Consider the following 72089-nt stretch of genomic DNA (forward strand, 5'->3'; position numbering starts at 1 on the left):
CTCAGGTGTTAACACTATCCCTATTAGTGTCAAAAAGGAAGGGTCCAACGCTAATGGGGAGAAACTGTATTCAGCACCTTAAATTAGATTGGTCAAGAGTGAACCATCTGTCAGACCCAGTTGCACAGCAATGCGATAAATATGTTGAGGTGTTTCGTGGTGAAATGGGTCTAGTAAAGGGAGTTAAAGCCACAACTCAAGTGTCAGTTCCAAAGTTTTGTAAGGCTAGACTGGTGCCTCATGCACTCAGAGAGGCAGTAAACAAACAGCTTACAGAGCTAGAAAAACAAGGAGTGATCACACCCATAGAATCCAGTGAATGGGCAGCACCTATAGTTTGCGTTCCAAAGACAAACGGGGGTGTCAGAATATGTCATGATTACATGGTGACTGTAAATGCATGGGTTGATGTGGACTGGAACCCCTTACCAAAGACTCAGGACTTGTTTTCTACTCTAGCGGGGGGTAAACGGTTCAAAGTTAGTCCTTACACAGGCCTACCAGCAAGTGGAGGTAGATCAAGAGTCGAAGCATTTCCCGACTATAAACACGTTGAAGGGTTTTTACCAGATGAATAGACTGCCTTACGGAGTATCAAGCGCTGCAGCTATATTCCAACGTAGTATGTACCAGGGTTTACAGGGTTTACCTGGGGTTGTGTGCCTTCTGGATGACATTCTTATCACAGGGAAATTAACAGAGGACCACTTACAGAATGTAGAAGCAGTGTTACAGAGGTTGCAAGAGCGTGGGTTTTGAGTAAATGGGGACAAGTGTGCATTGTTTCAGTCCAGTGTCACTTACTTAGGTCACAGGATAGACGAACAGAGGCTACATCTAGTGCAGGACAAGACTGAGGCCATAGCAAAGACTCCAGTGCCAACTAATGTGACTGAGCTCAGATCATATCTGGCTTTACTTACCCACTATGGCAAGTTCATGGAGAATCTCTCTACTCTCATCAAAGATATGACAGAGCTCTTACAGAAAGATGGACATCTGATGTGGTCAGAACAATGTCAGAAGGCATTTGAAACAACAAAGACACAGCTGTCTTCCTCCTCAGTGTTAGTGCACTATGAGCCACACATGCCAGTAAAATTGGCTTGTGATAACTCACCATATGGGGTGGGTGCTGTCATCTCACATACGATGCCTGACGTTAGTGTGAGGCCTATTGCATATGCTTCACGTACACTCACTAAGACAGAGGTGAAGTATGCCCAAAAAGAGAAGCAGGAGTTAGCGATCATATTTGGGGTAATGAAGTTCCATGGCTACCTATAGGGTTGTACGTTTACATTGTTGACAGACCATCAGCCTCTTGTGAAAATACTAAGACCAAAAACAGGAGTTACAGCTCTCGCAGCAATCAGACTCCAGAGGTGGGCATTAGTACTAGCTGCATTTGCCAGCTACTCTACATAGGGACCTACTGAAGGAGCTACATGAAAATCACTGGGGCATTGTAAAAATTAAAGCTTTTGCAAGGAGCCTCTTTTGGTGGCCCAGGGTAGACTCAGACATAGATGCCAGGTGTGTCAGTCTAATAGACATACACTACCGGTCAAAAGTTTTAGAAAACCTACCCATTCAAGGATTTTCTTTATATTTATTATTTCCTACCAGCTTCATGAGGTAGTCACCTGGTGTGCCTTCTTAAAAGTTAATTTGTGGAATTTATTTCCTTATTAATGCATTTGAGCCAATCAGTTGTGTTGTGACTAGGTAGGGTGGTATACAGAAAATATCCCTATTTGGTGAAAGACCAGGTCCATATTTTGGCACAGACAGTTCAAATAAGCAAAGAGAAATGATAGTCCATCATTACTTTAAGAATCCCAAATAATGCCATAGATTCTTCTTTTTTATTGCAAACTTGATGTCAAAAAAGAGAAGCATGATGTAAGATGTGAACCTGTTATTCCAACTGATTATAGGCCAATAACATCCATTGTGATTTTTTTTTATAAATATATATATATATATATATATCTTATAACACGCTGCTATTTATTGTCCATTGTGAACCGATAATGAAGCTCAGAGAACTGAACCGTTTTTCGTCACAATTTGGTGTCGGCTCTGAAGTCTTCAGAAAGCCTTGGTTTCCAATCACTAAATGTGTCACATTATGGTGGTTTCAAATGTGATATCCAATCTCTGTTGGAATCCAACTTGCGGGAAGATATGCAGCACTTTTACATCACCCACAACTTGCATTTAGAACACCTATCATAGTAGGGATACAGTAAATGGAGACATCTATCTCACTAATGGGGGCTCTACATCCAACCACTTACAGATTGAATTAGTTTAGAAAAATGTATGCTTCTTATCTTTGTGTAGCATAACATAAAAACAATCAATGTACATGCAAAAACCCAGATATTGAAACAAACAATTTAAAAAATGGCCCTGCAACAGGTTACACTGAGTAATGTGACAATGAGGCCACTCCCACGTCTGTAGATAACTCCATATATTTAACTCCCTGTCTCTGGTTACTCTTAATGGTTTTAAAAGTAATCCATCCCAGTCAAGTCCAGTAATCAAAACTAACTCCAGGGAGTGTATCACTTTCTTGAAGGGTAAAATCATTCCTAGTAAAATCAATTTAACCGAAATGTTTTTAACACTGTGATTTCAACTATATTTGATTGACCGTGCAACTTTTTAGAGGTAACTTTGGAAAATCCAGAACAAACAGGTGTGGGGAGGGGTTGGCTAGAATTTAATCCATCTCAAAACACAACGATGAAAGCCTGGCAGGCTGGCACGTTTGAGAGATGAGGAGAGTGGATTTGAATAGAAGAGAAACACTTTAGAAAATAGGATGCATGATAGGCTGAATAACAAACCCCAGCCCGGGGTCCAGAGGAATGGGTGATTCACTTAGAGCAGAAGAGTGGAGCGAAGGCTATTCTCTATCCCACTTAATTTACTGCACGGTTATCCAACCCGGGTCCACAGGGGCTGCACTGCTACAAGTTGCACTTTAAAGTAAAGAGCTGAAAGTGCAGCATCCTTCCACAAAAGAGCAGAGATCAGGTCAAACAGGTGGGTTAGTAGTACTTCATGAGAGAGAGAGCGAGTATCACTGGATTTAATCATGTGAAGACGTCATATACTAACGTAAATAGTCATTTCTTTCAGCATGAATTGGATATGCTGCTTTCTGAATATGGAAACACTCATTCTAATTAAATATGTAAACTTGTTCTCTAAGACATTTAGTATTTGTTTTCTTCATCTCAAGAAGCAATGCCATTACTTTATTTATTCAAAACAACGTGGGATAATCTTAAAATGATTATAAAAATGGTGCGTTCACACCAGTGCATTTTATTGCGGAGGCCCAAATTAAACGAAACAGCAGTTACTGGGATATTGCCCATGCATATTAGTTACTCCCAGCTCATTTCCTCTTACCAAAAAGTGTAGTGGATATTACCAATCTTATAATAAAAATGATAATAATAATAATTTGGTGGGTTCTTATATTTGAGTATACAAAACATTAAGAACACCTGCTCTTTCCATTACATTGACTGAACTGGTGAATTCAGGTGGAAGCTACTATCCCTTATTGATGTCACTTGTTAAATCCACAATCAGTGTAGATGAAGGGGAGGAGACTAAAGAATATATTTTTAATCCATGGGACAGATTGTGTATATGTGCCATTCAGAGGGTGAATGGGCAAGAAAAAATATTTAAATCCCTTTGAACAGGGTATGGTAGTAGGTACCAGGCACACCGGTTTGTGTCAAGAACAGCAACACTTTTGGGTACTTCACACTCAACAGTCTCCTGTGTGTATCAAGATCCACCACCCAAAAGACATCCATCCAATTTGACACAACTGTGGGAACAATTGGAGTCAACATTGGCCAGGATCCCTGTGGAACACCTTTGACACCTTGTAGAGTCCATGCCCCCGACGAATTGAGGCTGTGCTAAGGGCAAAAGAATGCAACTCAATATACATTTACATTACATTTAAGTCATTTAGCAGACGCTCTTATCCAGAGCGACTTACAAATTGGTGCATTCACCTTATGACATCCAGTGGAACAGCCACTTTACAATAGAGCATCTAAATATTTTAAGGGGGGGGAGGGGGTGAGAAGGATTACTTTATCCTATCCTAGGTATTCCTTAAAGAGGTGGGGTTTCAGGTGTCTCCGGAAGGTGGTGATTGACTCCGCTGTCCTGGCGTCGTGAGGGAGTTTGTTCCACCATTGGGGAGCCAGAGCAGCGAACAGTTTTGACTGGGCTGAGCGGGAACTGTACTTCCTCAGTGGTAGGGAGGCGAGCAGGCCAGAGGTGGATGAACGCAGTGCCCTTATTTGGGTGTAGGGCCTGATCAGAGCCTGGAGGTACTGAGGTGCCGTTCCCCTCACAGCTCTGTAGGCAAGCACCATGGTCTTGTAGCGGATGCGAGCTTCAACTGGAAGCCAGTGGAGAGAGCGGAGGAGCGGGGTGACGTGAGAGAACTTGGGAAGGTTGAACACTAGACGGGCTGCGGCATTCTGGATGAGTTATAGGGGTTTAATGGCACAGGCAGGGAGCCCAGCCAACAGCGAGTTGCAGTAATCCAGACGGGAGATGACAAGTGCCTGGATTAGGACCTGCGCCGCTTCATGTGTGAGGCAGGGTCGTACTCTGTGGATGTTGTAGAGCATGAACCTACAGGAACGGGCCACCGCCTTGATGTTAGTTGAGAACGACAGGGTGTTGTCCAGGATCACGCCAAGGTTCTTAGCGCTCTGGGAGGAGGACACAATGGAGTTGTCAACCGTGATGGCGAGATCATGGAACGGGCAGTCCTTCCCCGGGAGGAAGAGCAGCTCCGTCTTGCCGAAGTTCAGCTTGAGGTGGTGATCCGTCATCCACACTGATATGTCTGCCAGACATGCAGAGATGCGATTCGCCACCTGGTCATCAGAAGGGGGAAAGGAGAAGATTAATTGTGTGTCGTCTGCATAGCAATGATAGGAGAGACCATGTGAGGTTATGACAGAGCCAAGTGACTTGGTGTATAGCGAGAATAGGAGAGGGCCTAGAACAGAGCCCTGGGGGACACCAGTGGTGAGAGCGCGTGGTGAGGAGACAGATTCTCGCCACGCCACCTGGTAGGAGCGACCTGTCAGGTAGGACGCAATCCAAGCGTGGGCCGCGCCGGAGATGCCCAACTCGGAGAGGGTGGAGAGGAGGATCTGATGGTTCACAGTATCGAAGGCAGCCGATAGGTCTAGAAGGATGAGAGCAGAGGAGAGAGAGTTAGCTTTAGCGGTGCGGAGCGCCTCTGTGATACAGAGAAGAGCAGTCTCAGTTGAATGACTAGTCTTGAAACCTGACTGATTTTGATCAAGAAGGTCATTCTGAGAGAGATTAGCGGGAGAGCTGACCAAGGACGGCACGTTCAAGAGTTTTGGAGAGAAAAGAAAGAAGGGATACTGGTCTGTAGTTGTTGACATCGGAGGGATCGAGTGTAGGTTTTTTCAGAAGGGGTGCAACTCTCGCTCTCTTGAAGACGGAAGGGACATAGCCAGCGGTCAGGGATAAGTTGATGAGCGAGGTGAGGTAAGGGAGAAGGTCTCCAGAAATGGTCTGGAGAAGAGAGGAGGGGATAGGGTCGAGCGGGCAGGTTGTTGGGCGGCCGGCCGTCACAAGACGCGAGATTTCATCTGGAGAGAGAGGGGAGAAAGAGGTCAGAGCACAGGGTAGGGCAGTGTGAGCAGAACCAGCGGTGTCGTTTGACTTAGCAAACGAGGATCGGATGTCGTCGACCTTCTTTTCAAAATGGTTGACGAAGTCATCTGCAGAGAGGGAGGAGGGGGGGGAGGGGGAGAAGGATTCAGGAGGGAGGAGAAGGTGGCAAAGAGCTTCCTAGGGTTAGAGGCAGATGCTTGGAATTTAGAGTGGTAGAACGTGGCTTTAGCAGCAGAGACAGAGGAGGAAAATGTAGAGAGGAGGGAGTGAAAGGATGCCAGGTCCGCAGGGAGGCGAGTTTTCCTCCATTTCCGCTCGGCTGCCCGGAGCCCTGTTCTGTGAGCTCGCAATGAGTCGTCAAGCCACGGAGCGGGAGGGGAGGACCGAGCCGGCCTGGAAGATAGGGGACATAGAGACTCAAAGGATGCAGAAAGGGAGGAGAGGAGGGTTGAGGAGGCAGAATCAGGAGATAGGTTGGAGAAGGTTTGAGCAGAGGGAAGAGATGATAGGATGGAAGAGGAGAGAGTAGCGGGGGAGAGAGAGCGAAGGTTGGGACGGCGCGATACCATCCGAGTAGGGGCAGTGTGGGAAGTGTTGGATGAGAGCGAGAGGGAAAAGGATACAAGGTAGTGGTCGGAGACTTGGAGGGGAGTTGCAATGAGGTTAGTGGAAAAACAGCATCTAGTAAAGATGAGGTCGAGCGTATTGCCTGCCTTGTGAGTAGGGGGGGAAGGTGAGAGGGTGAGGTCAAAAGAGGAGAGGAGTGGAAAGGAGGCAGAGAGGAATGAGTCAAAGGTAGACGTGGGGAGGTTAAAGTCGCCCAGAACTGTGAGAGGTGAGCCGTCCTCAGGAAAGGAGCGTATCAAGGCATCAAGCTCATTGATGAACTCTCCGAGGGACCTGGAGGGCGATAAATGATAAGGATGTTAAGCTTGAAAGGGCTGGTAACTGTGACAGCATGAAATTCAAAGGAGGCGATAGACAGATGGGTAAGGGGAGAAAGAGAGAATGACCACTTGGGAGAGATAAGGATCCCGATGCCACCACCCCGCTGACCAGAAGCTCTCGGGGTGTGCGAGAACACGTGGGCGGACGAAGAGAGAGCAGTAGGAGTAGCAGTGTTATCTGTGGTGATCCATGTTTCTGTCAGTGCTAAGAAGTCGAGGGACTGGAGGGAGGCATAGGCTGAGATGAACTCTGCCTTGTTGGCTGCAGATCGGCAGTTCCAGAGGCTACCGGAGACCTGGAACTCCACGTGGGTCGTGCGCGCTGGGACCACCAGATTAGGGTGGCAGCGGCCACGCGGTGTGGAGCGTTTGTATGGTCTGTGCAGAGAGGAGAGAACAGGGATAGACAGACACATAGTTGACAGGCTACAGAAGAGGCTACGCTAATGCAAGGAGATTGGAATGACAAGTGGACTACACGTCTCAAATGTTCAGAAAGTTAAGCTTACGTAGCAAGAATCTTATTGACTAAAATGATTAAAATGATACAGTACTGCTGAAGTAGGCTAGCTGGCAGTGGCTGCGTTGTTGACTTTGTAGGCTAGCTGGCAGTGACTGCGTTGTTGACACTACACTAATCAAGTCGTTCCGTTGAGTGTAATAGTTTCTACAGTGCTGCTATTCGGGGGCTAGCTGGCTAGCTAGTAGTGTTGTTTACGTTACGTTGCGTTAAAAGAACGACAATAGCTGGCTAGCTAACCTAGAAAATCGCTCTAGACTACACAATTATCTTTGATACACAGACGGCTATGTAGCTAGCTATGTAGCTAGCTACGATCAAACAAATCAAACCGTTGTGCTGTAATGAAATGAAATGAAAAATGTGATACTACCTGTGGAGCGAAGCGGAATGCGACCGGGTTGTTGAGTGCGGAAGTTCTATTCAGTAGACGTTGGCTAGCTGTTGGCTAGCTAGCAGTGTCTCCTACGTTAAGGACGACAAATAGCTGGCTAGCTAACCTCGGTAAATTAAGATAATCACTCTAAGACTACACGCTCTAAACTACACAATTATCTTGGATACGAAGACAGCAAAGACAACTATGTAGCTAGCTAACACTACACTAATCAAGTCGTTCAGTTGAGTGTAATAGTTTCTACAGTGCTGCTATTCGGTAGACGGTGGACGTATGCTAGCTGGCTAGCTGCTGGGCAGATAGCAGTGTAGACTACGTTAGGACGACGAAATACGAAGTTGCAATAGAAGTGCTGACTGTTTCACTTTGTTGTCCTCTTTCTTTTCCTTTTTCTTCTGTCCTTCATTTGTCCTTATTTTGTCTTCCTTTCTTCTGTTAACTAGATATTTTTTGTTGTTATTCTTTGTAAGCTAGCTATCTTCTTCCAGGAGAGTCCCTAGCAACTGCTTAGCAACAAGTAAACAATTCTGCTAGCAATTCAGCTAGCTAAGATAACTGTACAATTTTATGAAAAATAGTTAATTTGTCAAAAGCCTGTCTTTTTTGGTTTGTTCCTTGTTTTGTCTTCTATTGAGTCTTGCAGTGTTCTCTTGATTTTTTTGATGTACTTCACTCTAAAAAAACATTTAAATCTCAATATATACAGGAGCTCATTTTTCAGCAGCTGCTCAATTTAGAACTCCGGAATAAGTTATATATATTAGGAAGGTGTTCCTAATGTTTGGTATACTCTGTGCACAAGTGTGTATTATGCGCATGTGTGAATCGGAAATGTATTGTATGCATATCCCATCTCCCCTTAAGACAACCTCGGAGAGTGGGGTCACTGCCAAGGTCAGTCATTATCAATGGTGACCCTGGAGCAATTAGGGTTAAGTGCCTTGCTCAAGGGCACCAATAGATTATTCACCCTGGCTGGGATTCAAACCTGCAACTTTCAGTTACTGGCCCCTGTCGCTCTAACCACTAGGCTACCTGCCGCCAGCATCGGCCAACGTGGGGTTCGAATCCACAACAGGTTCCTGACGTTGAAGGACACTGAAACTGTGCGCCAGAGATAACTTATCCCAGCTATGAAAGCTGCCAGAGAGCTTGGAAACATTGCTTACATCCTCTTTGACAGGCTTATTGTCCAGCCTCCCTCCCAAAAGCCGGGGAGTAGTCAAGTTTTCGGATCAGTAACTTTCAGCCCAACATCAGATACACACACACACACACACACACACACACACACACACACACACACACACACACACACACACACACACACACACACACACACACACACACACACACACACACACACACACACACACACACACACACACACACACACACACACACACACACACACACACATGCCTGATTGACTATGTTTTTATTGTAATTTTATAGTTTTTTGCTCCATATGATGTCTTCCTCCGATCAGCTACCCAGGAGTTAAATAAATTGAAATGTATTTATAAAGCCCTTTTTACATCAGCAGATGTCACAGAGGGCTTATAAAGGACCTAACCTAAAACCCCAAAGAGCCAGCAATACAGATGTAGAAGCACAGTGGCTAGGAAAAACTCCCTAGAACGCCATGAACCTAGGAAGAAACCTAGAGAGGAACCAGGCTCTGAGAAGTGGCCAGTCCTCTTCTGGATGTGCCAGGGGGAGATTATAAGGCTACATGGCCATTAAGCAGATAATTATTCAAGATATTCAAATGTTCATAGATGACCAGCAGGGTCAAACAGTGGTTGCAGAGTGTGCAACAGGTCAGTACCTCAGGAATAAATGTCAGTTGGCTTTTCATAGCAGACCATTCAAAGGTTGAGAGAGCAGGTGCAGTAGAAAGGGAGGGAGAGAGAGAGAGAGAGTGGAGAGGGAGAGAGAGGGTCGAAAACAGCAGGTCCGGGACAAGGTAGCATATCCGGTGGACTGGTCAAAGGTTCCATAGCTGCAGGCAGAACAGCATAAACTTGATCAGCTGCATGGCCAGGTGGACTGGGGATGGGTACAGCCAGGAGTCGTCAGGCCAGGTGGTCCTGAGGCATGGTCCTAGGACTCAGATCCTCTGGGAGGGGGAGAGAAAGAGATGGGAGAATTAGAGGGAGCAAATTGTCTGTTCAGTCAGTTAAAACTCACAGTTCAAAAACCCATAGATACCCCACAAGACACACAATCAGGGGTATCTCACAGTCCCAAACAGAGGCTGGTAGACACGAAGTACTGTGTAGTGCAATGATTTCATGGAATTTACTTCCACCTCGGGTAACTCAGGCAAGCAATAACATCATTTTTTTTTTAAATGATAAAACAACACCTCAAGGAACAACGCGGACTGTGAAGAGATACACACACACACACACACACACACACACACACACACACACACACACACACACACACACACACACACACACACACACACACACACACACACACACACACACACACACACACACACACACACACACACACACACACACACACACAATACACATACACACATAATATTCTTAGCATTCTTATTTTTTTCCTTAAAAAAAAAAGTAGTCGTTGTTCTCCGCAGTGTTCTTAGTTTAAATTAGTTTTGCTGTTCCTCTCCATTAGTGTTGTGTATTATGCCATGTTCTTTGTTTTGTGTGGACACCAGGAACAAAGGAGCTGCTTCTTCAACAGATAATGAGGATCTGAATAAAAATCCTAAAAACACCATATTTGCCTCACTATTTGCCTCCTCTGTACTTAAAAATAAAAATATTTGAAAATAAGGGCTCCTTACTTTTCACTCCCTCTGTTAATGCAATGCATTAATTACATCTGCAGTTTGATGGAGGTGTTACCCAACAGTAAACTGATCATTAGCAAGCTCAATTAAGACAACACAGGGCTCCGCTCAGGGACCAAGGGGCCTCAGTGCTCAAGCTCCTCACTACTACACTAGCACTCTGCCTCAAAGACACAATGGGAAAAAGGATGAAACAAAGGATCATGCATAAGTAAAGATGAAGAGTATACAATTAGCATGCATACAATTAGGGACAATTATCCCTGGGCCAGTGATAAGTTTCAGTTCCACCATGCATTTCATAAAATCTTCTTCTGTTTCTCAGACCTGCTGTGGTGCTGATAATGTCATGTTTTGTCTTATATTGTCTTGTCATTTTGCTTTTCCTTCTGTTCGTTTTCCCCCTGCTGGTCTTTTTAGGTTCGTTCCCCTTTTTCTCTCTCCCTTCCTCTCTCTCTTCTCTCTATCGTTCCGTTCCTGCTCCCAGCTGTTCCTATTCCCCTAATCAATCATTTAGTCTTCCCACACCTGTTCCCTATCTTTTCCCCTGATTAGAGTCCCTATTTCTCCCCTTGTTTTCCGTTTCTGTCCTGTCGGATCCTTGTATATTGTTCACCGTGCTGTGTCTTTGTATCGCCCTGTCGTGTCGTGTTTCCCTCAGATGCTGCGTGGTGAGCAGGTGTCTGAGTCTGCTACGGTCAAGTGCCTTCCCGAGGCAACCTGCAGTTTATTATCGAGTCTCCAGTCAGTTCTCGTGATTACGAGTGAAATTGTTTTTATGCTTTATTTACCGCTCCGATTTGTCTAGGAGTATTGCTATTTCCTTAAACTGGATTAAAGACTCTGTTTTCGCCAAGTCGCTTTTGGGTCCTCATTCACCTGCATAACAGAAGGATCCGACCAAAGAATGGACCCAGCGACTACAGACGCTTGTAACACTGCCGTCGAGATCCAAGGAGCCATGCTCGGCAGACACGAGCAGGAATTGTCTGCTGCTCGTCATGCCATGGAGAACCTGGCCGCTCAGGTTTCCGACCTCTCTGGACAGTTCCAGAGTCTTCGTCTCGTGCCACCTGTTACTTCCTGGTCTGCCGAGCCTCCGGAACCTAGGGTTAATAACCCACCTTGCTATTCCGGGCAGCCCAAGGAGTGCCGCTCCTTTCTCACCCAGTGTGATATTGTGTTCTCTCTCCAACCCAACACATACTCTAGAGAGAGCTCGGGTTGCTTACGTCATTTCACTCCTTACTGGCCGGGCTCGAGAGTGGGGCACAGCTATCTGGGAGGCAAGGGCTGATTGTTCAAACAATTACCAGAACTTTAAAGAGGAGATGATTCGGGTTTTTGACCGTTCAGTTTTTGGTAGGGAGGCTTCTAGGGCCCTGGCTTCCCTATGCCAAGGTGATCGATCCATAACGGATTACTCTATAGAGTTTCGCACTCTTGCTGCCTCTAGTGACTGGAACGAGCCGGCGCTGCTCGCTCGTTTTCTGGAGGGACTCCACGCAGTGGTCAAAGATGAGATTCTCTCCCGGGAGGTTCCTTCCAGTGTGGACTCTTTGATTGCTCTCGCCATCCTCATAGAACGACGGGTAGATCTTCGTCACCAAGCTCGTGGAAGAGAGCTCGCGTCAACGGTGTTTCCCTGCTCCGCATCGCAACCATCTCCCTCCTCTGGCTCAGAGACTGAGCCCATGCAGCTGGGAGGTATTCGCATCTCGACTAAGGAGAGGGAACGGAGGATCACCAACCGCCTGTGCCTCTATTGCGGATTTGATGGACATTTTGTCAATTCATGTCCAGTAAAAGCCAGAGCTCATCAGTAAGCGGAGGGCTACTGGTGAGCGCTACTACTCAGGTCTCTCCATCTAGATCCTGTACTACTATGTCGGTCCATCTACGCTGGACCGGTTCGGGTGCTACATGCAGTGCCTTGATAGACTCTGGGGCTGAGGGTTGTTTCATGGACGAAGCATGGGCTCGGAAACATGACATTCCTTTCAGACAGTTAGACAAGCCTACGCCCATGTTCGCCTTAGATGGTAGTCATCTTCCCAGTATCAGATTTGAGACACTACCTTTAACCCTCACAGTATCTGGTAACCACAGTGAGACTATTTCTTTTTTTTATCTTTCGTTCACCTTTTACACCTGTTGTTTTGGGTCATCCCTGGCTAGTATGTCATAATCCTTCTATTAATTGGTCTAGTAATTCTATCCTATCCTGGAACGTTTCTTGTCATGTGAAGTGTTCAATGTCTGCCATCCCTCCCATTTCTTCTATCCCCACTTCTCAGGAGGAACCTGGCGATTTGACAGGAGTGCCGGAGGAATATCATGATCTGCGCACGGTCTTCAGTCGGTCCCGAGCCAACTCCCTTCCTCCTCACCGGTCGTATGATTGTAGTATTGATCTCCTTCCGGGGACCACTCCTCCTCGGGGTAGACTATACTCTCTGTCGGCTCCCGAACGTAAGGCTCTCGAGGATTATTTGTCTGTGTCTCTTGACGCCGGTACCATAGTGCCTTCTTCCTCTCCGGCCGGGCGGGGTTTTTTTGTTAAGAAAAAGGACGGTACTCTGCGCCCCTGCGTGGATTATCGAGGGCTGAATGACATAACGGTTAAGAATCGTTATCCGCTTCCCCTTATGTCATCAGCCTTCGAGATTCTGCAGGGAGCCAGGTGCTTTACTAAGTTGGACCTTCGTAACGCTTACCATCTCGTGCGCATCAGAGAGGGGGACGAGTGGAAAACGGCGTTTAACACTCCGTTAGGGCATTTTGAGTACCGGGTTCTGCCGTTTGGTCTCGCCAATGCGCCAGCTGTTTTTCAGGTTAATGATGTTCTGAGAGACATGCTGAACATCTTTGTTTTTGTCTACCTTGACGATATCCTGATTTTTTCACCGTCACTCGAGATTCATGTTCAGCACGTTCGACGTGTTCTCCAGCGCCTTTTAGAGAATTGTCTCTACGTGAAGGCTGAGAAGTGCTCTTTTCATGTCTCCTCCGTTACTTTTCTCGGTTCCGTTATTTCCGCTGAAGGCATTCAGATGGATTCCGCTAAGGTCCAAGTTGTCAGTGAGTGGCCCGTTCCAAGGTCACGTGTCGAGTTGCAGCGCTTTCTAGGTTTCGCTAATTTCTATCGGCGTTTCATTCGTAATTTCGGTCAAGTTGCTGCCCCTCTCACAGCTCTTACTTCTGTCAAGACGTGTTTTAAGTGGTCAGGTTCCGCCCAGGGAGCTTTTGATCTTCTAAAAGAACGTTTTACGTCCGCTCCTATCCTCGTTACTCCTGACGTCACTAGACAATTCATTGTCGAGGTTGACGCTTCAGAGGTAGGCGTGGGAGCCATTCTATCCCAGCGCTTCCAGTCTGACGATAAGGTTCATCCTTGCGCTTATTTTTCTCATCGCCTGTCGCCATCTGAACGCAACTATGATGTGGGTAACCGCGAACTGCTCGCCATCCGCTTAGCCCTAGGCGAATGGCGACAGTGGTTGGAGGGGCGACCGTTCCTTTGTCGTTTGGACAGACCATAAGAACCTTGAGTACATCCGTTCTGCCAAACGACTTAATGCTCGTCAAGCTCGTTGGGCGTTATTTTTCGCTCGTTTCGAGTTTGTGATTTCTTACCGTCCGGGTAGCAAGAACACCAAGCCTGATGCCTTATCCCATCTTTTTAGTTCTTCTGTGGCTTCTACTGATCCCGAGGGGATTCTTCCTTATGGGCGTGTTGTCGGGTTGACAGTCTGGGAATTGAAAGACAGGTTAAGCAAGCACTCACGCACACTGCGTCGCCGCGCGCTTGTCCTAGTAACCTTCTTTTCGTTCCTGTTTCCACTCGTCTGGCTGTTCTTCAGTGGGCTCACTCTGCCAAGTTAGCTGGTCATCCCGGTGTTCGAGGCACTCTTGCTTCTATTCGCCAGCGCTTTTGGTGGCCGACTCAGGAGCGTGACACGCGCCGTTTCGTGGCTGCTTGTTCGGACTGCGCGCAGACTAAGTCAGGTAACTCTCCTCCTGCCGGTCGTCTCAGACCGCTCCCCATTCCTTCTCGACCATGGTCTCACATCGCCCTAGACTTCATTACCGGTCTGCCTTTGTCTGCGGGGAAGACTGTGATTCTTACGGTTGTCGATAGGTTCTCTAAGGTGGCACATTTCATTCCTCTCGCTAAACTTCCTTCCGCTAAGGAGACGGCACAAATCATCATCGAGAATGTGTTCAGAATTCATGGCCTCCCGTTAGACGCCGTTTCAGACAGAGGTCCGCAATTCACGTCACAGTTTTGGAGGGAGTTCTGTCGTTTGATTGGTGCGTCCGTCAGTCTCTCTTCCGGGTTTCATCCCCAGTCTAACGGTCAAGCAGAGAGGGCCAGTCAGACGATTGGTCGCATACTACGCAGCCTTTCTTTCAGAAACCCTGCGTCTTGGGCAGAACAGCTCCCTGGGCAGAATACGCTCACAACTCGCTTCCTTCGTCTGCTACCGGGTTATCTCCGTTTCAGAGTAGTCTGGGTTACCAGCCTCCTCTGTTCTCATCCCAGCTTGCCGAGTCCAGCGTTCCCTCCGCTCAGCGTTTGTCCAACGTTGTGAGCGCACCTGGAGGAGGGTGAGGTCTGCACTTTGCCGTTACAGGGCACAGACTGTGAGAGCCGCCAATAAACGTAGGATTAAGAGTCCAAGGTATTGTTGCGGCCAGAGAGTGTGGCTTTCCACTCGCAACCTTCCTCTTACGACAGCTTCTCGTAAGTTGACTCCGCGGTTCATTGGTCCGTTCCGTGTCTCCCAGGTCGTCAATCCTGTCGCTGTGCGACTGCTTCTTCCGCGACATCTTCGTCGCGTCCATCCTGTCTTCCATGTCTCCTGTGTCAAGCCCTTTCTTCGCACCCCGTTCGTTTTCCCTCCCCCTCCCGTCCTTGTCGAGAGCGCACCTATTTACAAGGTACGTAGGATCATGGACATGCGTTCTCGGGGACGGGGTCACCAATACTTAGTGGATTGGGAGGGTTACGGTCCTGAGGAGAGGAGTTGGGTTCCGTCTCGGGACGTGCTGGACCGTTCACTGATTGATGATTTCCTCCGTTGCCGCCAGGATTCCTCCTCGAGTGCGCCAGGAGGCGCTCGGTGAGTGGGGGGGTACTGTCATGTTTTGTCTTATATTGTCTTGTCATTTTGCTTTTCCTTCTGTTCATTTTCCCCCTGCTGGTCTTTTTAGGTTCGTTCCCCTTTTTGTCTCTCTCTTCCTCTCTCTCTTCTCTCTATCGTTCCGTTCCTGCTCCCAGCTGTTCCTATTCCCCTAATCAATCATTTAGTCTTCCCACACCTGTTCCCTATCTTTTCCCCTGATTAGAGTCCCTATTTCTCCCCTTGTTTTCCGTTTCTGTCCTGTCGGATCCTTGTATATTGTTCACCGTGCTGTGTCTTTGTATCGCCCTGTCGTGTCGTGTTTCCCTCAGATGCTGCGTGGTGAGCAGGTGTCTGAGTCTGCTACGGTCAAGTGCCTTCCCGAGGCAACCTGCAGTTTATTATCGAGTCTCCAGTCAGTTCTCGTGATTACGAGTGAAATTGTTTTTATGCTTTATTTACCGCTCAGATTTGTCTAGGAGTATTGCTATTTCCTTAAACTGGATTAAAGACTCTGTTTTCGCCAAGTCGCTTTTGGGTCCTCATTCACCTGCATAACAGAGAGGAGTGTACAGGGAGGAAGTGGCACTACATAATGAACAGTGGCGACCCATCATTAAGGGCAGGTGGAGCAGAGCGTCACCCGTTTTGCATGTTATTTTGGCATTAATATGGGTCACATATCAGTTTGCAAACAATGTAAAAACGTTTTCATTGAGTTAATAAAGCTGCATACAGACATGGTCTATTTTTTTACTTTCTTGAGTAAGGCAGCTCCAAAATGCAGGTGTTTCAGCCTAGCTCAGTGCTTTCTGTGGTGGGGGGGAAGGCAACGGAAAATACAGAGCGTAGGGGTTGGTAATCTTCTCTAGTTGCGCCGTGGTTAGTTCAGTGTTCTGTCACTCATGGGGACACTATGCAAAATGTGCTGCCATAGATTTACATTAGAAGTGCCCATCCAAGAAGGCTCAAGGTCATTGACCACAGATAAAATCATGTCAAATCACTTTATATCTACCGTAACTTTGATTGGACTGATCGTGTCAACATTATACTTTCAAAATCTTAGCTAGCAAGCCAGACAAGCAGTCATTATCATGAAACACATCGACAATCAACTAGCAAATCCTTTTCAATGCTTGTCATATGAAGAAAAATTGCAAATAAAAAGTATTGGTACTCATCGGCCATTGGACATAAACAAAGCAAATGTTGCAAATTCAACAATGAGTGGTTTGAAAGGAATTAGGGGCTAACTGCAAAGCAATCACTAGCCTGCTATTCAGTGGAGAGGGTGTGGTCCAAGTCTGGGATTAAGGTTCTCTTTTCCAAGCTTAAAAGGATTAACATTTACACTCATCACCATGGGCCAGAAAAGGCTGAATACATTGGTCATGCTGCCAATCCAGCATGACTTCTGCTGCGTTCAAAACAACTGGAAACTCGGAACTGGGAAATCTCAAACTTCAGTGAGTTTAAGACAACTGGGAACTGGGAAAAAAAAGCTCAGACTGGGGAAATACGTTTTGAACGGTCATCCATGTCGGAATTCTAAGTCGGGAACTCTGACCTCTCTTTAGAGCTCCGACCTGAAGATTACTGACTTCATGATTCAACGTTGTTTTTTCAGAGTTAACTCCCAGTTGTCTTGAATGCACCATAAATCCAGAGAATGCCAGACTTTGGTGCACATGTACCCTATAGCCTGTTTTAGAGAAATGTCATCACCAAATATTGTAAGAGCTTTCATTGTCTGCTCATATGCCCCTTTTATTTAGCCAACGGTTCTGACTTGGTGTACAGGGAGAATACTGGAAGAATGGCCCATGTTCTGAATTCTATTGCTGTACATTTCAAAAGTTATATTGACTACATCCGTCTTAGCTTGCTCATTATTGTCTTAATCGAAATGGCGGCTTGCCTCTTATCCCCTTCTCGATCCCTTATGCCATAGTTTGTACATTTCAATTGTCAGTAGAAACCACATTTGTTTAAGCAAATCTACCAGATCAGCTATGTTTTTTAAAAAGGCAGTAAATGAGGCTGAAGGAACTGCCAGGACAAAGCTCCTCTGAAAGCCAGGTGGAGTGGTGGTAAGGACTCACTCCATGATGCTGAAAAGAAAGTTCTACTTTTGGGACAGCTTTATGTGAGCCCTAACAGTTTGTGGGCACCGTTTGCCACCGTTTTAGTGCAATTAATGTATTGTTTAGTGTTGTGTTGTGTAGTGGCTTTGATACCATGCATCTACTTTTGGGAGTTTGCCCCACCAAGATGTACATGCTAAAATAGCCACTGATAATGGACCCCATAAACAGCTTGAATTAACATGATACAATTACATTTGATCATCCTCATTAGGCAGGGAGGAGAACATTAGCAAAGAAAGGTTTGGGTTACCTACCCAAAGTTAGAATCTCTCTTGAATGGCTGGTGAATTCAATTGAAGACAAGTTCCTGTGCTTGGCCCTCCTATGTTGAACATAATAAACGGCTCTCTATCCACCGGATGTGTACCGAACTCACTAAAAGTGGCAGTAATAAAGCCTCTCTTGAAAAAGCCAAACCTTGACCCAGAAAATATAAAAAACTATCGGCCTATATCGAAACTTCCATTCCTCTCAATTTTTTTTTAGAAAAGGCTGTCACTGCCTTCCTGAAGACAAACAATGTATACGAAATGCTTCAGTCTGGTTTTAGATCCCATCATAGCACTGAGACTGCACTTGTGAAGGTGAGAAAGGACATTTTTAATGGCATCAGACCGAGGCTCTGCATCTGTCCTCGTGTTCCTAGACCTTAGTGCTGTTTTTGATACCATCGATCACCACATTCTTTTGGAGAGATTGGAAACTCAAATTGGTCTACACGGAGAAGTTCTGGCCTGGTTTAGATCTTATCTGTCGGAAAGATATCAGTATGTCTCTGTGAATGGTTTGTCCTCTGACAAATCAACTGTAAATTTCGGTCTTCCTCAAGGTTCCTTTTTAGGACCACTTTTGTTTTCACTATATATTTTACCTCTTGGGGATGTCATTCGAAAACATAATGTTAACTTTCACTGCTATGCAGATGACACACAGCTGTACATTTCAATGAAACATGGTGAAGCCCCAAAATTGCCCTCGCTAGAAGCCTGTGTTTCAGACATAAGCAAGTGGATGGCTGCAAACTTTCTACTTTTAAACTCGTTACTCTGGACCCTGATCTCTCTTTTGACGAACATATCAAGACTGTTTCAAGGACAACTTTTTTCCATCTACGGAACAGTGCAAAAATCAGAAACTTTCTGTCCAATAATGATGCAGAAAAATGTATCCATGCTTTTGTTACGTCTAGGTTAGACTACTGCAATGCTGTACTTTCCAGCTACCTGTATAAAGCACTAAATAAACTTCAGTTAGTGCTAAATACGGCTGCTAGAATCCTGACTAAAACCCCCAAAATGGTTCATATTACTCCAGTGCTAGCCTCCCTACACTGGCTTCATGTCAAGGCAAGGGCTGATTTCAAGGTTTTACTGCTAACCTATAAAGCATTACATGGGCTTGCTCCTACCTATCTCTCTGATTTGGTCCTGCCGTACATACCTACACGTACGCTACGGTCACAAGACGCAGGCCTCTTCATTGTCCCTAGAATTTCTAAGCAAACAGATGGAGGCAGGGCTTTCTCCTATAGAGCTCCATTTTTATGGAATGGTCTGCCTACCCAAACTCAGTCTCAACCTTTATGTCTTTACTGAAGACTCATCTCTTCAGTGGGTCATATGATTGAGTGTACTCTTGCCCAGGAGTGTGAAGGTGAACGGAAAGGCTCTGGAGCAACGGACCGCCCTTGCTGTCTCTGCCTGGCCGGTTCCCCTCTTTTCACTGTTATTCTCTGCCTCTAACCCTATTACAGGGGCTGAGTCACTGGCTTACTGGTGCTCTTTCATGCCGTCCCTAGGAGGGGTGCGTCACTTGAGTGGGTTGAGTCACTGATGTGATCTTCCTGTCTGGGTTGGCGTCCCCCCTTGGGTTGTGCCGTGGCGGAGATCTTTGTGGGCTATACTCGGCCTTGTGTCAGGATGGTAAGTTGGTGTTTGAAGATATCCCTCTAGTGGTGTGGGGGCTGTGCTTTGGCAAAGTGGGTGGGGTTATATCCTTCCTGTTTGGCCCTGTCCAGGGGTATCATCGGATGGGTCCACAGTGTCTCCTGACCCGTCCTGTCTCAGCCTCCAGTATTTATGCTGCAGTAGTTTATGTGTCGGGGGGCTGTTTGAGCATAACTACTTGTGTAGGCCCCTCTCTTTTGACAAGGGCTGTGTGTTTCAATAATCTCTCTCTTCCTGAAGTGTGCACTCATTCACTGCTCCACACAAATTTAAAAGCATTGGATTGGTGTTGGAATGGGCTAGGGAGAGGGAGTTTCAATATTCCAGCCATTCCGTTTCAAATAAATAAAGGGAAGTGAACAAGTGCACACTTTGGGAGAAAGGAGAGATTATGCAACCATAGAGGGAGGTAAGTGTAGCATTCAGACATGTAATTACATCACGTCCAATAATGTTTCACACATTTGCAACGCTGCAACAGGATGCACCTTCCTTTGGCAGTGCACGGCAGTCCAAATGAAATTACACAAACCAAATTGCCTTTTCTAAACAGTTGTTTTTTCCGTTAGGAGCAGGATGGGACATCTGAGTATGCTTCTGTCCTCCATTACCAGGGACTGCGCTGTAATTGAAGCACGCACGCGCTCCCACACACACAGTCTTGTACAGCTAACCTTGTGGGGACATACAATTCAGTCCCATTCAAAATCATATTTTCCTATAACCCTAACCTGTACTCTTACCCTAACCCTAGCTCCTAACCCTAATCCTTTAACAAACCCTAGCTCATAACCCTAAACCTTAACATAATTCTAACCCTAAGACCACTAATTCTAACCTTGACCCGAAACCCCTTAGAAATAGCATTTGACCTTATGGGAACTAACAAAATGAATGTCCCCAGTTGGTCAAATACTTGTTTGTTTACTATTCTTGAATAGTTAAACACATCCACAAAAGAATAGTTAAACACATCCACACACACACACACAAACAAACAGCTCTCTCTGCGCACACGCACACAAACACACACGCACAGCTCCCTCTGCCATCACATTCAGCCGACCATGTGCCCGTCCAAGAAGGATTTAACTCAGGGATAAAGAGAAGGAGCTACAGTATCTGTCTCAGCACCTGCTAAATCAAACAGACTCATCCCCAGCACATAAATTCTCTCCTTTATTCAAAGAAAAAATACAAAACATGCAGTAATTGAAATTGACACCGAGGATATAGTCGTGTTAGGGATCATTAAGAGCACCATACTGAACAAGTGATCTCCTTTCAATGTCATTCATTCCACCTCAAGCTAAGGCTACGCTCAAACACAAATACATAAGAGGAGTTGGCAGCAGCACAATCTCATTGAACCCTTTAGAACCCATAGCGACCGTCAACCGCCTTTCTTTAAATGACTATAGCAGGAGCAAACGGCCTTGGTTTTAGGGTAGTAGATGCCCACGCAGCGGAGCTCATGTGATGAGTTGCATATTTGTTTACATAGCTAGCTAACACATTGCTTGTTTTGTCCTGTTTCAACCGATACAATTCATTTGGAAACTGTCCCAGCTTCTAAACTAATCAGTTAACATTGGCAAACTCTGTAGTTAGTCTGTCATTGGAGTTGACTGGAGGAGAGAGAGACAGAGTGTCTGTGTGTCTGTCTGTGTGGAATGGGAGGCCTGTAACTATCACACAATTTATTATGGAAACCCATTATTAGGAACAGAGTATGTGTATGGTTGAGAAAAAGATAGACAGTGTGAGAGGGAGAGTGAGATTATGTTCCTGACCTCCTCTCCTCTTCCTCTTTTACACTAGGTCAGTGAAAGTGAGGGAAGCGATGTGGAGAGTTAGGGCTCAGCAGCAAAAGGCAGGGAGTAGCAATACCAGGCTATTGTTTAAGGATAGTGCACAACAACAAAACACTTACCACAGCAACTGGTTTGATACACTGATGCAATCTTGTGGACAACATCTAACTTAGACCTATAATCCTATCTCAATGAATGGCCTTTCTCTTGCATTTCAAAGATGATGGAAACAAATCAAATAGAAAAGTTTTTCAAAATCAATGTGTTTTCTTCTCATTACTTTCACATTTCCACAAACTTCAAATCCTTGCTTCAGGTCCTGATCTACAGCCAGTTAGATTTGGGTATGTCATTTTAGGCAAATATTTAAAAAAAGGGTCCGATCCTTAAGAGGATAAATTATTAAACTTGGTACATTTTGAGTAATTTAGTCAAATGTACTACAATTTAAATACTCTAGTTTTTTTGTTGTGTTGTGTGTTAATAGTTTTGTGTCTAGTGACTGGCTTTACCCGATGGTAGACAAAATTAGTGTTATTCCTATTGACATGAATTAACGAACTGGCTGTGCTCGTTAAAAGTAAGTTAACTTGTAATTGTCATTTGTTCTTTGTTTTTGAGCTATGTCTGTGTGTTTGAAATGTGTGAGAAAATAAGTTTAATCTTGAAAATTCTCATTAATCCAAAGCAGCATTCTAGAATTCTATTGGGGTCTAAAGGGTTAAGAGAGAGTAGGGAAAATAAGTCTCAGCAGCTGTGACTGGGCTGCATTCCGTCTCGATTTCTACAGGTGTTTCATCACAGGTCAACTCTGACGAGCAGCATAGAAAAATTAAATCAACATCTTTTTCAATCTGCAAATGGTGGCTTTTTACGATGGGCTGTGTACTTTGTGTACTGTACTTAGTGCCACTGCACCACAGAGGCAATGAATAACATAAACTGCTGTTACAAGTACACATCAGGAATATGGGAGGAAAATAAAAGTACTCTGAGTACTCTGGCTCCTGGAGCAAGAAGTTCCAGCTGGAGAACTATAAAAGCACAATGGCAGCTCCTTGCCTATTGTTTATGTAATCAGGAAATAAGTCTTTAATGTTTACAGTCAGAGGAACCATTAGCCAATGACGTTTTTACAGTAAGGGAGAAAGTCTTCAAATGACACACACTTTCAGGTTACAAGGCCTGTTAAACTCAGCCACACTTGTACACAAACACGTACAGTGCACGTACACGATAAGGGGGCCTTCTCAATGTGCACAGATCCAATCAGTTTTCCACGTTTATTAAATGTCGTCACATTGCATCTTTGGGTTGAAATGACCTAACTCGTAAAACTCTTTCATTAATAACTTCACAGTCTACCCTCAAGTCATTTATTTCCTGGAGCAACAATAATTGATTTCAGCTTACAGAGGCAAAAATCACTTCTCTAACGGTTACCGGCTGCAAAGTCAGACTATATGCAAATGGTCCCGTATCTCCAGTTTTGTGATTGTCATTGCTAAACATACACTCGGAAATAGCCCATCCCAAGTGTATCTTTCAAGTTTGTCATCCATCAGAATTCTCGAGGACTGTAGCATCAAACAACAATTCAAGTATGTCATGAAGAGTAGATACTTTAGAGGAGACAGCAAACAATATGCACTTTTGTCCTCAGCCTATAGGAGTTATAAATACATTGGCTCCGAGGAAGACACTGCTCTCAGAATAACAGACAGAATAGTGAATCGGTGACGTACAAAGGTGTGCGTGCGCACACACAAACACACACACACACACACAGTTGGAGTCAGAAGTATACATACACTTAGGTTGGAGTCATTAAAACTCATTTTTCAACCACTCCACAAATGTATTGTTAATTAACAAACTATAGTTTTGGAAGGTTGGTTAGGACATACTTTGTGCATGACACAAGTCATTTGTCCAACAATTGATTACAGACAGATTATTTCACTTATAATTCACTTAATCAGTATTCCAGTGGGTCAGAAGTTTACGTACACTAAGTTGACTGTGCCTTTAAACAGCTTTGGAAATTCCAGAAAATGATGTCATGGTTTTAGAAGCCTCTGATAGGCTAATTGGCAACATTTGAGTCAATTGGAGGTGTACCTGTGGATGTATTTAAAGGCCTACCTTCAAACTCTGTGCCTCTTTGCTTGACATCATGGGAAAATCAAAAGAAATCAGCCAAGACCTCAGAAAACAAATTGTAGACCTCCACAAGTCTGGTTTATCCTTGGGAGCAATTTCCAAACTCCTGTGGGTAGCACGTTCATCTGTACAAACAATAGTACGCAAGTATAAACACCATGGGACCACGCATCCGTCATACCGCTCAGGAAGGTGACATGTTCTGTCTCCTAAAGATAAACATACTTTGGTGTGAAAAGTGCAAATCAATCCCAGAACAGCAGCAAAGGACCTTGTGAAGATGCTGCAGGAAACGGGTACAAAAGTATCTATATCCACAGTAAAACGAGTCCTATATCAACATAACCTGAAAGACCGCTCAGCAAGGAAGAAGCCACTGCTCCAAAACCACAATAAAAAAGTGACTACGGTTTGCAACTGCACATGTGGACAAACATCGTACTTTTTGGTCCACTGGTCTGATGAAACAAAAATAGAACTGTTTGCCATAATGACCATCGTTATGTTTGGAGGAAAAAGGGGGAGGCTTGCAAGCCGAAGACACCATCCCAACTGTGAAGCATGGGGGTGTCAGCATCATGTTTTGGGGGTGCCTTGCTGCAGGAGGGACTGGTGCACTTCACAAAATAGATGGCATGAGTATGAGGCAGGAAAATTATGTGGATATATTGAAGCAACATCTCTTGACATCAGCCAGGAAGTTAAAGCTTGGTCGCAAATGGGTCTTCCAAATAAACAATAATCCCAAGCATACTTCCAAAGTTATGGCAAAATGGCTTAAGGACAACAAAGTCAAGGTATTGGAGTGGCCATCACAAAGCCCTGACCTCAAAAAACCTATGGGCAGAACTGAAAAAGCTTGTGCGAGCAAGGTGACCTACAAACCTGACTCAGTTACACCAGCTCTGTAAGGAGGAATGGGCCAAAATTGTGGTAGGCTTGTGGAAGGCTACACGAAATGTTTGACCCAAGTTAAACAATCTAAAGGCAATGATACCAAATACTTATTGAGTGTATGAAACCTTCTAACCCACTGGGAATGTGATGAATGAAGTAAAAGCTGAAATGAATCATTCTCTCTACTATTTTTCTGACATTTCACATTCTTAAAATAAAGTGGTGATCCTAACTGACCTAAAAACAGGGAATTTTTACTAGGATTAAATGTCAGAAATTGTGAAAAATGTAGTATAAATGTATTTGGCTAAGGTGTATGTAAAACTTCCGGACTTTAACTGTACACACATCCCCAGTTCCAGGTAAGGTGGGGGCTGAATCAGGCCCCTTTGTGTGGCTGCTGTCTACGCTACAGCAATGCATGTTAGGCCCCTCAGTAAGGGCTGCTTCTCATTTCCCCGTGGACATGGTTTAGAGTTAGCAGACAGGTCTGAGTCTGATGGAGGAGTGAGGCAGAGGTAGGCTGACCAAGGTCTCCCCTGCTGCTGGTGGTTATTGATTTCTACTCATGTGGGGAAAATTGGGAATCAGTGACAGAGAGAGAGGTGAAGCCAGACTTTGGAGTGATATTTGCCGTTTCTATGTTATTTTTCTCCACCCACACTGTGCCTAGCTACTACCTAGCTGATGCCACTGGATTATCGTAAATGCTTACAGGTTAAACTTAATAAATGCAGCATGTTTTATCCCGCCTCTTAATGGACTAAACACAGGGACCTCTCCTACTCACGCAGGCAGCTTCTGAAGCGTGCCCCCAACATGACCCTGTCTTAATTAGCCTAGCCATTAGCACCTCGGCCAAGCAACAAACTATTTGCAACCATCAAACGCAGCGATCAAAGCCTGCAGACGAGCAACGGGGAAAGGTTATTCATTATGTTTGATTAGTCAATAAAGAAAAATCTAAAGGCAACGATAGGGCCCATATGCAGAACAGAACAGAGCATGGGGGGGGGGAAATTATAATTGAATAAACCTGCAGAAAGTAGAGGTGTGGTGGAGGAAAGCAGTACAACTAGCTACATGTGAGGAATAATTTGTTCCTGGATAATTAGATTTTTCTTTTCACCTTTTTTTTGTTGCTCGTTTGCAGTGTGATTATGAGGTGTAATCGACACGATGATTATCTTCATGATGCAAAATCATTCAAATTGCAGGTAGTTGGAGGCCGTTTGAAGAGGGAAAATGTATTTGTACACATTATTAATGTATATGTTATTCTAATCTCAAATAATGTCACACCCGGATCTATTTCACCTGTCTTTGTGCTTGTCTCCACCCCCCTCCAGGTGTCGCCCATCTTCCCCATTATACCCAGTGCACTTATACCTGTGTTCTTTTTCCCGTGATCCAGTTTCCGTTTTCTAGATTTCCCAGATTTGCTCATTCTGCATGCTCTGAGCCTGCCTGCCGTTCTCTACCTTGGCATAACACCCTGGATGACTGACCTCTGCCTGCCCTGACCCTGAGCCTGTCTGCCGTTCAGTACCTTTGGAACTCTGCTCTGGTCTACTGATCTCTGCCTGCCAGTGACCTGTCGCTTGCCTGTTCCCCTGTTTTTGTAATACATTTTTGTTACTTCGATACTGTCTGCATCTGGGTCTTCTCCTGAGCCTTGACAGTACGAACTGGCCATGCCGGACCCAGCAGACTCGGACCAGCCGTCTCTTCCCAAGGAGCCACCATAGAAAGGCATGAGGAGTTGCTTCATGGTCTTATGAAAGGGTTCCAGACCTTGGCTGAATGCCATAAGCATGCATTGAACAGTTTGCTGGAGCAATTCCATGGGTTGTCTGTCATTACCACAATGGTAGCCTCCCAGCCCCTCAGTAACCCGGGAGCTCTGTTTACCTCCCCCAGAACGCTTTGCTGTAGAGTAAGGAACCTGTCAATCAGCCCTCCTGCTTCCCCTCGGTCCGCTCGTAGATAGCTTAACTCATCACACTGATGTCCGGGAGGGTCTCGCCTGGGTTCTGGTCGCGAGGGAACAACAGTCGGCAAAATGCCTCAGTCAGGGGGAGTTTGTGGCAAAGGTGAAGAAGGGTTTTGTTTCCCCATTATCCAGGAGAAAAGCTGCGGTTACTCCAGCTTCGGCAAGACTCCCGTAGTGTGACAGACTATGCAGTGGATTTCCACACATTGGCAGCTGAGAGCGCCTAGAACCCGGAATCGCTGTTCAACACATTCCTGCACGGAATATCGGAGGAGGTTGAGGACAAACTAGCAGCCCGGGAACTACCAACGGATCTCGACTCGCTCATTGCTTTGAACATCCGGATCGATGGGCGGCTACGGGAACGTAAGGAAGGAGAGGAGGCCTGATTCCACTCACCCTCCCAAGGATTCTACCTCGCCTCCGAGGCATCCCGGAAGTCCCCGACATCTCCGTTGATGAGAGGACCCGAGTCTACCGAGTTCCCCCGAGAGTCTCCGAAGTCTGCCGATTCACCTCTTTCTCAGCCGATGCAACTAGGCAGAAATAGGCTGTCCCCAGCCTAACGTCTACACCGGCTTCACACGAAGAGTTGCCTGTATTGCGGGACTACTGGTCATTTCGTGTCATCCTGTCCACTAAAAGACCAGGCTCACCAGCAGGGGTGAGTACTCTGGTGGGCCATACGGAGAACTTTTCCTCTCCCCTTACTCGCACCTCTTTCCATGCCATCCTGCTGTGGGGGAACCAGTTGAAATTTCTCCGGGTAGTCATTGACTCTGCGGCCAATGAGAGTTTTATTGACGCTACCCTGGTGTCCGAGTTGGGCATCCCCACTCATCCCCTTTCCATTCCCATGGATGTTAGAGCACTGGGTGGGCGATTTATAGGCCGGGTCACCCACAATAACACTCCCATCAACCAACGAGTGTCAGGGAACCACAGTGTCATGACGTTGCCCTCTTTGGGTACAGCAAGCCCCATCCCCCTCTCCCTGCCTCCCCCTTGCCTCCTTCAACTAGGCTGCTGTGGTCAGAGAGAGGTCGTAAATTCCTGAGGAGAGGATCTCCTCATGGCCACACAGTATAGAGAGAGAGTGAAGTTTCATAGAGAACAAAATAATTTCTTCCACCTCACAGAACTTGAGGTCCGAACAACATTTACATTCCAGAGAAGGTATGAAAGATTGGTGAGGAATCCAGCTACGAACTGGTCCGTTTGTTACAACTTGGGGAAGCTCATGGGAGATGGTGTGGCCACATTACCATAACTCTGTTTATATAATAGCCTCAGATATGAGGTTTACATCTAATTGTTGTATAAGATGAATGAGTGAGTATGATAATGTTTGTAAAATTGTTTAATGTGATTTTGGACTGTTTAATGTGATTTTGGACTGTTTAATGAAGGCAACTCCAATTCCCTTTTGAGTTTAACTAAATCAGAGGACCGCCCATGAGCCCAGTTAGGGTCAGGCATCCTGGGACAGCCCCTTTTCTGCAATTCTGAATAAAAACCCAATTTTGAGAAATTCTCACTAGAGGACGAAAACTCTCCAACAAAAACTAACTTTTCAACAGCAATCAATACGACAAACTGAGCGTAAATATATATATATATATATTGATTGCAATTGTTCCCGAATGAGTGAACGTTCATGTGCAAAGGATTAGCATTTCAATTGTTAGAATTATCACTCTATCGTGACTCCTCAGCTGACTCCCCCTTTGTTGCTATATATGACAAAACTGAAATGCTGAATTGTTTCAATGAGCACTTTGTATCATCTGGTAGGTTTGATTCGGTGTCCTCTGTCTCTGTACAACCCTGTGTGGATGAACCAGTGAGAGCTGGTCAAAGTTTTAGATTTTTGCCATTCTCAGTGCAGGTAGTACATAAAGCCCTGAAATCCTTAGATCAGAGAAAGCCTGCAGGTCCTGATCTTTTGGATCCCTGCTTTTTAAATCTGGCAGCTGATTTCATAGCTGAACCACTTACATCTCTGTTCAATCTTACCCTGGAATGTAATGAAATTCCAAAGATCTGGAAATCAGCATTTCTCCTACCACTTTTAAAAGGGGTAGATCCAACTCTTTTAAATAATTATAGGCCAATCTCAAAGCTGTCACCCCTGGTGAAAATACTTGAAACCCTTGTAAGTGAACAGCTAGAAGAGTTTTTATTTACTAACTATATTTAATCAATGTAGCAATCGGGCTTCAGGAAGAAACACAGCACAATTACAGCAGCCATGAAGGTTTTAAATGATATTACTGAAGCCATTGACAAAAAACAGCACTATGTCTCACTTTTTATTGATCTCTCTAAGGCTTTTGATACAGTTGATCATGCTATACTAAGACAGAGATTGTCGAGTGTAGGTCTTTCAGAGCATGCAGTTGCATGGTTTGCTAATTATCGGTCTGATAGAACTCAGTGCACCCAATTTGATGGGCTTATGTCTGTTAAATTGTCTGTTTTTGAATGGTGTGCCCCAAGGCTCTGTACTTGGTCCTCTCTTATTCACTATTTATATAATGATTTAGACAAAAAATGTACAAAATGCACAACTTCATTTTTATGCTGATGATACTGTTATTTACTGTTGTGCCTCATGTCTTACAAAAGCTTTCCAGAACTTGCAAACTGCTTTTTATACTGTTCAACATACCTTGTGTCAATTGAAGCTTATCCTCAATACTGACAAAACTAAACTAATGGTGTTTTCTAATGCAAGAAATAGACCTCGGAACCTTTCACCTATTACTACCTGTCAGGGCAAGGAGATTGAGGTTGTAACCTCATATAAATATCTTGGAATTTTAATTGATGACGGCCTCTCTTTTAAATTGCATATTCACCAATTTACAATTTTTTAAAAACTGAAATTAGGATTTTATATTAGGAATAAGGCCTGTTTTTCTTTTGAAGCCAGACGGAGGCTAGTAATCAGCTACATGTATTCCTTTACTAGACTATGGGGATATTTTATATATAAATGCTTCCACTCAGTGTTTGAGATCAATTGACACTCTTTACCATGGCACTTTGAGATTTATTTTAAACTGCAAAACCCTTACGCACCACTGCACTTTGTATACCAGGGTTGGCTGGCCTTCTGTAGTTGCTCGTAGGCTCAGTCACTGGTATACTTTGATTTACAAAGCCATTTTGGGTTTACTACCTTTTTATTTGTGCATTTTTATTGTTCAGAAATGTGGTGGGTACTCTCTTCATTTGCTGGACTTTATCCTGCTAACTGTTCCAAATGTTCAAACTGAATTTGGTAAAAGGGCTTTTATGTACTCTGCGCCATCGTCTTGGAACACCTTACAAAATACTTTTAAACTGGAAATACTTGTCCCGATTGGTGTTTTTAAATCACTGATGAAGGATTTTGAGGCTGATTCCCTGACCTGTCAATGTTTTTAATTTGTTGTTTTTACTAGATTACTTGTCATTTTTCATGTTGTCTGTCTGTAATATTTTTGGTAATGACTTGGTGCTGCCTATCATGGCCAGGGCGCTCTTGAAAAAGAGATTTTAAGCTCAATGAGCCCTTCCTGGTTAAATAAAGGTTAAATTAAATTAATTAAATTGTCCACCAAGCCGCAAAACATTCCCCTATCATTTCTTGTAACCATATTTACTTTGTTTGTTTGTGAGTGCACTTCTGTGATTGTTTAGTTAGTTAAGAAATAAATTATTTTAGACAATTGATGACTCATAGTGAAGACTGGGTTCGTGCAGATAACCAACAACAATTTACGACGTTTAGAATGAGACTAACGTGAGGTAAAGTAAATAATTAATTAATCAGATATGAAAATATCTGAAAAGTTATTTTAGGAAATTATAACTTTGTAATCTGAATATTTTCCGTGGTGCCCCGACTTCCTAGTTAATTACAGTTACATGATTCATCATTTTGATCGCGTAATACTAATTACAGAGAATATTTAATAACAACTAAGTCTTCAATTTAATGATAGTAAAGACATGACAACAGCGAGGCTATCCAATTCATGCTAATTAAGTCTCCACGGGTTCCCGTGGTAATGGGATTCTCTTGGATCCAGTGACACAATCACCTTATTGACTGAACTGCTGTGGCCATCATGGGCTGGAGCCCGTTCTGCCGTGCCCATTGTCTGAAAGTCAGCGCAGTCTGCCCCTAGTGAATTACGTTCTCCGTGACATGTTGAACCGGTTTGTCTTCGTCTACCTCGATGACATCAGCGTTTTCTCCCACTCAACCCAAGAACACGTGCTCCACCAACATTTCCTCCAGTGCCTCTTGGAGAACCAGCTCTTTGTGGAAGCGGAGAAATGCGAATTCCATTGCTCCACCATCCCCTTTCTTGGTTACATCATCACTGCAGGGAATGTACAGATGGATCCCGGGAAGGTGAGAGCAGTGGTCGATTGGCCCCAGCCTACATTCAGAGTGCAGCTGCAACGTTACCTGGAAATTGGCAACATTTATCGTCGCTTTATCTGGGGCTATGGCACCTTGGCTTCCCCCGTCTGCACTCACCTCTCCCGAGGTTTCGTTCACTTGTTCCCCAGCTGCTGACCAGGTGTTCCGGGACCTCAAGCACAGCTTCACCACAGCTCCCATATTGGTTCATCCTGACCCGTCCTGTCAATTTGTGGTGGAGGCCAACGCTTCGGATGTCGGAGTGGGGGCTGTCCTGTCCCAGCATTCTGCCCTAGACCTCAAGCTACATCCCGGCGTCGCCTTCTCCCATCGTCTCAATGCCACAGAGAGGAATTACGATGTGGGGAATCATGAGCTTCGGTGAAGATGATGTTGGAGGAGTGGAGACACTGGCTGGAGAGGTTGGACCATCCCTTCCTTGTGTGGACGGATCACAATAACTTGGAATAACCGCCAAGCGTCTCAATTCCAGACAAGCTAGGTGGGCACTGCTTTTTACCTGGCTTAACTTCTCCCTTTCCTACCAACTGAGATCAAAGAATATCAAGCTGGATGCGCTGTCACGCCGTTATAGCCCCGCAACTACACCCTCAGACCCCGAGACCATCCTTCCCAACTCATGCAGGGCGCAGCGCTCAGATGGGGAATAGGGAAGCAGTTCCGTGTGGTGCAGCGTTCCCAGCCAAAACCCAGGGGGAAGGGGGGGGGGTTGCGATATCCGGATGTGTGTGCCTGACGCAGTCCGCTTCTCGGTCCTGGAGTGTGTCCACTTCTCCAGGCTTGCAAGCTCCGGCTGGTCTCCTCCAACCACTGCCTGTCCCTCACCGTCCCTGGTCTCACATGTCCCTGGACTTCATCACGGGTCTTCCCCCGTCTGATGCAACACCACCATCCTGACAGTAGTGGACCAGTTTTCCAAAGCCACCCACTTCATTCCTCTCCCAAAGCTACCCTCTGCCAAAGAGACGGCCCAGCTCATGGTGCAGGATCAATACCTGGAGATGACCCTTCGCCCACTCTTCTTGGAACAAGAGGAAGAGGTCAGCATACCCTTGGCCCAGATGTTTGTCCGACGCTGTTGCCGTACCTGGAAGAGAGCCCGGTCGGCTCTTCTCAAGACCACCTCCAGGTATTGACAACAACCGGCTCGCCACCGGACCCGCCACCGTATAGTCTCGGGCAGAGTGTATGGCTGTCCACTCGAGACCTGCTCCTCCGGGTAGAGTCCCGCAAACTTTATAGTCCCTTTCCTCATCTCAAAGATTATTAGCCCCTCTGCTCTTCGTCTTCTGTTGCCCAGTACCCTCCATATACATCCCACTTTTAATGTGTCTAGGATTAAACCTATGTTTCACAGCCCCTTGTCTCCTGTTTCTAGTCAAACCCCTCGTGCCCGTCTCATCGAAGGGCAACCGGCGTACACGGTGAGGTGCCTCTGAAGGTTTGACCACGGGGCATGGGATTCCAGTACCTGGTTGACTGGGAGGGTTATGGCCTGGAGGAGAGGTGCTGAGTCCCCACCAGGAACATCCTGGACCCAGACCTCATCGCTGAGTAATCAATGCTGGCACCCCGGTCAACCAGATATGCGCCCAGGTAGGATGCCAGATGGAGCCCCTAGAGGGGAGAACTGTAACACCCTGATCTGTTTCACCGGTGTTTGTACTTGTCTCTACCCCCCTCCAGGTGTCACCCTTCTTCCCCATTATCCCCAGTGTACTTATACCTGTGTTCTCTGTTTGTCTGTTGCCAGTTAGTTTTGTTATGTCAAACCTACCAGAGTTTTTTCCTGTGCTCCTGTCTGTCTCTAGTTCCTGTTTTCTAATTTTCCCGGTTTGACCATTCTGCCTGCCCTGAGCCTGCCTGTCTTTCTGTACCTTGCCATACCACCCTGGCTTACTGACCTCTGCCTGCCCTTGACCTGTCGCTTGCCTGCCCCCTGTTTTTGTAGCAATCTTTTGTTACTTCGAAACTGTCTGCATTGGGGTCTTCTCAAATTCATGCAAATATGTCTGACCACCCACTGGTCACAGACCTCAGTTCAACATCTAGTTTAGATTTACATTTGACTTATCAACTAATGTGAATTCAACATAAAATCAACCAAAAATGTCTCCATGTCATTGGATTTAGGTTAATTTAGGTTAAATTTTGTCAGTGAGGCCCTTTATCTACTTCCCAGAGTCAGAATAACTCATGGATATTATTTGTATGTATCTGTGTCCAGTACGACGGAAGTTAAAGTTAATTTCCCTAGACAATGCTAACTAGCGTTAGCGATGATTTTAAGTCACGCTAAAACTAACCCCTCGCCAACAGCCAATGATATTGCAGGGCGCCAAATTCAATCAACAGAAATCTCATAATTCAAATTTCTCAAACATACAAGTATTAGACACCATTTTAAAGATAAAATTCTCCTTAATCCAACCACAGTGTCCGATTTCAAAAAAGCTTTTCGGTTAAAGCAGAACATATCATTATGTTAAGTCAGCAACTAGTCACAGAATGTATACAGAGATTTTCCAACCAAAGAGAGGAGTCACAAAAAGCATAAATGGAGATAAAATGAATCACTAACCTTTGATATTCTTCATCAGATGACATTCCCGGGACAACATGTTACACAATACATGTATGTTTTGTTCAATCAAGTTCATATTTATATCTAAAAACCTTGGTTTACATTTGGCTTTGCCTCCAAAACATCCTGTGAATTTGCACAGAGCCACATATATTTACAGAAATACTCATAATAAACATTGATAAAATATACAAGTGTTATTCACAGATTTAAAGATATACGTCTCCTTAATGCAACCGCTGTGTCAGATTTCAAAAAAACTTTACGGAAAAAGCAAACCATGCAATAATCTGAGTACAACGATCAGAGACCAAAACAACCCAAAAAGATATCCGCCATTTTGGAGTCAACATAAGTCAGAAATAGCATTATAAATAATCACTTAAATTTGATGATCTTCATCAGAATGCACACCCATGAATCCCAGCTCCACAATAAATTTTTGATTTGTCCCATAAAGTCCATCATTTATGTCCAAATAACTCCTTTTGGTTCGCGCGTTCAGTACACAAAAACTAAACTCACGACGCGCGGGCAGGTCCAGGCAAAAGTTCAGATGAAAAGTTCCGTTACAGTCCGTAGGAACATGTCAAACGATATATAGAATCAATCTTTAGGATGTTTTTAACATAAATCTTCAATAATGTTCCAACCGGAGAGTTCCTTTGTCTTCAGAAAAGCAATGGAACGCGAGCTTCCTCTTATATGAATGCGCATGACCAGCTCGTGGCAATCTGCCAGATCACTGACTCAAAGAGCCATTATGAGCCCCTCCTTAACAGTAGAAGCCTCAAACAAGTTTCTAAAGCCTGTTGACATCTAGTGGAAGCCTTAGGAAGTGCAAAATGACCCCATAGACACTGTGTATTCGATAGGCCAAGAGTTGAAATACTACAAACCTCAGATTTCCCACTTCCTGGTTGGATTTTTCTCAGGTTTTTGCCTGCCATATGATTTATGTTATACTCACAGACATCATTCAGACAGTTTTAGAAACGGCAGAGTGTTTTCTATCCAAACCTACTAATAATATGCATATATTAGCAACTGAGACTGAGTAGCAGGTAGTTTACTCTGGGGACACTTTTCATCCAGATGTGAAAATGTTGCCCCCTAGCCATAAGAGGCTAGTTAGTATTGGCTCGCGAACTACCTACCTTCATACTTTTTAATTTTTAGTTAACTTTTTTAACTAGGCAAGTCAGTTAATTAAGAACATTTTTTTTTACAATGACAGCCCATCAAAGGGGATTAGAAATTAAAATATGGGACATAACACATGAGAGACACCACAACACTACATAAAGAGAGACCTAAGACAACATATCATGGCAGCAACACATGACAACACAGCATGGTAGCAACACCACATGACAACATGGTAGCAACACAATATGGCAGCAGCACAACATGTTAGCAGCACAAAACATGGTACAAACATTATTGGGCACAGACAAAGGCAAAAAGGTAGGGACAACAATACATCACGTGAATCAACGGTGAGTAAGAATGTCCATGATTGAGTCTTTGAAGAGATTGGGATAACTGTCCAGTTTGAGTGTTTTTTGCAGCTCGTTTCAATTGCTAGCTGCATTGAACTGAAAAGAGGAGCGACCCAGGGATGCGTGTGCTTTGGGGACCTTTATCAGAATGTGACTACAACGGGTGTTGTATGTGGAGGATGAGGACTGCAGTAGATATGTCAGAGAGGGGGGAGTGATGGCTATTAGAGTTTTATAAATAACCATCAACCAGTGGGTTTTGCGATGGGCATATAGAGATTACCTGTTTACAGAGGAGTATAGAGTGTAGTGATGTGTCCTATATGGACCATTGGTGGTAAATCGGATGTCCGAATGTTAAAGAACATCTAGCCACCTGCCGATCTATAAATTACGTCTTCGTAATCTAGCATGGGTAGGATGGTTATCTGAATGAGGGTTAGTTTAGCAGCTTGGTGAAAGAGGAGTGATCATGATAGAGGAAACCAAGTCTAGATTTAACCATTGATATGTGCTGAGAGAAGGCCAGTATACCAACTAGCCATACTCCTAAGTACTTGTATGAGGTGACTACCTCAAGCTCTATACCCTCAGCGGTACTGTAGTAATCACAACGGTGCTGAGAGGGGCATTCATCTTACCAAACCACAAGACCTTTGTTTAGGAGGTGTTCAGAACAAGGTTAGGGGCAGAGAAAGCTATGGGACAATAAGGGACAATAAGAAAGCTATGTTGTAGAGCGTTTAACACAAAATCCGGGGAGGGGCCTGCTGAAAATAAGACTGTTTCATCTGCATGTAAATGGATGAGAGAGCTTCCTCCTGCCTGAGCTATGATGTTGATGTAAATTGAGTGTGAGACCTAAGAGAAGCCTTGGGGTACTCCCTTGGTGACAGGCAGTGGCTGAAATAGCAGATGTTCTGACTTTCTACACTGCACTCTTTCAGAGAGATAGTTAACAAACCAGGCAAAGACCCCTCAGGGTCAGCAATACTCCTAAGCCGGCCCACATGAATGGTATCGTCTACCGTTTTAAAAGCTTTGGTAAAGTCAATAAAATATAAGCACAACACTGCTTAGAATCAAGGACAATGGTGACATCAATTAGGACATTTAAGATTGTAGCGACACATCCTTAACATGAGCGGAAACCAGATTGCATTCCAGAGAGAATACTATAGACGTCAAGACAGCCAGTCAGTTGATTAAGTTTCCAACACTTTTGATACTGGACAAAGAGACATAAAAATGTCATCTGACTCTGGGGAAGTAATTAAAGGGCCTCATTTACTAATTAAATTAGTTTTCCATGTTGTTTTAACTGTAACATATAGATTTTTGGGGTTGAAATGAAGTGGAAACAACATTGATTCAAAAAGTTTTGTCCAGTGGGTTGTGTTGGGCTACTTCTTTGGCATCTGATTAGTCTGGTATGGACGATACCTTTAAATCATTCTCATCATACATGTAGCAAAACACCATTGAAGTAGATGTCATGAAATGTAATGCGGTAAATATGTGAGGGAGAAGCAACAGAGACGATAGCCGCCGTAGAATAAGGCTCCATCTGACAGAAGATGAAGGGGCAGTACCCTCACTCAAGGACATAGTCTGGATGTCCATCATTTGAATGTCCTCACTTCCTCCGCTTTGTACAGTGTGTCATGCCTCCATGGCAACGACCATAGAAAATCAAAAGAGATATCAGTGCCCGGCTGAGGAGGCAGTGAATGCAGCTCGGAGAGAGAAAAAAATAGTACATTTCGTAATTCCTCCTTTACAAAAGAGAAAAAGGGCGCTAATGCAGGAGATGGGGGAATAGAGAGGTTGAAAGACCCAGAAAAACAAGAAAAGAAACAAAGAAAAGAAAAGAAGAAGAAAAACTACAACAACATTGAAAGGTATTAAGTAATGGAATTCATGAACCACGCCTCTTTGGGAGATATTGTTGGATTGTTCAGAAATTGAGAGAGATCCTGCTTTCAGGGTTATCCTATGAGGGGGTGGGCGGGTGGCTTGGGGGGCCGATAGGGACCTCTGGAGCCAGCCCTGGCACTCACTGAGATAACGTCTGTGACAGTGATGAAGTGATTCCATAAAACAATTAATTTTCTATGAATTACTGACTAAGAGAATTCAGAGACCAGGCTTTTTCTAGAGGCTGGCCTGTGGCCATCACAGCCACCTATAGAGCTGCTGTATCTCCCCATCACAGAACTGTGTGTCATGGATTATAACTCTGGACCTGCGCCATGAGCTTATACAGTACTTGTTGAGTAATCATCTAAGTAATGGAGTCTTGAATAAAGTGTCATGAAATGAGGGTGCTTTAATTGAAGGTTAGTGGTTAGATGACTTGAATCTTAGAGGTTGTATCCTAAAACTGAGGATCGAAAGGTAGCGGTTTGAGGCTTTTGATTACTTGCTTTAGGGGTTTCGAGCCTAGACGGCTACAGAATGTTATTGAAGAAGTTTTGACTCCTTTTTGTTCGGTCTGTTGAAGTGGAAAAATCAGAGAAGGTGATACTCAAGTCTAGCAACTTGCTGGCGCCGAGGCCCCAGCATGAGGACTCAAAACAATGTTTGGATGGATGACCATATATTTACATCTCACAGGAGAAAGAACCTTTGCTGTGGAAGTCCTGGGGTCACCTGGAGAGGTGTGAAAACTGATGAAAACTTTTACTATTGTACTCTACGTTCTACAGATCTCTTGTTACAGGACAACTGTGTTATTCTGTTCGTCAGACAACGCTCAGTTCAAAGAGAAGCAGCACAGAGGTGCGCTCCTATCATACAGTTTCGACTTGTGGTGATTAGATTAGAATTTGAGTGTGTTGTTCCTGCCTTATGTTTTCACTAGCAAAGACGTGAATTCAGGATGGGGGTGAATTTTGCTTGAATTTGGTTAAAAGGGAAGGAATTCGCTCGTACTTTGAGAACTTAGCAAGCTCCTGTGTGTATCTAACACATATTGTTTTTTCTCTTTGACATTAATCTGAACTGAAGACACGTGTAACCATGTTAAGTCTTATTGCCTAGTTATTTAAAGGTTAAATTAAAATAAATAAAATATAAAGTCTTATTTAGTTCATAGTCATTTCCTCTAGGTCTTTTCAAATCAAATAAAATCCCATTTTATTGGTCACAAACACATGGTTAGCAGATGTTAATGCGAGTGTAGCGAAATGCTTGTACTTCTTGTTCCAACAGTGCAGTAATATCTAACAAGTAATATCTAAGAATTCACAAGAAATACCTACTACACACAAATCTAACAGGCAATCTAACAATTCCCCACCAACTACCTAACACACACAAATCTAAAGGGGTGAATGAGAATATGTACATATGAATATATGGATGAGCGATGGCCAAGCGGCATAGGCAAGGTGCAGTAGATGGTATAAAATACAGTATATACATGTGATATGAGTAAAGTAATGTATCATGTATTTTATGTACATTGTAATTGTTTGAGTGTTAATTCTTTCACGACTAATATATCCTATTAGTTGAATTGATTAAATGCATTCCTCGTTTTACAAAGTAATTATTTGATTGACCATCAGTAAATATTTTTACACTACACATAGCCTATGCTATGACGAGGGTTCCTCCTCATCACACCTGATCTACTTGACTCAATAAATTAATTCTAGAACATTGTTCACCGTGATAAGCTATTAGTAACTAGCCTCTTAACAATTGCATAATGGTGCAATTTAAACACATGTTCATTATAGTCATACTGAGTGGTGATGCAAGGCTCGCCACCTTGACTAGATCCTCCAGAGACGCACAGGGCCCGTTGCATTTATTCACATAAAAATGGAGTCAGATTGATGAATGTAGTTTGCCAATTGATTTCACCCAGTATCAGTTTTTTTCATGACAACCTAGACTCAATGCCATACATACAGATGCAGTTAATGGAATAACTATGTCCTGCATCTCTGGTCCATGCACACATACCGCCCCAGACACTTTGTAACTCTTGCACAAACCTAACACCGAATCAAAACTTTTCAATCCTTTTTATTTAGCATGCAAATAACCTTGTGGATTTGGTCATTACATTCGTCCTTTATTAATTATTATTGCAGGGGTCTGAGGGGATGAGGCATTGGGGTCATTATGCGGCAATTGCTTAAAATTTAAGGTCTATTTCACAGTTGAGCGGCCCAGTGAACTGGGGTGCCAAGTCTGGTGTCGGGAGGGGATTTGTTGAGGGTGAGTGACTGGGTCCAGTTTTGGGTCCGTTCACTAGGAGAGAGATTACAACGAACCTGAACTAATGAACTGAAAATGTTGTGGTCAGTTGAGACAAAGTCCGCTGTTCATGGCCTCATTGGGCTGGGTGACTAACCATTATAGATACTATACTTTGCCTGAGGAGAACAATATGAATATCAACATTGTTAATTCAAAGACATTTTGTGGAGAGGAGAAAACCTCTCTCTTTTGATCGCTTCCAAATGAGCTGAAATTAGTAGAAATGGACGTAAGTGAATGGAACATGTAAAAGTGAATTAAGTGAAAAGACAAAAGACAACTAACCAAAGGTCATTATCAATTAGAGGTCATTTGATGACATCCTGTATGAATGATTCTCTCACAGGCAGAGTGTAAATGGATTTAGTATGAATAGATTAAACAGGGCCTGTCACATTAACTCATGTGGACAGACAGGCTGCAAGTTTCAGCTGATAGCCGGTCATATCTGATAAAAAGCCTCACATCCCAGCCTCACATGCTACACTAACTTTGCTCCTCAACTCAACCTGCACATCGATACAGGTGTGTGTGCGATGGGACTCAAACATACCATGTATAACCCATTAGAAATATACATACCAGATAGGTCAGTGCAGTGAAATGTTGTTTTACACGGTCAGCCATGCAGGACTTATAGCCAAGGCAGCAGCTACTCTTCCTGGGGTCCAGCAAAATGAAGGCAGCTCATACAATTTTAAAAACATAACAATACATTCACCACATATCTACAGTACAAAATCCATCTGTGCATGTGTGTATAGCGCACATGTTATTGTGTGTGTGTGTATGCATGTGTCTGTGCCTATGTTTGTGTTGCTTCACAGTCCCCGCTGTTCCATACGGTGTATTTTTATCTGTTTTTTTTATCAAATTTTACTGCTTGCATCAGTTACTTGATGTGGAATAGAGTTCCATGTAGTCATGGCTCTATATGGTACTGTGTGTCTCCCATAGTCTGTTCTGGACTTGGGGACTGTGAAGAGACCTCGTGGCATGTCTTGTCTTGGGAAATGACTGACAACACAGCTCTTAGCTCGCTCAGTAGATGCCTACTGGATAACTTATTTGTATTGCTTTTAATCTTTTTAAATGAATTTATCTTATTAACACTTTGTTCTAGCTAGCGATTTGTGTAGGTAGCTATCAGGTAAACGCAATGATAATAGCAGTTTACTGTATACACTATATATTTTTGGGGTAAATATAAATATCCATACACATACACGCATGTATACATATACACATAAATACATACACATACCTGTATAGATATACATACTTTAAGAATATACCTTTATTATTCCCCGCAAACCCTACCACCCTTCTCCCAATTGGAGTAAACTAAAACACAGGCTTCTACCTTCCGTTTAAACATCTTATACACATTTTACAGACACAATCTGTTTTACAATAGTTATATTTAGTTTATTTTTAGTCCTTCCTCTATTTCTGATGTCCATCCAGTTTGATTTATTTGTAACTATGCTATTTCACAAAGGTTCTGAACCTATACACATTTTACAGACCCCGCGTGTTTTACATTGGTTATCTTGTTATTATAGTCTCACCCTTTAGCTCCATTCAAACCCTCCCATATATCGCTCAACATCATCCATTTTTGATTTCTATTTGCCATATATTTTTCAACTGTGCAGTGATGCTTCACAAAAGTATTGCACCTTTCTATTCTCATATAGCTTCTACAGACTATAAATTAAAAATCTTTTTTTTTTGCTAAAATAATTATTATATTATTGATTGATTGACTATGGCTTTTCAAATCACCCAGTATTGCTATCTGTAGCATTAGTTCTAGGCAAATGTTGCAATTCTTTAGCCATTCCTGGACCTGTGACCAAAAATGATTTATATATGGACTGTCACGTTCTGACCTTAGTTCCTTTGTTTTTGTCTTTGTTTTAGTATGGTGAGTTGGGGTGGGCAGTCTGTTTGTTTTTCTATGTTGGTTTTTGAGTTTGGCCTAGTATGGTTCTCAATCAGAGGCATCTGTCATTGTTGTCCCTGATTGAGAATCATACTTAGGTAGCCTAGGTTTCACTTTTGGTTTGTGGGTGTTTGTTTCCATGTGAGTGTTTGGGCCACACGGTACTGTTTCGGTTTTGTAAATTCACGTTGTCATTTATTGTTTAGTGTTCTGAGTTTTAATTAAAAATCATCATGAACACTTACCACGCTGCACTTTGGTCCTCCTCTCTTTCTCCCGACGACAACCCTTACATGGACAATACCAAAATAAATGATCTATTGACTCTGCCTCCTCACAGCAGAATCTACAGAGCTGGGAATATTGTATAATATTGTATAACATTCTATTAGTTGCAAGAATATTGTATAATAATTTATATTGAAAAATTTGAAGTTTTGAATCTGGCGTTGTTTTGCGTATCAATTCATAAACCATGTGCCATGGAATGGGCGCATTGAAAATCTCTTCCCAACTATTTAGCAATTTATATGGCACAGCTGTCAGTGTTTTGGTCCATAATTGAAATTGGTATATGTTTTTATTTATCACACTTTTTAAAACCATTCATGTTGTAACGGTGTTCGTCTGTTGAAGGAGAAGCGTACCAAAATGCAGCCTGATGGTTACTCATGTTCTTTAATAAAATAGAACGATACATGAAATAACTATATAAATATATTTTTTAAAAACAAACAGAACGTGAAAACCTATACAGCCTGTCTGGTGAATAACTAACACAGAGACAGGAACAATCACCCACAAAAGACAGTGAGACCTAGGCTACCTAAATATGGTTCCCAATCAGAGACAACGAGAATCACCTGACTCTGATTGAGAACCGCCTCAGGCAGCCAAGCCTATGCTAGACACCCCTACTCAGCCGCAATCCCAATACCTACTAAACCCCAAAACAAAAACACACCACAACATAAACCCATGTCACACCCTGGCCTGACCAAATAAATAACGAAAACACAAAATACTAAGACCAAGGCGTGACACGTTCTTTAATACAGGGCCGACATACAAGTTCCTTACTTTTTTCCCTTTTTACTTGCCTCTTCCATTTTTGTGGTAATGCTGTAATTAATTTGTTGTAATTTTGGGTAGAGCAGACATTTCCATATGTCTGTGTTAACTGTTCATGTGACATAACTCCACCAGTCCTATTTGTGATATCATTCACTAAAATGTATTATTTTCTTAGAAAAATACATTTTGTTTTAACAATTAGTATATTTGAGTTTAACCACAATATTTGTTGTATTATTTGTTCTGTCTTTTCAGGTGGATTAAACTGAAATTGCAACCAACTTTCTAAGACTTGTTTAAACAATAACGATATTTTGGAGATTATTTCCTTTTCAAACAACCGAAAGTGAGTAGGTGTAATCTGAATAAAGGGAAAAAGGCCCTTCTTGAACATAGGATGAGACATTCTTACCAATTTACTAGAAAACCAGATTGGATTTAAGTATAACTTGTGTATGACTGATGCCTTTAGTGAGGGGTCTAATGTTTTAATATTTAACCATTTCTGCCCTCCGAATTCATATTCGTTATATAAATAGGCACTTTTAATTTTAATTGAGTTAATCAGGGTGATTTTTCCACAAATAGACAGGTATTTTCCTTTCCATGGTAGCAAGATCTTCATGGTAGCAATGTATTGGAGTGAGATAATTTATTTATTTTCGGATTTGTATACTGAGTATACTGAGTATGTCCACATCTCCGTCAGACCATTTAATTGGTAAACTACATGGGAATGTAAAATTTGCATTTATTAGTGATCCAATACGTAATATACTGCGCTTATCATAATTTGGTTTAATCCAGAGAGGATAGCAAAAGTATCTAGTATCCAAACTATGAGGCTGGTGTCCCCGATATTTCATAGTATTCTATGTGTGTAAAAAACCTGTCTGATCAGGATGAACAATATCTGACAATACTTTTTTTATTCTATGCGCCAAGCATCTTGCTAGGGTTTTTGCATCACAACACTGAAGTGTAAGAGGTCTACAATTTTTTTAATGGACTGGATTTTTATATATATATACATCATTTGGGTCCTGTTTCAGTAATAATGATATCAGACCTTCTTGTTGCGTGTCTGATAATCTACCATTTATATAGGAGTAGTTAAAACATGCTAATAATGGTCCTCTGAGTATATCAAAAAAAGTTGTGTATACTTCCACTGGTATGCCATCCAGCCCTGGAGTTTTCCCATCCTTAATTAAAGGCCCCAATTGCATTAAAAAGTTCCGACTGTAATTTGGCCTTCAGTTAGTGGAGATGGAGGAGACTGAAATGAAAACATATTCTTAAGTACTTTACTTCCTATTTCAAAATATAATTTGGTTAATCATGCGTGACTCCATGATTTGTAACAAGCTTTAATACATTTTGTGGGTGCATTTCTATATTGAAGATTGAAATAGAATTTGGTGCATTTTTCCCGATATTCCATCCAATTCGCTTTATTTTTATAATATATTACACTGGATCTTTCTTGAATAAGTTCCTCCATTTCTTTTTGTTTTTCCTCTAACTTATTCTGTGCCTCTATGGTACAGTTTTATTGCTATAAAATGATCTGCTGAAATTGTTGCAACCCCTATTACTAGCCTGTTCAACCTCTCAATCTGAGATTCCCAAAGATTGGAAAGCTTCCTCGGTCATCCCCCTCTTCAAAGGGGGTGATACAGTAGACCCAAACTGCTACAGACCTATATCTATCCTACCCTGTCTTTCTAAGGTCTTCGAAAGCCAAGTTAACAAACAGATTACTGACCACTTCGAATCCCACCATACCTTCTCCACTATGCAATATGGTTTCAGAGCTGGTCATGGGTTCACCTCAGCCACGCTCAAGGTTCTAAACGACATCATAGCCGCCATCGATAAGAGACATTACTGTGCAGCCGTATTCATCGACCTGGCTGTCAATCACAACATTCTTATTGGCAGACTCGACAGCCTTGGTTTCTCAAATGATTGCCTCGCCTGGTTTACCAACTACTTCTCTGATAGAGTTCAGTGTGTCAAATCGGAGGGCCTGTTGTCCGGACCTCTGACAGTCTCTATGGGTGTGCCACAGGGTTCAATTCTCAGGCCAATTCTCTTTTCTGTATACATCAATGATGTTGCTCTTGCTGCTGGTGATTCTCTGATCCGCCTCTATGCAGACAACACCATTCTGTATACTTCTGGCCCCTACTTGGACACTGTTAACTAACCTCCAGACGAGTTTCAATGCAATACTACTCTCCTTCAGTGGCCACCAACTGCTCTTAAACGCAAGTAAGACTAAGTGCATGCTATTCAATCGATGACTGCCCGCACCGGCTCGCCCGTCCAGCATCACTACTCTGGACGGCTCTGACTTAGAATACGTGGACAACTACAAATACCTGGGTGTCTGGTTAGACTGTAAACTCTCCTCACATTAAGCATCTGCAATCCAAAATTGAATCTAGAATTGGCTTCCGATATCGCAACAAAGCATCCTTCACTCATGCTGCCAAACATACCCTCGTAAAACTGACCATCCTACCGATCCTCGACTTTGGTGATGTCATCTATAAAATAGCGTCAAACACTCTACTCAACAAACTGGATGCAGTCTATCACAGTGCCATCCGTTTTGTCACCAAAGCCCCATACACTACCCACCATTGCGACCTGTATGCTCTCGTTGGTTGGCGCTCACTTCATACTCAACCTGTAGCCAGTGGGTTTGGCGACAGGTTATCTACAAGTCTCTGCTAGGTAAAACCCCGCCTTATCTCAGCTCACTGATCACCATAGCAGCACCCATTCGTAGCACGCGCTCCAGCAGGTACATCTCACTGGTCACCCCCAAAGCCAATTCCTCCTTTGGTCGTCTTTCCTTCCAGTTCTCTGCTGCCCATGACTGGAACGAATTGCAAAAATGTCTGAAGCTGGAGACTCACAACTCCCTCACTAGCTTTAAGCTCCAACTGTCAGAGCAGCTTACATATCACTGCACCTGTACATAGCCCATCTGTAACGGGATTCTTCCGTCGAAGGATAGGCGGACCAAAACGCAGCATGGTAAGTGTCCATGGTTTTAATAGGAAAACTCAACATGAACACAACTACAAAACAAGAAATGTGAAAAACCGAAAACAGTCCCGTGTGGCACAAACACAGACACAGGAAACAACCACCCACAAAACCCAACACAAAACAGGCTACCTAAATATGTTTCCCAATCAGAGACAATGACTAACACCTGCCTCTGATTGAGAACCATATCAGGACAAACATAGAAATAGACAAACTAGACACACAACATAGAATGCCCACCCAGCTCACGTCCTGATCAACACTAAAACAAGGAAAACACACAAGAACTATGGACAGAACGTGACACCATCTGTAAACAGCCCATCTATCTACCTACCTCATCCCCATACTGTTATCTATTTATTTTTTTATTTTGCTCCTTTGCACCCCGGTATCTCTACCTGCACATTCATCTTCTGCTGATCTACCATTCCAGTGTTTAATTGCTATATTGTAATTACTTCGCCACCATGGTGTCATGTTTTGTCATTTATTATCATGTCTTGTCCCTGTGCTCCCCATTCTATTCGTTTCCCTCTGCTGGTCTTATTAGGTTCTTTCCCTCTTTCTATCCCTCTCTCTCCCCCTCCCTCTCTCACTCTCTCGCTCTCTCTTCTCTCTATCGTTCCGTTCCTGCTCCCAGCTGTTCCTATTCCCCTAATCATCATTTAGCCTTCCCACACCTGTTCCCGATCCTTTTCCCTGATTAGAGTCCCTATTTCTCTCCTTGTTATTCGTTTCTGCCCTGTCGGTTCCTTGTCTAGAATTCACCGTGCTGTGTTTGTGTATCGCCCTGTCGTGTCGTGTTTTCCTCAGATGCTGCGTGGTGAGCAGGTGTCTGAGTCTGTTTGGTTCAAGTGCCTTCCCGAGGCAACCTGCTGTTCACCTGCTGTTCAAGATCGAGTCTCCAGTTTGTCCTCGTCTTTTCGAGTGAAAGTTGTGTTTTTTGATTGTATTTACTTTACTGGATTAAAGACTCTGTTTTCGCCAAGTCGCTTTTGGGTCCTCTTTCACCTGCATGACAGAAGGAACCGACCAAGGAATGGACCCAGCGACTTCAGACGCTCGTTACACTGCCGTCGAGATCCAAGGAGCCATGCTCGGCAGACACGAGCAGGAATTGTCTGCTGCTCGCCATGCCGTGGAGAACCTGGCCGCTCAGGTTTCCGACCTCTCTGGACAGTTCCAGAGTCTACGTCTCGTGCCACCTGTTACTTCCTGGCCTGCCGAGCCTCCAGAACCTAGGGTTAATAACCCACCTTGCTACTCCGGGCAGCCCACTGAGTGCCGCTCCTTTCTCACGCAGTGTGAGATTGTGTTCTCTCTCCAACCCAACACATACTCTAGAGAGAGAGCTCGGGTTGCTTACGTCATTTCACTCCTTACTGGCCGGGCTCGAGAATGGGGCACAGCTATCTGGGAGGCAAGGGCTGATTGCTCTAACAAGTTCCAGAACTTTAAAGAGGAGATGATTCGGGTTTTTGACCGTTCAGTTTTTGGTAGGGAGGCTTCTAGGGCCCTGGCTTCCTTATGCCAAGGTGAACGGTCCATAACGGATTATTCTATTGAGTTTCGCACTCTTGCTGCCTCTAGTGAGTGGAACGAGCCGGCGCTGCTCGCTCGTTTTCTGGAGGGACTCCACGCAGTGGTTAAGGATGAGATTCTCTCCCGGGAGGTTCCTTCAGATGTGGACTCTTTGATTGCTCTCGCCATCCGCATAGAACGACGGGTAGATCTTCGTCACCGGGCTCGTGGAAGAGAGCTCGCATCAACGGTGTTTCCCTGCTCCGCATCGCAACCATCTCCCTCCTCTGGCTCTGAGACTGAGCCCATGCAGCTGGGAGGGATTCGCATCTCGACTAAGGAGAGGGAACGGAGGATCACCAACCGCCTGTGCCTCTATTGCGGAGTTGCTGGACATTTTGTTAATTCATGTCCAGTAAAAGCCAGAGCTCATCTGTAAGCGGAGGGCTACAGGTGAGCGCAACTACTCAAGTCTCTCCATCAAAATCCTGTACTACTTTGTCGGTCCATCTACGCTGGACCGGTTCGGGTGCTACATGTAGTGCCTTGATAGACTCTGGGGCTGAGGGTTGTTTCATGGACGAAGCATGGGTTCGGAAACATGACATTCCTTTCAGAGAGTTAGAGAAGCCTACGCCCATGTTCGCCTTAGATGGTAGTCATCTTCCCAGTATCAAATTTGAGACACTACCTTTAACCCTCACAGTATCTGGTAACCACAGTGAGACTATTTCTTTTTTGATTTTCCGTTCACCGTTTACACCTGTTGTTTTGGGTCATCCCTGGCTAGTATGTCATAATCCTTCTATTAATTGGTCTAGTAATTCTATCCTATCCTGGAACGTTTCTTGTCATGTGAAGTGTTTAATGTCTGCCATCCCTCCCGTTTCTTCTGTCCCTACTTCTCAGGAGGAACCTGGCGATTTGACAGGAGTGCCGGAGGAATATCATGATCTGCGCACGGTCTTCAGTCGGTCCCGAGCCAACTCCCTTCCTCCTCACCGGTCGTATGATTGTAGTATTGATCTCCTTCCGGGGACCACTCCTCCTCGGGGTAGACTATACTCTCTGTCGGCTCCCGAACGTAAGGCTCTCGAGGATTATTTGTCTGTGTCTCTTGACGCCGGTACCATAGTGCCTTCTTCCTCTCCGGCCGGGGCGGGGTTCTTTTTGTTAAGAAGAAGGACGGTACTCTGCGCCCCTGCGTGGATTATCGAGGGCTGAATGACATAACGGTTAAGAATCGTTATCCGCTTCCCCTTATGTCATCAGCCTTCGAGATTCTGCAGGGAGCCAGGTGCTTTACTAAGTTGGACCTTCGTAACGCTTACCATCTCGTGCGCATCAGAGAGGGGGACGAGTGGAAAACGGCGTTTAACACTCCGTTAGGGCATTTTGAGTACCGGGTTCTGCCGTTCGGTCTCGCCAATGCGCCAGCTGTTTTTCAGGCATTAGTTAATGATGTTCTGAGAGACATGCTGAACATCTTTGTTTTTGTCTATCTTGACGATATCCTGATTTTTTCTCCGTCACTCGAGATTCATGTTCAGCACGTTCGACGTGTTCTACAGCGCCTTTTAGAGAATTGTCTCTACGTAAAGGCTGAGAAGTGCTCTTTTCATGTCTCCTCCGTTACTTTTCTCGGTTCCGTTATTTCCGCTGAAGGCATTCAGATGGATTCCGCTAAGGTCCAAGCTGTCAGTGATTGGCCCGTTCCAAGGTCACGTGTCGAGTTGCAGCGCTTTTTAGGTTTCGCTAATTTCTATCGGCGTTTCATTCGTAATTTCGGTCAAGTTGCTGCCCTCTCACAGCTCTTATTTCTGTCAAGACGTGTTTTAAGTGGTCCGGTTCCGCCCAGGGAGCTTTTGATCTTCTAAAAGAACGTTTTACGTCCGCTCCTATCCTCGTTACTCCTGACGTCACTAGACAATTCATTGTCGAGGTTGACGCTTCAGAGGTAGGCGTGGGAGCCATTCTATCCCAGCGCTTCCAGTCTGACGATAAGGTTCATCCTTGCGCTTATTTTTCTCATCGCCTGTCGCCATCTGAGCGCAACTATGATGTGGGTAACCGTGAACTGCTCGCCATCCGCTTAGCCCTAGGCGAATGGCGACAGTGGTTGGAGGGGGCGACCGTTCCTTTTGTCGTTTGGACAGACCATAAGAACCTTGAGTACATCCGTTCTGCCAAACGACTTAATGCCCGTCAAGCTCGTTGGGCGTTGTTTTTCGCTCGTTTCGAGTTTGTGATTTCTTACCGTCCGGGTAGCAAGAACACCAAGCCTGATGCCTTATCCCGTCTGTTTAGTTCTTCTGTGGCTTCTACTGATCCCGAGGGGATTCTTCCTTATGGGCGTGTTGTCGGGTTAACAGTCTGGGGAATTGAAAGACAGGTTAAGCAAGCACTCACGCACACTGCGTCGCCGCGCGCTTGTCCTAGTAACCTCCTTTTCGTTCCTGTTTCCACTCGTCTGGCTGTTCTTCAGTGGGCTCACTCTGCCAAGTTAGCTGGTCATCCCGGTGTTCGAGGCACTCTTGCGTCTATTCGCCAGCGCTTTTGGTGGCCGACTCAGGAGCGTGACACGCGCCGTTTCGTGGCTGCTTGTTCGGACTGCGCGCAGACTAAGTCGGGTAACTCTCCTCCTGCCGGTCGTCTCAGACCGCTCCCCATTCCTTCTCGACCATGGTCTCACATCGCCCTAGACTTCATTACCGGTCTGCCTTTGTCTGCGGGGAAGACTGTGATTCTTACGGTTGTCGATAGGTTCTCTAAGGCGGCACATTTCATTCCCCTCGCTAAACTTCCTTCCGCTAAGGAGACGGCACAAATCATTATCGAGAATGTATTCAGAATTCATGGCCTTCCGTTAGACGCCGTTTCAGACAGAGGCCCGCAATTCACGTCACAGTTTTGGAGGGAGTTCTGTCGTTTGATTGGTGCGTCCGTCAGTCTCTCTTCCGGGTTTCATCCCCAGTCTAACGGTCAAGCAGAGAGGGCCAATCAGACGATTGGTCGCATACTACGCAGCCTTTCTTTCAGAAACCCTGCGTCTTGGGCAGAACAGCTCCCCTGGGCAGAATACGCTCACAATTCGCTTCCTTCGTCTGCTACCGGGTTATCTCCGTTTCAGAGTAGTCTGGGTTACCAGCCTCCTCTGTTCTCATCCCAGCTTGCCGAGTCCAGCGTTCCCTCCGCTCAAGCGTTTGTCCAACGTTGTGAGCGCACCTGGAGGAGGGTGAGGTCCGCACTTTGCCGTTACAGGGCACAGACTGTGAGAGCCGCCAATAAACGCAGGATTAAGAGTCCAAGGTATTGTTGCGGCCAGAGAGTGTGGCTTTCCACTCGCAACCTTCCTCTTACGACAGCTTCTCGTAAGTTGACTCCGCGGTTCATTGGTCCGTTCCGTGTCTCCCAGGTCGTCAATCCTGTCGCTGTGCGACTGCTTCTTCCGCGACATCTTCGTCGCGTCCATCCTGTCTTCCATGTCTCCTGTGTCAAGCCCTTTCTTCGCACTCCCGTTCGTCTTCCCTCCCCCTCCCGTCCTTGTCGAGAGCGCACCTATTTACAAGGTACATAAGATCATGGACATGCGTTCTCGGGGACGGGGTCACCAATACTTAGTGGATTGGGAGGGTTACGGTCCTGAGGAGAGGAGTTGGGTTCCGTCTCGGGACGTGCTGGACCGTTCACTCATTGATGATTTCCTCCGTTGCCGCCAGGATTCCTCCTCGAGTGCGCCAGGAGGCGCTCGGTGAGTGGGGGGTACTGTCATGTTTTGTCATTTATTATCATGTCTTGTCCCTGTGCTCCCCATTCTATTCGTTTCCCTCTGCTGGTCTTATTAGGTTCTTTCCCTCTTTCTATCCCTCTCTCTCCCCCTCCCTCTCTCACTCTCTCGCTCTCTCTTCTCTCTATCGTTCCGTTCCTGCTCCCAGCTGTTCCTATTCCCCTAATCATCATTTAGCCTTCCCACACCTGTTCCCGATCCTTTTCCCTGATTAGAGTCCCTATTTCTCTCCTTGTTATTCGTTTCTGCCCTGTCGGTTCCTTGTCTAGAATTCACCGTGCTGTGTTTGTGTATCGCCCTGTCGTGTCGTGTTTTCCTCAGATGCTGCGTGGTGAGCAGGTGTCTGAGTCTGTTTGGTTCAAGTGCCTTCCCGAGGCAACCTGCTGTTCACCTGCTGTTCAAGATCGAGTCTCCAGTTTGTCCTCGTCTTTTCGAGTGAAAGTTGTGTTTTTTTGATTGTATTTACTTTACTGGATTAAAGACTCTGTTTTCGCCAAGTCGCTTTTGGGTCCTCTTTCACCTGCATGACACATGGCCTATTTATTGCCTTAACTTACCTCATTTGCACTCACTGTATATAGACTTTTTGTTTTCTTTTGTTCTACTGTATTATTGACTGTATGTTTTGTTTATTCCATGTGTAACTCTGTGTTGTTGTATGTGTCGAATTGCTACGCTTTATCTTGGCCAGGTCGGAGTTGCAAATGAGACTTTAACACCATTGAAAACCTCTGGAATTTGATCAAGAGGAAGATGGATGGTCACAAGCCATCAAACAAGCTGAGCTGCTTGAAGTTTTGCGCCAGGAGTGACATAAGGTCACCCAACATCAATTTGAAAGACTGGTGGAGAGCATGCCAAGACACAATGAAGCTGTGATTGACAATCAGGGTTATTCCACCAAATATTGATTTCTGAACTCTTTCTAAGTTATAACATTAGTATTATGTTGTTTAAAAATGAATTTGAAGTTATTTTCTTTCTGACAACACTGCATCTTTTTTATTTTGACCAGTTGTCATTTTCTGCAAATAAATGCTCTTAATTACAACATTTTTATTTGGAAATTGGGAGAAATGTTGTCAGTAGTTTATAGAATAAAGAAAATGTTCATTTTACCCAAACACATACCTATAAATAGTAAAAGCAGAGTGATAAATTTGCAGTGGTCTCTTAATTTCTTCCAGAGCCGTATATGGACGAACGATGTCAGCTTTTTAGACCTATGATCCTTGAACAGCACATGATACAGAGAACATGTTGGTTTCTTTATACTCCTTATAGTGTGCTCTTAAATATGGAGTATGTTTAGATTCTGAAATACCATTTTTCACTTTGATTTATTTAACATTTAAAAATATGACTATGACCATCTCAAAAGTACCCTTTTTGATTGTGTTTATTTTGTGACATTGTTTGTAACAATATACTCTTCAAGGTCGTGGCTCTCTTTTAATGATATGACACACTTTATGCATAGAAGTTGACATTGTAGGTCCTAAACCAATTACCGCAGTCCTTCAGGATTGCACATTCAACCTATTCACCAGCAGAAGGAGTTTCCTTTTTCCCATTCACTGTCTTGGTGGTGCTCATGAAATGAAACTAAACTTCACAATTAGCAGCGACCCCACTCAGGAAATGTTATGTACTTGTAGAGAATATTGTTCTAAATGATATGTCACAAATTAACTAAATAAAAAGGGTATTTTTGAGATATTCATATAAATATGATTTATGTTGAATAGATGAATGTGAAAATGTGTACTTCTGAATCTGGACATACTCCATATATGAAAGGACACTACTAGGAGTATAATGTCACCAAGATGTTGTCTGTGTCGTGTATGGTTCACAGATCATAGCATATTACAGCATACACAGTATGTCTAAACAGGGCGTAGAATGATTTTTAAAAAATGGTTTGTGATAGAAATGTAAAAAGCAATGTCAAACATGAGAATTGCCAGAACAATCTGAGCTACCAAAAATATTTTTGGGCTGCGCATACATTGAATCGCCCCACTGTCATGTTGGCGTTCCATCATGAGAATTCTCTAACTGGTGAGAGATCAGAGCTCTACGGCACATCAAGTGTGGGATAACGAGAGAGAAAATAGATGGTAGGATTCACTTCCATTCTATACAATTTCTATTCAAAGTTCCAGTGATTGACTACATAGGGCTCTGGTCAAAAGTAATGCACTTTATAGAGAATAGGGTGCAATTTGGGACTGTGTGAGGGGAGGATAACCACCTTAGGAGAGATGTGTACAATAACGTCTTTGGGCTGGGGGCAGTATTGAGTAGCTTGGGTGAATAAGATGCCCTGAATAAACTGTCTGCTACCCAGGCCCAGTTGGTAATATATGCATATTATTAGTAGATTTGGATAGAAAACACTCTGAAGTTTCAAAAATTGCTTAAATGATGTCTGTGAGTATAACAGCAAAAACCTGAGTAAAAATCCAACCAGGAAATGGGAAATCTGAGGTTTGCAGTTTTTCAACTCTTGGCCTATCAAATATGCAGTGTCCATGGGGTCATATTGCACTTCCTAAGGCTTCCACTAGATGTCAACAGTCTTTAAAACCTTGTTTGATGCTTCTACTGTGAAGTGGGGGTGAATGAGAGCTGAATGAGTCAGAGGTCTGCCAGAGAGCCATGAGCTGGTGACGCGCGTTCACGTGAGGGTTAGGTTGAGTTCCATTGCATTTCTGAAGACAAAGGAATTCTCCGGTTGGAACATTATTGATGATTTATGTTAAAAACATCCTAAATATTGATTCTATACATTGTTTGACATAACATAACTTTTTGACTTGCATAATAGTTGTATCTTTTATCAATGTTTATTATGAGTATTTCTGTAAATTGATGTGGCTCTCTGCAAAATCACTGGATGTTTTGGAACTACTGAACGTAACGCGCCAATGTAAACTGAGATTTTTGGATATAAATATGAACTTTATCGAACAAAACATACATGTATTGTGTAACATGAAGTCCTATGGGTGTCATCTGATGAAGATCATCAAAGGTTAGTGATTCATTTATCTCTATTTCTGCATTTTGTGACTCCTCTCTTTGGCTGGAAAAATGGCTGTGTTTTTCTGTGACTTGGCTCTGACCTAACATAATCGTTTGGTTTGCTTTCGCTGTAAAGTATTTTTGAAATCTGACACTGTGGTGGGATTAACGTCCCACCTGGCCAACATCCAGTGAGATTGCAGAGCGCCAAATTCAAATACAGAAATACTCATTATAAAAATTCAGAAAACAAAACCTATTTTACATAGGTTTAAAGATTAACTTCTTGTGAATCCAACCACGGTGTCAGATTAAAAAAATTATTTATGGCGAAAGCATACCTTACGATTATTTGAGAACATAGCCCAGCAGACAAATCATTACAAACAGTAACCAGCAAAGTATAAGAGTTACACAAGTCAGAAATAGAGATAAAAATTAATCCCCTACCTTTGATGAACTTCATATGGTTGCACTCAGAAGAGATTAATTTACTCAATAAATGTTCCTTTTGTTCGATAAAGTCTCTTTATGTCCAAAAACCTCCCTTTTGTTCGCCCATTTTCTTCAGTAATCCACAGGCTCAAATGCAGTCAAAACAGGCAGACAAAAAAATCGAAATTGCATCTGTAAAGTTCATAGAACATGTCAAACGATGTTTATATTCAATCCTCAGGTTGTTTTTAGCCTAAATAATCAATAATATTTCAACCGGATAATAACGTCGCCAATATAAAAGGTATACAAGAAAGGCACTCTCGGTCGTGCGCATTAAAAAGCTCTGTGACACGGCAGGGTCCACTCATTCAGACTGCTCTTACTCCCTCATTTTTCAGAATACAAGCCTGAAACAATTTCTAAAGACTGTTGACATCTAGTGGAAGGCATAGGAACTGCAATTTGAGTCCTCATTCAATGCACACTGTCATGGCATTGAATAGAAAACTAAAACTAAAATAAAAAACGACTTCCTGAATGGATTTTTCTCCGGTTTTCGCCTTCCAAATCAGTTCAGTGATACTCACTGACACTAATTTAACAGTTTTGGAAACTTTCGCATGTTTTCTATCCAAATCTACAAGTTATATGCAAATCATATCTTCTGGGCCCCAGTAGCAGGCAGTTTAATTTGGGCATGCTTTTCATCCAAAATTCCAAATGCTGCCCCCTACCATAGAGAAGTTAACAAGAAGTGTATCTTTGAAATGGTGTAAAATACTTGTATGATTGAGGAATTTTAATTATGCGATTTCTGTTGTTTTGAATTTGGCGCCCTGCACTTTCACTGGCTGTTGTCACATCGATCCCATTAGCGGGATCTCAGCCCAAAGAGGATAACAGAGTATCAAGAATCTTGCCTCCAATACAATACAATTGTGTAAGCTTGCCTTGCAATGCAGCTGAAGTAACATAAGCTAGTTAACTAACTATTTACTTGCTTATTGTGTAGTGGAGGATAAAAATAACTGTATGCCTATGGATGTGTAGCTAGCTACAGTATGTAGCCGATCTGCATATGGACCCTAAAATGTTAGGTTCTGAACTAATATTCATACCAATCTATAAACCTCAGCTATCATAGTTGTTGTATCAACTTGAAGTCTAATGGCATTAATAAAGCCTATGGATAGAGTACAATATAATAACTTTATTGTACCAAGGATGCAAGACCTATATACACATGTACTGTAGTTATTACCATGCATGAGATTCCCTCATTGTAGCCTGTAAATTGAATATATTCACTGATCATGTACTCTTCCTTGGCAAATAAAGGTGCGGTTCAGGTATGAATCTGAGACCTTCTTTTTCAGTCATATCAAACTCTATTATTTGAATGATGCTGTGTCTGCAAGTATTACAATTATACACTACAACAGTGCTTACCACTCCTGCTCCTGGGACATCAATGATTACACATTGTAACTATGTAATAGACCAGAAAGATGATTGATTTGTAATTCATTATTACAGAAAAAAATCTATGCATATCTAACTCCCTTCATCTGCATTAATCTGAGGACACAGGATAATACTTCAACTAGAACCTTAATTTCAACCAGTGGAGAATGTGAAACACTTTCTTGAAAGAAGTTCATTATCCAGGGGTTATAAATACATAAATGCATTAGAATTATGATAATTGTAATATTAGAAATGCAAGTTTACACTTCAATGCACATATGGTGTGCATTATAAAATGAGGAAGAAAGACGCGGTGGGGAGAGAGGTGTAGAAGACAGGGGGCCCTGGGCCCCCAGTTGGCCCAAAGATTATTTTAAGAGCGGGTGAGGTGGCGATGATAGGACTGGCTTCCTCTTTCACATCAAAATATATCTGCAGATGAGTGACAGATGGATAGAGAGAGAGCATGATTAAGCTTTGTTTTTTAAATTCTAATACGGTAAGTCATCTTAAATCAGGAGATGAAATATAAAACTGACCTTGGATCATTAACTCTGGGACTACTACATCTCTGTCTGTATTTCAATGCAAAGCATCTCTTTAATACTACTTCCTGTTGACCCGACCAAGTGACATCTCACCTATGATCATGCTGTGCCCTCTATGTCAGCCAAAAGAGCTGATATAACATAGCGCGAGCCCATAGCAAATTAATGGAATGGAACATTTGCAGAGCCTGTTTTGACTGGAGTGATGCTTAGAATCCATAAAAATGTATCCCTTTTTATTTTACCACTACATTTAAGTCATTTAGCAGACGCTCTTATCCAGAGCGACTTACAAATTGGTGCATTCACCTTATGACATCCAGTAGAACAGTCACTTTACAATAGTGCATCTAAATCTTAAAGGGGGGGGGGTGAGAAGGATTACTTATCCTATCCTAGGTATTCCTTAAAGAGGTGGGGTTTCAGGTGTCTCCGGAAGGTGGTGATTGACTCCGCTGTCAATCTGTTCGTCGGAGGAAACTGGAAAAAAACAACTTGTGTAGAAAGTAAACATCTGCTCGATGGTGTTAACTGTGCTTATGTCTGCATAATGAAAAAAAAATTGACGTTTGACTTTTTCTGGTCTAGTGATCGATGACAAATGAGCTCGCTGCCCAGACTTACATAATTACAAAGATGAGATTTTCCTGATTAAAATGGTGCCCGTGTAACAGTTTTGCTTCCGTTCCTCTCCTCGTTCTTACCTGGGCTCAAAAAGATATTTGCTGAAATAGAAAGACATGCCTATATTTCCCCCATAGGAAACAATGGGAAGACCGCAGAGTTCCAATATGATTTTTGTTGTTTACATTTGAACTATAAAACAACATGAGCAGGTCTCAATGCCAACAATAGCGAAGCAGGCATTGTAATGTTGAACAATAAGCTGGGAATAAAACGTTCGGGAAAGCGAGTTGGTGTCACAGTGCTCAATAGAACTAATAGGAGCTGTCAGGGTGAAAAATGCACTAAAATAAGGTCTGTTTTTTCGTGATTACTTCAAAACAAAGGCACGCAGCTATGAAATATGGTCATATTATGGATCTGGACTCCATGGCTGATGTAATGAACTAGTTTTCGTCAGAAAATAAAGTTGTTAAAAATGTAATGTGTCCAGCCAACTATCTACACGGATTTCAGAGCACTCTCGTCTGAGTGTACCAGAGCAGCAGTATAATTACTTTACGACCGCTCAACACCTGTTGAATATGGCCTGTGTCAGTAAATTGTTTCCAGCACCACATTTACAGTCACCAACTGGTTAACACGAAAACTGCCTTACTAGCTCTGCAAGGGTGAGTAAAATGGTCAGAGTGGTAACTAGCCAACGTTAGCTTTGGTGCTTGACTGCCGTTGTAAGGCCAGAATGCTCAAATCAACCCTACTCCTCGGCCAGAATATCCAGTGTGCGCTCCGAGAATGAAACCGTCCGAATTTTCAAACTGACATTTTTTCTCTGAATGGAAACTCCATAATATTATCTAATGAATTAAGCCACATTTCTTAAAATCAATCCCATGTACTATGTTATTTCAAAAAAGGTTTTAAATTCTCTGGTAATGTCAATACGGAATACTTTCATATGCTTCTCAAAGATGCCCTCTGGTGGTCAAACTAGCAATAACTTGAAGTAACAGACTAAATGGCTGAGAATTAAATGATGTGCCACTGAATGCTGCAGCAGCACGCAGGGTGTGCCGCAGTATGACGCAACTTTTAAAGGAGGAACCACTGTACTTGTCCACAGGTAGATCTACGACTAGATAGAGTGAAAATGTCTCTAATTTCTACGGAAAGAAGGCAAATCTTCATGACAAGAACAATAGATGGCTATGCTATGCTATGCCCATACAAGTATATATGTTTGTAATGGCCACTTGGTTAACAACATCTAAACCGGACATGGCTAAGAGGAGGCCTAAAGGCATATCTTTGTGGCTCAATAGAGTGGCTCTTATGAATAGAGTTATTTACTCAATCACACCAAAAATTTCCAATCAAATCAAATGTCTGAGAAGTCAAAACAACATACCAACTTAAAGCTCACCCTGCCTGAGGACAATCAACCATGAATTGAATTAGTGTTGCCTCATAAAATTATTTATATTAGCAACCCACAGGGTGAAAGAATGAGTTTGATTAGGCATTTGTCCTCACCTTCATCACTTCTTAGTCGGCTAGTCATAGGATGCATCCTAAATTGAACCATATTCCCTATATAGTGGACTACTTTTAACCAAAGCGCTATGGGCCCTGGTCAAAAGTAGTGCCCTATAAAGGGAATAGGGTGCCATTTAGGACAGAGCCAGAGTGCGTTCAACCATTTAGATGAATGCTGATTCAAGCTCTATAGCAGACTTTTTCTTGCGCTCTGACACCATCCATCCCACGCACAAACAAAACAGTGTTATAACTAAGGTCAATGTCCACGCCCCCGCGGAAATCAAGTTAGCATAATAAAAGAATCTCCATAAAAATGTATCTCAATCCACCTATCCTCCTATCCTATCCTCCTATCTCGCACTTCCGCATCTGGGGTAAATGTTGACTGAGCTAGAGCGGTGTTTGTCAGACCATAGCTATGTTTGAATACCCATACTAACATATTGAATACTAAATACTTAATGAGCACATACTACATACTATATACTATTAGTTCATTTTACTATAGTGTAAAAGAAAGGTATCCTTTCAGTTGAGTGTACTAGCGCTTTGCCTGTTTACCAGAAGTTGATGCTGTTGCTACGCAACTTCTTGCTTACTTGTTAGCATAACAAATTACTAGCTAGCCATCTTATGACTTCATTAACAATGTCCATTGAGAAAACACAACGACTATACCACTTAGCTAAGCTAAGAATCACCCGAATAATCAAGTCAATAAATGTTTTCCTGCATTTGGCGTTTCATTATTTGTGTCCATTCCTATATTAAACCCTATGGCTCAACTCGGCTCGTTGTGTGCGAGAGAGAGTGATGTATACCACACACAACTTAACATTACCTGCGTTGGAAACTCACCACAACTTGTAGTCTGCACTGTCTACCTGTAATTGTTAGCCATTGTCGTGTCTTTACTCTCATTAAATGAGGACTTTTAGTTTTTATCAAAGCTTCTCGGTAATTAGTATTGCGCGATCGAACTGATTAATCATGTAACTGTAATTAACTAGGAAGTCGGGGCACCAAGGAAACTATTCAGATTACAAAGTTATAATTTCCAGATATTTTATATCTGATCAATTAGTCTTCGAATGAATGAATTATTTACTTTACCTCACGTTATTCTCATACCAAACGTCGTAAAGTTTTGGTTATCTGCACGAACCCAGTCTTCACTATGAGTCATCCATACATCAATTGTCTTAAATCAAATATTTACTAACTAAGTAATTCACAGAAATGCATAAACAAACAAACAAAGTAAAAATGGTTACAAGAAATGATAGGGGAATGTGCCCTAGTGTGCTAAACCGGCATCGCGGCTTGGTGGACAAAAGGGGGAGTGGGGGTCAGCTGAGAAGTCATGACAGAGTTGATAATTATAACAATTTAAATGCAAATCGTTTGCACATGAACGCTCAATCATTCGGAAACAATTGCAATCAATCAATATATTTACGCTCAGTGTCATCTTGATCACTGTTGAAAAGTTAGTTTCTGTTGGAGAGCTCTCTCTCTCTCTCTCTCTCTCTCTCTCTCTCTCTCTCTCTCTCTCTCTCTCTCTCTCTCTCTCTCATCACATAATTTTACAAACAGTATCATCCTCACTCATTCATATTATACAACAATTAGATGTAAACCCACCTTAAATACATTTTTACACTCTGTACTGCTCTATATGTAGCCAAATTCTATCACAAATGTATACATCCACTTGGACTATAATATTAGAGCATATATGCCTGCCATAGCAAATGTAATTTAGTGTAGCCTATAGCCTACATTCATTAATGTACACACATACACACGTCAGAATAATCATGTGAAACCTATTTATTTGGTAAAGTTGCCTTTTCCCATAACAGACTGGTGGCAGAGGACCCTACTGTGTGCTACAACCTAGACCTCAATCCCCACTTCCGAATGACCAGAACCTCTTTTGACAGCCTGGTAGAGGTCTTGCAGCAAGAACACCAGGAATATAGTTGGGGCAAGACCTTGGAAAGCCTCATGTCAATAAAAAACTCCAACAACGTCAACAGTCTATCCTCCCTCTGTCACGACTCCCTCCGAAGGTGGCTCCCCTGCCTGTTCGGGTGGCGCTCGGCGGTCGTCGTCGCCGGTCTACTAGCCGCCACCGATCCCTTTTTCCTTTTCTGTCCGTTTGGTCTTATTGGTTGCACCTGTCCCTCATTTTGTTTCTTGATTTATGTCTATTTAAGCCTGTTAGGCCCACCTATGTTCGTGCGGAATTATTTTCTGTTAGTCGGGGTGTGTGTGTTTGTGTTCCTGTCCGTTTGTGCCCTGTGTTGGGTCGGACTATTTTTCTGTCTGTTTAGCGCCTATGGTTTTGGGCGTTCGTGTGGGAATCACAATAAACACCGTTTTCCCCAGTATCCTCTGCTCTCCGCAATTGACTCTGCACCCACCACTCCAGGCGATTGTGACACCCTCTGTCTATTATCCTTAACTCTCCATCTATTCTCGTGTCTTCTCTTTGTCTATTCTCGTATTTTGTCTGTCTATTTTCATCTTTTCTCTTTGTCTATTCTCATTGTCCATACATCTATTCTCCTCATCCTCCTGTACCCCTCTTCTTTCTTCTTCTCCCTCTTGCGGTTCTCTCTCTTTTTGTTTTCTTCATCTCTCTTCTCCTCTCTTTTTATTGCATCTTCCTCTCTCTTCTCATCGTGAGCGCTGGCCTGCCTCTCTCTCTCTCTCTTCATCTCTGTCCTGCATCTCTCTGAGTAGTGTGACCCACTCTGGCTCTCTCCTCCTCTTGGGAGTTATCGCTTCTCTCTCTCTGATCATGTACATTTCTGCAAAATAACAACAGGCGGTGTAATTGCGGGACTGCTGTCAATTGCCTCATCCATGGCACTGTACCTTTTCCAGGTGGCCTCAGTGCTCACCCCAGTTTGGGGGCACTTCAAATCCCAAAAGAAACAAGTTGGGGCACAAACAGCTAAGAAATGCTGCACTCACCGTACAACCTGCACGTTACATTGTGTAGATCTGGAGACATTTTAGATGGCTATACAAAAAAAGTCTTACTTTATGCTTTTGTTTGAGGTTCTCCCATTTTTTCTTTATCCAGGCTACAGTCACCTTCCCTTCCTGACAGTACTCCTGCACAAATGGGCAAAGCACAATCATCAATTATCATTAGCAACTAGTCTTTGGCAAATACAGATACAATAGGCAAAGTTGCAAACGCATAAAACTGTTGTCTTTTTTGTCCCCCAAAATGTCGTTCCAACCTGTAATGTTACCAGTCATACCAAGGATGTATTGGCTCATGAATGCTAATGAGGCAGATCATATAAGCTGCAGTAATTGAACTGTCTTGACAAAACCACCAGTCTGTTTGCTTGTGATTGTTTATGTTAGGTAACGTTCCCAGCAATTCAGCTATTTGCTCAAACCCCTTGCTGTGAACCAGAATTAATTTCTGGCCCGCCAGGTTATCAGCTTTGCTGTGTTGTCATCAGTCCCTACGATGTAATGAGACACCCTTTTTTAGATAAACCTGTGACATGTTAACCTTACATGAATCAGGTTTAAAACGATTAACTATCAACCACATATTTGCCTAATGTTGGGTAGTTAGTTAGAAAGCATATAGTTAATATACCTGCAAGCAGTCCTTCTTATCTGCACAACCATCTTTTGTAGTGTGTTTGTGTTGACGTTCTCTGTTTGTCTGGGCATTAAATAATTCCCCGGCACGTTCCCTGGGGTGTGGGGAGTGGACGGGGAAGGAGCGAGAGAAAAGGGGGGGAATGTTATTGTAAATAGAAATAGATTTGAAAAAAGAGGCAGACTGAGAGAGCTGATGATGCCTCAGGAGAATGCTCCTTAGGCAGTCACGGATTACAGGGCAGAAAGCCATGGGATGTTGCTGAGTGGGCATGTGAATGATTAGTCTGTCAAATCTCATTTACAGTTTGTGTGTCTGTCTGTGTGTGTGTGCGTGTGTCTGTGATAGAGTAGAAGGCTTACTGTAGCAGTGGGGGTACCAGCGGTCCATCATACACAGAGATCTGATTATACTGATTTAATTGTCTACTTGAATAGAGCCGTGGAGGATTGAGGGCAGGGTGACAGGGACAAACAGCAGTAAACATCGCACACACACACACACACACACACACACACACACACACACACACACACACACACACACACACACACACACACACACACACACACACACACACACACACACACACACACACACACACACACACACACACACACACACACACACACACACACACACACACACACACACACACACACACACACACACACACACACACATGCACACACACCTGCAGAGGGTCAAGTACAACCAACAACAGCCATTCCATTAGCAAGCCACATGACCAACAGACACTACTCCCGAGAGAGGTGCTAAAGCAACAGACAAGCAATCTTACAGTCTTTATGATCACACTTTAATGATGCATCAATCTTCTGTCTTCCTTCTGATCACAGCCACAATCATCACATCATTTATCACCCACCATTACCACCACTGTTATTATATTTCATGTGCCTCACTTTAGAATAATGAGGCCCAATCACAGTACTTCCATTTCCATGTCATAAGACTACAATAATAAATTACAATGTCTCTCTCCTTATTACTGCTGTAGTTTACAGTCAGAGCGTCACAGCTCACAAAGGACAAGGTTCTGAGATCTGTTGCTCAGGTCTGTTTTCGGGTCACATCCCATTCCACTGTTACCAAGAACATCCTAGCTATTTCACCAGCTTTCCAAATCCTGTATATAGTCAGGGGAATACATACAGTGGGATAGGCTGTGTGTTTCTCGCCATCTAAGCAGGGTGGAGAATGCGGCTCCTCCGTGTCTTTAATAATAATGGTGTTTATCTCAGCTACTTACATTAGAGAGCTCTTCACGCCGCAGTTAAAGAACCCTGGGGGCCATGCGGCGCCACATCTCTGGAGCTAGGTGCTTCAATAGTTGGTGTTACACGAGTCCCACTGCTCTCTGTCTTTCTTTCTTTCCTCTCACACACTCTCTCCTACGTGTCCTACTGTGAGTATAGTTTTTTGTGTCTTGTCACTAGAGTATGCTGAACCTGTTCATGTTTGGAGAACATAAAAGAGAGGGAGGAGGAGAGAAGGAAAGAGTGTTCCCCACAAGGCCTAATCATCACCGCCTCCTGAATAAAGGAGCTTTCCAAAAGCAAATGACATAATATTACACGATGTGGAAGTGACAGAATGAGACAGCGAGTATCAACACATGCTCTAGAGCCCCTGTAGAAATCCCTGTAGAAATGACACCCACTACATCCATGACAGAGGCAGGGGGAAGGGTTCAAAATAGATACTGTAGCAAATAACACACATCTAGTGAATCTGAACATCTGAACATCAAAGACAGAAGGCGATACAAAAGGGAGCAAGAGGCCTTCATTTCCCTTCTTGATGAAGTACAAACAGAGGAAGGCAGCCTGCTCTATGTCAATGTTACAGATCACAGGGCTACCCGGGAGAACTGGGGAACATATTGCCCCCAATGCCTCTATACCCACACTCTGATCATTACCCTCAGGCTCTGTCGTGCATCATCGTGGGGGGGGGGGGGTTACTGCATCAGCATAGCAAATATTTACAGTATATGGTCATGTTTACATCGTTACCTCATCAGCATAGCAAATATTTACAGTATATCGTCACGTTTACATCGTTACCTTATCAGCATAGCAAATATTTACAGTATATGGTCATGTTTACATCGTTACCTCATCAGCATAGCAAATATTTACAGTATATGGTCATGTTTACATCGTTACCTCATCAGCATAGCAGGTATCCTTATGGTGGTGTTTATGTTAAACTCAACAGCATGGCAGGTGCAGTATTGATATGGTAGTGTCATAATGTTACCTCATCAGCATAGCATCATGTCTCTCCTTTACTATTAGCAAGCTTGCGCAATGTCATTCACCTATTCACTTCAGCCTATGAGCATGGCATACTAGAGCAATTCCACCACGCTTGCTGATTAGCCTATGGGCTCACTCGTGCAATAAGCACTTCCCTTTCTTTCAACCAATGGGAATACATCTGCGGGATAATTTATATGTCAACTAAAACCTTGTGTATTGCATTTGCTATCTTGCAGCAACAGTCTTCCAACGACGGTCTATGCTTGCTTTCCATGTCATTTAAGTCATACCAGATGCCATAATCTCCCCTGAGAGAGAGGACACGTCCTGTGTTCCAGCGATCAATCTACATCCACTCTCAAGTTCCAGGTGATTTCTCACGACTATGATTTCCCAGAGAAGAAGTTCAAATCACCATTAGCCAAGTGGGTCATTTTCCGACGCTCAACTTTCGTGTATTCCGGCTGTATTCCATGCTTCCAGGCATGTCCAGCCATGAGCTCCTCTCTTCTGGCTACAGATGTACTCGGCTTATATCTGCAACTCCCAGACAACACGCATCCCTTTTCCGGAAGAAGAGGTTGTCTTCCCAGGGGGAAGGAAAGACTCCAGATTCTGCTTCGCTGTAGATTATAACGTTGTTATTCAATATCAGTTATCAGATCTGGTCGGATTTATCATAAATGCTTAATTTATGGATAGTCTCATGTGGATATTCATGGGGAACACCTATGCATACAGGCTTTATTTACATCCAGGTTTCATATTCATGAACATAATTTTAGCTGGTGAAAAAATCGCAACTGGATATTATTTCAGAATATCTTGTTAAAACTTTGTTAAAGGTTTTGTTGTGTTTTCCACATTCCCACCAGTAGAGCCACTTCCTGTTCATACTGCTGTAAATGCCATTAGCAATTATCTTCTGTCAAGGCCGGCAACATCAACAACATTAAAATGAAAATGCTACTATGGCTGTTATCTAAACAACACGTTGTCTTGTATCCCTCTACTGGGACAACGGCTTATCTATGCTGATCTACACAGGCCGATTGCTGTTGTGCTATTTAGAGTTACATGGTTGCATAGGAGTGGACCCGAATTAAGGTGAACTCAATAAAGCTTGTTGAATGGCCTCGCCGACAATCCATTGCAGCAATTGTGGATTGGTAATCAATGATAATCAGAAACAACATACAGTACTTCATGAAGTCTAAGGTAGTCATTCATATTTATTCACACAGGAAGCGGCGCAGGTCCTAATCCAGGCACTTGTCATCTCCCGTCTGGATTACTGCAACTCGCTGTTGGCTGGGCTCCCTGCCTGTGCCATTAAACCCCTACAACTCATCCAGAACGCCGCAGCCCGTCTAGTGTTCAACCTTCCCAAGTTCTCTCACGTCACCCCGCTCCTCCGCTCTCTCCACTGGCTTCCAGTTGAAGCTCGCATCCGCTACAAGACCATGGTGCTTGCCTACGGAGCTGTGAGGGGAACGGCACCTCAGTACCTCCAGGCTCTGATCAGGCCCTACACCCAAATAAGGGCACTGCGTTCATCCACCTCTGGCCTGCTCGCCTCCCTACCACTGAGGAAGTACAGTTCCCGCTCAGCTCAGTCAAAACTGTTCGCTGCTCTGGCTCCCCAATGGTGGAACAAACTCCCTCACGACGCCAGGACAGCGGAGTCAATCACCACCTTCCGGAGACACCTGAAACCCCACCTCTTTAAGGAATACCTAGGATAGGATAAAGTAATCCTTCTCACCCCCCCCTTAAAATATTTAGATGCACTATTGTAAAGTGGTTGTTCCACTGGATGTCATAAGGTGAATGCACCAATTTGTAAGTCGCTCTGGATAAGAGCGTCTGCTAAATGACTTAAATGTAAATGTAAATGTAAATATTTGACATTAAGTTGGCTTACATAATTGTAGCCTTTCACAAGTTGTGCTTTGCAACATTAGTCATTCTTTATCAATTGATTTGCCAGCGACTCAAATGGAATACTTCATCCATGTGTAACAGTATAGACTTTACGTTCGTGCCCTCGCCCCGACCTGGACGCGAACCAGGGACGCTCTGCACACGTTAACAGTCACCCTCGAAGCATCGTTACCCATCGCTCCGCAACTGCCACTACTTCAAGGTCTCAGAACAAGTGACGTCACTGATTGAAATGCCACTAGCGTGCACCACCGCTAACTAGCTAGCCATTTCAAATCGCCTACACTCACCCCCCTTTTGACCTCCTCCTCTTTCCGCAGCAACCAGTAATCCGGGTCAACAGCAGCAATGTAACAGTATCGACTTTACATCCATCCCCTCGCCCCGAACTGGGCACGAAAACAAGGGAAGCTCTGCACACATCAACAGTCACCCTCGAAGCATCGTTACCCATCGCGCCACAAAAGCGCGGCCCTTGCAGAGCAAGGGGAACCACTACTTCAAGGTCTCAGAGCAAGTGACGTCACCGATTGAAACATCACTAGCGCGCACCACCGCTAACTAGCTAGCCATTTCACATTGGCTACACATGGTTAATGAGCTCAGTAGATCTACTACTGCCTTTAACTGTCATCACTATTGGCATTGTAATTGAATTTGTATTTCATCTCATCATAAACAAAATGTCTTCCGTATACTTGATATGTCGTGTCACTCCCTAAAATTAGTTGTATCTCGACTAATAGCGATATTCTCCAGCCTCCCAGCAGCAAACCATGTGGCAGAGTGGCTATCGACAGTAATATATCAATCAAGAACTGTGGCTTTTATGGCTCCCAAGTGGTGCAGCGGTCTAAGGCACTGCAGTGGCACTCACAGTGCAGGGACGCTACTACTGCACAGGGGCCGTGACCGGGAGCCCTCCCGGTTAGGGGTTCGTTTGGTCGGGGGGCTTTCTTGGCTCATCGCGCTCTAGCCAGCTGCCCAGCATAGGGCAGTCTGTCATCAGAATCTGGCTCTGAGGAGCATTCCTCAGAGATGAGGCATACCCCAAACTATTCAATAAAACAACATATTGTATTCTGTCTCTGTCATTCAGTTAATAAGCCTGTACTTAATTGAACTACCTTGGGCAAGACAGTGCCTCTGCTCAGATGATCAGGTTCTAAACAGGCACAGGCTAAATTAATCGTCTCCTGCTCCTCTGGGATACAACAGTGTCTCCTGTCCTCTGGGATACAACAGGTGTGTTGTGGTGTCTGATCCTTGGACACCTTACTAAGTACGTCCCCTGGGTGCTGCCAGCCGGGCTTCAATCTGATGGGACTATCTGGCCTGGTGCACTAAGTGTGCTCCCTGGGAATTCACTACAGCCAGCGTTCATCAGTAGAGGCAAAAATTGGAGTTCACTCACTCACACAAATACACACACATGCACCACATACACAAGCCTGTTCCACATAGGCACACATGCAAGTGCCTACAAACACACATGCATGCCCGGACGCCCGCAGGCACACTCAGACACACACTCTTCCAAACCCAAACTTTCCGTGCCTGCACTCTGTCTGATTCACTATCTATTTATTTTCGTCACACTCATATGTATGGAAAGAGACAAAACAAATGGAATGGAGTTCACACTGTAATTGTGCACCTTTAAAATTATAATTGGCATGCCTATTGTCACAGCTTTTTTTTCAGCTGCAGAGCCAACGAATGCTGGCATGCATGCTCTCATCTCATCTAGACAGAACAGAGACACGGGCATGCGAAGGTGATATGAAAGGAGGCCTGTCATGTTCAGCAGTATGTGGTGAGAGATGGCCCTCCTGTTGAGGCTCTACTCTCCTCTCCATGGGACTCAGCAGGCAGTGTCTACCAGCATACCTCATATACTGTACAGTCTATCTATAGACTAGCTTGGAATAGAGGTGTGTGAGTGTGTGTTTTACAATCCTCATAAGGATAGTAAAACAAGGAAAATTTGCACAAGTGGGGACATTTTGCCAGTCCCCATGAGGAAAAATGCCATTTTTAGGGTTAGGGTTAGAATTAGGGTTAGGTTAATTGTTAAGGTTAGATTCAGGTTTAGGGAAAATTGGACTTTAGCAATACAAAACTGTATGTCACGCCCTGACCTTAGAGAGCCATTTTATTTCTCTATTTGGTTAGGTCAGGGTGTGATTTGGGTGGGCATTCTATGTTTTCTATTTCTTTGTTTTGGCCGAGTGTGGTTCCCAATCAGAGGCAGCTGTCGATCATTGTCTCTGATTGGGAATCATACTTAGGCAGCCTTTTTCCAACCTAATGTTGTGGGTAATTATTTATGTTCTGTGAGTGTTTGTGTGCGGCATGTTTGGTTTACCTGTTTTTGTGAAGGTCTGAAGATAGCGAACGTGACACTGTGTGTGTGTGTGTGTGCGCCTCACTTATTATACACTGCTCAAAAAAATAAAGGGAACACTAAAATAACACATCCTAGATCTGAATGAATGAAATTTTTTTATTAAAAACTTTTTTCTTTACATAGTTGAATGTGCTGACAACAAAATCACACAAAAATTATCAATGGAAATCAAATGTATCAACCCATGGAGGTCTGGATTACAGGCTGATCCAACTTTGATGTAATGTCCTTAAAACAAGTCAAAATGAGGCTCAGTAGTGTGTGTGGCCTCCACGTGCCTGTATGACCTCCCTACAACGCCTGGGCATGCTCCTGATGAGGTGGCTGATGGTCTCCTGAGGGATCTAAATAAATAAAGGCTAAATAAACTAATCTAATAAAATAATCTAAATAAACGCTCCACACCGCGTGGCCGCTGCCACCCTAATCTGGTGGTCCTAGCGCGCACGACCCATGTGGAGTTCCAGGTCTCCGGTAGCCTCTGGAACTGCCAATCTGCGGCCAACAAGGCAGAGTTCATCTCAGCCTTTGCCTCCCTCCAGTCCCTCGACTTCTTGGCACTGACAGAAACATGGATCACCACAGATAACACTGCTACTCCTACTGCTCTCTCTTCGTCCGCCCACGTGTTCTCGCACACCCCGAGAGCTTCTGGTCAGCGGGGTGGTGGCATCGGGATCCTTATCTCTCCCAAGTGGTCATTCTCTCTTTCTCCCCTTACCCATCTGTCTATCGCCTCCTTTGCATTTCATGCTGTCACAGTTACCAGCCCTTTCAAGCTTAACATCCTTATCATTTATCGCCCTCCAGGTCCCCTCGGAGAGTTCATCAATGAGCTTGATGCATTGATAAGCTCCTTTCCTGAGGACGGCTCACCTCTCACAGTTCTGGGCGACTTTAACCTCCCCACGTCTACCTTTGACTCATTCCTCTCTGCCTCCTTCTTTCCACTCCTCTCCTCTTTTGACCTCACCCTCTCACCTTCCCCCTACTCACAAGGCAGGCAATACGCTCGACCTCATCTTTACTAGATGCTGTTCTTCCACTAACCTCATTGCAACTCCCCTCCAAGTCTCCGACCACTACCTTGTATCCTTTTCCCTCTCGCTCTCATCCAACACTTCCCACACTGCCCCTACTCGGATGGTATCGCGCCGTCCCAACCTTCGCTCTCTCTCCCCCGCTACTCTCTCCTCTTCCATCCTATCATCTCTTCCCTCTGCTCAAACCTTCTCCAACCTATCTCCTGATTCTGCCTCCTCAACCTTCCTCTCCTCCCTTTCTGCATCCTTTGACTCTCTATGTCCCCTATCTTCCAGGCCGGCTCGGTCCTCCCCTCCCGCTCCGTGGCTTGACGACTCATTGCGAGCTCACAGAACAGGGCTCCGGGCAGCCGAGCGGAAATGGAGGAAAACTCGCCTCCCTGCGGACCTGGCATCCTTTCACTCCCTCCTCTCTACATTTTCCTCCTCTGTCTCTGCTGCTAAAGCCACTTTCTACCACTCTAAATTCCAAGCATCTGCCTCTAACCCTAGGAAGCTCTTTGCCACCTTCTCCTCCCTCCTGAATCCTCCCCCCTCCCCCCCTCCCTCTCTGCAGATGACTTCGTCAACCATTTTGAAAAGAAGGTCGACGACATCCGATCCTCGTTTGCTAAGTCAAACGACACCGCTGGTTCTGCTCACACTGCCCTACCCTGTGCTCTGACCTCTTTCTCCCCTCTCTCTCCAGATGAAATCTCGCGTCTTGTGACGGCCGGCCGCCCAACAACCTGCCCGCTCGACCCTATCCCCTCCTCTCTTCTCCAGACCATTTCCGGAGACCTTCTCCCTTACCTCACCTCGCTCATCAACTTATCCCTGACCGCTGGCTACGTCCCTTCCGTCTTCAAGAGAGCGAGAGTTGCACCCCTTCTGAAAAAACCTACACTCGATCCCTCCGATGTTAACAACTACAGACCAGTATCCCTTCTTTCTTTTCTCTCAAAAACTCTTGAACGTGCCGTCCTTGGTCAGCTCTCCCGCTATCTCTCTCAGAATGACCTTCTTGATCCAAATCAGTCAGGTTTCAAGACTAGTCATTCAACTGAGACTGCTCTTCTCTGTATCACGGAGGCGCTCCGCACCGCTAAAGCTAACTCTCTCTCTTCTGCTCTCATCCTTCTAGACCTATTGGCTGCCTTCGATACTGTGAACCATCAGATCCTCCTCTCCACCCTCTCCGAGTTGGGCATCTCCGGCGTGGCCCACGCTTGGATTGCGTCCTACCTGACAGGTCGCTCCTACCAGGTGGCGTGGCGAGAATCTGTCTCCTCACCACGAGCTCTCACCACTGGTGTCCCCCAGGGCTCTGTTCTAGGCCCTCTCCTATTCTCGCTATACACCAAGTCACTTGGCTCTGTCATAACCTCACATGGTCTCTCCTATCATTGCTATGCAGACGACACACAATTAATTTTCTCCTTTCCCCCTTCTGATGACCAGGTGGCGAATGGCGAATCGCATCTCTGCATGTCTGGCAGACATATCAGTGTGGATGACGGATCACCACCTCAAGCTGAACTTCGGTAAGACGGAGCTGCTCTTCCTCCCGGGGAAGGACTGCCCGTTCCATGATCTCGCCATCACGGTTGACAACTCCATTGTGTCCTCCTCCCAGAGCGCTAAGAACCTTGGCGTGATCCTGGACAACACCCTGTCGTTCTCAACTAACATCAAGGCGGTGGCCCGTTCCTGTAGGTTCATGCTCTACAACATCCGCAGAGTACAACCCTGCCTCACACAGGAAGCGGCGCAGGTCCTAATCCAGGCACTTGTCATCTCCCGTCTGGATTACTGCAACTCGCTGTTGGCTGGGCTCCCTGCCTGTGCCATTAAACCTCTACAACTCATCCAGAATGCCGCAGCCCGTCTAGTGTTCAACCTTCCCAAGTTCTCTCACGTCACCCCGCTCCTCCGCTCTCTCCACTGGCTTCCAGTTGAAGCTCGCATCCGCTACAAGACCATGGTGCTTGCCTACGGAGCTGTGAGGGGAACGGCACCTCAGTACCTCCAGGCTCTGATCAGGCCCTACACCCAAATAAGGGCACTGCGTTCATCCACCTCTGGCCTGCTCGCCTCCCTACCACTGAGGAAGTACAGTTCCCGCTCAGCCCAGTCAAAACTGTTCGCTGCTCTGGCTCCCCAATGGTGGAACAAACTCCCTCACGACGCCAGGACAGTGGAGTCAATCACCACCTTCCGGAGACACCTGAAACCCCACCTCTTTAAGGAATACTTAGGATAGGATAAAGTAATCCTTCTCACCCCCCTTAAAATATTTAGATGCACTATTGTAAAGTGGCTGTTCCACTGGATGTCATAAGGTGAATGCACCAATTTGTAAGTCGCTCTGGATAAGAGCGTCTGCTAAATGACTTAAATGTAATGTAAATGGATCTCCTCCCAGACC

Source organism: Oncorhynchus gorbuscha, linkage group LG20, assembly GCF_021184085.1.
Source record: "Oncorhynchus gorbuscha isolate QuinsamMale2020 ecotype Even-year linkage group LG20, OgorEven_v1.0, whole genome shotgun sequence".
NCBI classification, from domain to species: Eukaryota; Metazoa; Chordata; class Actinopteri; order Salmoniformes; family Salmonidae; genus Oncorhynchus; species Oncorhynchus gorbuscha.